Raw genomic sequence first — 68,974 nt, forward strand, 5'->3', positions numbered from 1 at the left:
ACCATAAATCATTAAGGACTAGCTGGTCTTTTTCCCTTCCAGTCAGCATCATGTTTAGTCTTCATCACCATTTTAAGCTGAAGCTATTATTCTTTGGCTATAGCTTCGTCGTCCATTCTTATCATCTTCGAGCTACATATTCACATTGTATGCCTTTGCCGTGAGAGAAAACTTACATCCTGAAGCCGAAGCTCCCTGTAATAATCCATATCATACCAAAAACATATGGTTAGTCATGTTTTTTAGGACCTTTGAAAGAGGAAGGCCTCCAATAGTAGCCCCTCGCAGTGTTAATTTGTTTCTTTGTAACAAATTCAAACTGCAACGTGAACGAAGGCCTTTAGCCGAAGGTCAGAAAAAACATCTTCCCTTCGCTAGAATAGCGAATCATTTTGAATCGTGGGACTCACCGAGCTCTAGGGCTCTGAGTATATATATAGAAGGCTGTGTCGTGAATATTTTCCGTGCCTTCTAGTTGTTTGCACTGTGATTGCCATCTTAGCCTTCTCTTTTGCAAGCTCGATTGATTTTTGAGCTTCGGCATCTGCGCAACCATCATCCGAATGGCTGAGGACAAGAAGATCACAGACCCCACGAAGTCTGGGTTTTACGAAGCTATGGAAAAGACCAACACAAAAAAAATCACCAATGAGATGCTGGCTAGGTTGTCTGAAGATTCCTGCGATAGTGATAGCTTTGACGTGGAGAGTGGGAATGAAGATGTCGAAGATTGGCCGTAGAGGCCGAGCCATGTTGTTTTTGGGAAGTCAACTGTCAAACAAGGGCAAGTCAAAACGACGAATGGAAAATATTTTCATGATGTCTCTATAGTGAGGGTCGGGGGGGAAGCACTGTTCCCCTTCCCGAAGCTGACGAGGTGGTGGTCTTTAAGAGCTTCATGAAAGCTGGGCTTCGCTTTCCTCTCCATAAGGTGTTGGTTGAGCTTCTAAAGACATTCGAGATATACCTTCATCAACTTACCCCCGAAGCTCTTATCAAAGTGGTGGTTTTTATATGGGCTATGAGGAGTCAGGGACTAGAGCCGGATGCTAGGTGCTTCTGCAATATTCACGTGTTATCTTACCAGACAAAGGCAACCGAAAAAGAACAATATCATTACAACTTCGGCTGTTACAACTTCGTGCCCCGCTCTGAGGCAAATTATCCTGTGCCTACATTTCAGAAGAAGTGGCCAAGCTCTTGGATGAAGCAATGGTTTTACGTAAAGAATGATCTAAATCAGAGGGAGGATTTGAGGGGCATCATTCAACGTCCCATATGGTCACGTTTAGGCATTAGGAGGCCATCAATCGTAATTGGGAATGAAGTGCAAGCATGCCTAATGGCTTTCAACACCATATGTACCTACATTGGTACCAGAGATTTAGTTCAAGAGCACATCACTTTCAAAGTATGGCCTCTTGCAAATGAATGGGAAATGTCGAAGGAAGCTACCGCTAGCTCTAGTCAGGGTGGCTTGGTTTATCTTAAGTACACCTTTCGGTATAGAAGTCAATTTGACGAGCAAAATGATGATTGGCTAGACGCTATAGAGGCAACGAGTGATAAGCTACTTGGAGCCTACTCGAGGACAGAAGTCGAAGCCATGACAGTTGCCTTCGACGCTCGAGGGAAAAAGGAGGCTGAACAGAGTTTTCGATGTTATTGGGTTTATTTACCCTTATTATTGTTTTCCTGCCCGAAGGCAAGGGGAAAGAGGAAAGTTGTTGCTTCAACCTCTTCCAGTGCGCCGAAGGCGAAGAGGGCCAAGGTCTTAACACGTAGGCTGAAGCCTATTGGGACGGCCGAGGTGCCGAAGCTTATTGAAAGTGCAGAGGGTGCCCCCTTAGCCACAGAAAAACCTCATGTAATGTCGATCGAAGCTAGTACAGACCTGATAAAAGAACCGGAATCAGAAAAGGAAGCAGAACAACTAAAGGAGCTGAGCCCTCCAGCTGTAACAAGGTTGTCAAAGCCGTCGAGTACTACAACAGCAACTCCAAGGAAGAGAAGAATGATAGTGTCTTAGATGCTGTTTTAGAATCTGTGAAGGTGCCAGTTCCTGCTTCTGCCGAAGTAACTAGTGAAAAATCTGAAGATGCAAGAGAAGCGATTACTGCAAGCACAACTAATGCTCTTGCTGAAGCCAGACCTTTGAAAGTTGCGCCAATAGGGATGGTGGAAGAAAGTGTTCCTGAGAAATCTAAATCTCCTGCTCCTGAAGCACCTTCCCATGGTGACTTCAAATTTATTGTTCGACACGCTTCGGGAAAGCAATTATCATTAGAACAAATTGCCAAAGTAGAACACTATGCCAAGTACTTGAAATACCCCCGAGGGTCCTTGGTATACGGAGGGGATGATGAAGACGACTTCCTCTACTGTCTGCCTGACAGTAAGGAGGTTAATGTTTGCCACGAAATGATGAACAACATGAGATTTCCGAAGCTCGAGCTTGGTTTGTCCGCTATGACAAAGGACCAACTTGCGGACAACCTCACCTACAATAGCTTGAAGGTTTGCATATTTTGGCTTCGTATTTGGTACTTTTCGAGCTATTTTTGGTAATTCTTACTTTTATTGTTTGTTCGCTCTTTTGTTTGGCAGGGTCTAATCCTCAGTAAGGCTATGAAGGCTCAAAAGGATGCAGAGGACGAGAGCTGTCAGATAGCACTTGAAAACCTCCGATCGGAAGTTATAACCTTAAGAAACGAAGCTCTCGCAAAAGACAAGATTTTGCTATCTTTGGTCAAAAGACTGAAATCCAGCGAAGCTAAGCTATCCGCTCAAGCAGAAGCACACAAAGCTGAAGTGCAAGAGTTAGAAAAGAAAGTTGTCGAAGCAATTGAAAATTTTAATGTAGAGCTAACAAAACATGAAATATGTGAAATCGAATGATCAAGGGCACACAGAAATGTTGACAAGCTTCGTGTAGCTAAAGAAAAATGCTACGATGTGGCTATGTAATGCGCTAAAAATTTGAAGGACAACTTTTCCAAAGTTGGTGCATTTTCTTCAGAGCAGAAATTCATCCGCGGTGACCCCAATGGAGTTATACAGTGGATTAACGACGAGGCCGAAGCCTTTGAAGAGATTCTTAGTGATAGAGGGGATTTTTGTGCCTTTGTCGGTGCCCACGGGGTCGTGTCCATTTTGGAAAAGGTCGGCTGTGATCATGCCAAGGCTGTAGTTCAGCCAGATTTTGCCTTCTCAGCCGATGATGTTAGAAACCCTACGGCCGAAGCTACCACACTAGGTGGGAAGTTTTATTCTGAAGTATGACTAAAGGGTGGCCGAGAAATAGCTGATGAAGCCATTAGAAAAAATGAGAGTCTCATGACGCCTTAGAAGAGGCTAAAAGAGTTGAAGAAGTTGCTGAGCAGGCCAGACTTATATGCATATCCTCTATAGCTTAGCTTCGTAAATTTTTGTAGCTTCGGTACTAACATGTGTTTTAATGCAGCTAAGCTTTCTCCCTCTCCAGAGCCATACGATCCTAAAACTGATCCATCTGTAAAGGGGGCGCTCGATATGATTAGGATTGCTAACGAAGCCATAGACGAAGCTGTCGACAAGCTACTGAACGAAGTTGCCAACGAAGTCCTAAAAGAAGACTAAAGTTGTGTATATTTGAGAGTTTAGTGTCCTTGTTCGTAGCTTTCACTTTTGTGAGAAACAACTATCAAATATTTGTATGTATATTAATGTAATATATTTCTTTGTGATGCGTGAAACCTTCGTACATACCGTTTTTGAGCTGCTGGCAAAAAAACACCTTCCCTTCTTTTCACGAAGAAAGAAATCCCCCTTCTGTCAAGACAATGCTGAATATCATGTCATGGCTATTGTGTAGTTATGCTGTTGACGAAGGTACCATCTCCGTGTAAAAATATATCTGCCAAAGGCATATCTTGTGTTATTGGTTCATTCTTTCATAAGCCGACAGGTAAGTTCGAAGGAGCAATTTTCCTTCTTCTTCACTGCTTTTGTCGATGCAAAATGATGTATGATGCGATGCTATCCAATATGATATGATGATATGATGCCAATGATGTTTGTGCATAAATCATCAAAGAAAAACCAAGGCTCTGCATTTCCTTAGAAACGACTTTGGAGTCTCTTCACCTTTTACTTAGGTGACATTTCAGCTCTGCATTCACTTAGGAACAACTTTGGAGCTAAGCTCTACATCCCCTTAGTAATGACTTTGGATCTTCTTCACCTTTTACTTAGGTGGTATTTTACCTTTGCATCCCTTTAGGAACGACTTTGGAGCTAAGCTCTGCATCCCCTTAGGAACGACTTTGGAGCTTCTTCACCTTTTACTTAGGTGATATTTTAGCTCTGCATCCCCTTAGGAACGACTTTGGAGCTGTGTCACCCTTCTTGTTACACTCGATGGTGTAACCACAAATTTATTACAACAGTCTAAAGGTTAAACCTCCTTATATTGTTTTTTGGAAGGGAAATATGAAGACAGAAAGGTAAAGATACATTGAACTTGGAAACTTTCTGGTGCGAGTCCCTGTGTTGCTTTAGTAAATATGTCTCGATTCGGGCACAATGTTGTTGACTGTGCGAGCTTCGGACTTCTCTCGAGTGTCACGTTGTTGTTGCGCTTGACGATGCCCTTCTGGCTGCTGATTATGAGCCAAGGTAGGTGCCAATGGTGGTGGTGGTAACTGAGCCCATGCAGCTTGAGAATGACTTGTCGAAGCAACTAATGTCGTGGGTTGCTGGTTGCCCACATACTCAGGGATATATGGCGAATAGCATGAGGCAGTATGCAAGACCTGCTTCGGCCGATTCTGCCGTGCTTCGGCTTCAACTATCTCCTTCTGCTTTTGGATCGTGACTTGGCACGTCCTTGTTGTGTGTCTCTTATCCTCCCCACAGAATAAGCAGAACAATCTCATGGGTTGAGTGTTGAATCTTCCTCCGAAGCTTCTTCCCCCTCTGCCTCTTGGAGCTGGTGGCCTGTAAGAGGTTTGTTGTATTCCTGAAGATTGTGAGCTTTGTTGGCTGCCTTGATGTGATATCCTGGCCCCTGGGATGGGATGTCCTGGCCCAAGGCTTAATAGAATTAATAGTGTAATCATACCAACAAGGTGCATCTTCTTTTTCGGAAGCCTATCTTGAAAGAACCTCCAAGTTAAGCGTGCTTGGCTTGGAGCAATTTGGGATGGGTGACCGACCGGGAAGTTTTCTCGGGTGCGCATGAGTGAGGACAAAGTGCGCACAAAAGACTCGTGTTGGTCTGTGGGGACAATATATGATCCTAGAGAGCTGCCAGGAGTAAGTACCGCCGGTCCAGGGATTGGACGGGGTGTTACACTTGAGTGTGGTTTGCCCTGTCATCATTTGTGTTGGGATTGTGGATTGTTTTGACATGCCTGGGGTGTAATCTTCCTCCGAAACCCTTAGTCATCTCAGAATACCTGTAAGCATCCTCCCTTCTCTGGCGAAAATCATTGTCAGCTCGAATATATTCATCCATCTTCTGCAGAAGCTTTTCTAGAGTTTGCGGTGGCTTCCTAGCAAAATACTGTGATGTCGGTCCTGGCCAGAGCCCCTTGATCATAGCTTCGATGATAATCTAATTTGGCACCGTTGGTGCCTGGGCTCTGAGTCGTAGGAATCTTCGGACATATGCCTGCAAGTACTCTTCATGGTCTTGCGTACACTGGAACAATGCTTGGGCAGTTACTGGCTTCGTCTGGAAACCCTGGAAGCTAGTTACCAGCATGTCCTTCATCTTTTGCCATGATGTGATCGTTCCCAGGCGAAGGGAAGAATACCACGTCTGAGCTACACTCCTGACCGCCATGATGAAGGATTTCGTCATGACAACCGTGTTGCCCCCATATGAGGATATGGTTGCTTCGTAGCTCATGAGAAACTGCTTCAGACCCGAGTGCCCATCGTACATGGGAAGCTGCACTGGCTTGTAAGATGATGGTCATTGGGTAGCCTGCAACTCTACTGCTAGAGGAGAAGCATCATCAAAAGAAAAGTTACCATGATAAAAGTCATCATACCATCCATCATCGTTGATTGGACTTTCTTGATGAAGCTCTCTCTCTGTTGAGGCCTTCATCCTTGGTCATCTTGGGTGATGTGGCACATTTCTTCAGCAGCTTCATCGATCTTCCTCTGAAGTTCGGGTAGCCGAAGCATCTTCTCTCTCTTCCTCTGTACTTGTTGATGCATGGCTTCCAGGTCTCTGATTTCTTGGTCCAACTCCTCTTCCTGTGGTGTTGGGCTGGTAGCCTTCCTTTTCTGGCTCCGAGCTTCTCTCAGTGAGAGTGCCTCTTGGTTGGTGTCCAGTGGTTGCAGGGTAGCCCCTGACGCTATTGCCTTCTTCGGCGGCATGACGAAGGTGAATGCTTGCCGAAGGTTGTGGAAATGAGTTCACCGGAGGTGGGCACCGAGAACACGACGGGGGCCCTGATCGACGGCGGCGGGGACCCGGGTGCATGGTGAGAGTCCGGTGAGCGCGAGCAGAGGGGAATAGAGGGGATGGGGGCAAACCAAAGGGTGTCTTCAGTTGCTGGCAAGGAGGCGGAGCTCACCGAGGCAACAGACGCGATAGGAGCTCGACGGAGAACGCATAACGAACTCAAGGTCACGGTGGACGGTGATAGTGCTCCATGGGCGTGCGCGCAGTGCGAGAGAGAGGTGTGATGGGTCCGTAGAGGAGCGCTACTGGGCGAGGAGAGTGAGTGAGTGGACGCGGGCTCAAAAAGGGGGTCGGGCGTGTGGGTAGGTGGCCGGGAAATGCGCGACGTGGGCGCGTCAGCGTCGGGGTGCGCGGGCGAGAGGTTAGGGAAGGGGAGGTAGCTGACAGGTGGGGTCCGCGGGCCAGTGAGAGAGCACTCGCGAACGGGCGGTCAGTGCTGACAGGGCGGACGCACCAAATAGCGAGAGGGAGCGGACGCGCGAGCGAAGAAACTGGTGACGACATGGTGGCCCCACCGGGCAGCGGGAGAGAGAGAGAGGGCGCGTGGACGTGGCTGGCGCTGACAGGCGGGTCCCACCTGCCAGACGGAGTGGGCGTGCGCGGCCTAGCTAGGTCGGATTGGTCTGAACGGGCCGAATTCAGTTTTTCTATTTTCCTAGAATTTCCAAATGGTTTTCTTTTTATTTTCTCTATGGAATTCAATTCAAATTCAACCACAACTCAAATTCAAATAATTCAAATATGTGCATCAAACAAAAGAATAATTTAGACTTAGCATGATGCAACATTTCATAACTACTTTTACTGTAGAGCAACACCTAGACAAAACCTATTTTGTACATTCTTGTTTAGTTATTTGCATAAGTTTTCGTTCTAGAGATTTATTTGTGGCCTAGATTAGCAAGATTTTTAGTAGTCCTAATTACCCCCTCTTACACAAAATGAATTCTGAATATCCCGTCGGCTAAATTAATTCTCATCGGCTTTTAAAAGAACAGACGAGAATTAAATAATCCACATGGGTTTATTTATGGTCTACGGGGATTAACTAATCCTAGTCGACTAGATATAGGAGCCGACGGGAAAAAGCTATCCACGTCTGCCAGAAATCATGCTGACAGGAATTAACCGCTTGGGAACCGCACACAAATAAACCCCGTCGACCGTAGAGGGTGGCCAACAGGAATAAGAATTTTAAAAAGTGAGCCCAAGCCCAGCCGTGCGCGGAGCAACTAACTCCTGTCACACGGCGTGGTGGCCGACGGGGATAAGTATTTTGAAAAGCGAGCCCGAGGCCCAGCCGTGTGCGGAGCAACTAACTCCCGTCGGTCGTAAAGGTGGCCGACAGAGATAACTTAAGCCACGTCGGTTGTATGTCTGGTCGACGGGAATAAGTAGTTTTAACGCGAGCCCGAGGCTTAGGCTGCTCCGACCGCTTGCGTCTCACATGTGCGCGTCTATCTCTCTCACTCAGAGATGTTGCTCCGTTCGCCTCGCCCATCGATGCTCTGGCGCTCTCCTGCCATGCCTCGATGGCGCCCCGTCGTTCCCCTACACGGCCTCGTAGTGCCCCGACCGTCGTCGTCGCCGTCCACTGTAATACCCTGAATTTGGGGTATAAAATTTCTTCTCTAATATCTACCAAATTCAGGTGTTACTGTCCTCTCTATAGATTTTTTCCCTTCTTTTTAATAGAGCTTGTTTATTTATTTTGGAGATGTATTAATATTTTAGTAGATAAAACCTTAGGTGAGACATGAAATGTTGCATCATACTAAGCCTAGACTTTACTTTTTGTTTGATGCATATGTTTGGAATATTCAAATTTGAATTTGTGGTTGGATTTGAATTTAAAAGAGAAAATAAAAATAAAAGGGATTAGAAATTCAGAATAAAAATAAAAAAGCAAAGTAGCCCGCAGCGTGCCCCTGCTCGACCTTTCGACCCATTAGGCCCACGCCGTCCGCGTGGACCCGCTCCCCTACTCCCTGAAAGTCGCCTAGAGGGGGGTGAATAGGGCGAAACTGAAATTTACAAAGTTAATCACAACTACAAGCCGGGTTAGCGTTAGAAATATAATCGAGTCCGCGAGAGAGGGTGAAAAACAAATCGCAAGCGAATAAAAAGTGTGACACACGGATTTGTTTTACCGAGGTTCGGTTCTCGCAAACCTACTCCCCGTTGAGGTGGTCACAAAGACCGGGTCTCTTTCAACCCTTTCCCTCTCTCAAACGGTCCCTCGGACCGAGTGAGCTTTCTCTTCTCAAATCAACCGGGAACAAAACTTCCCCGCAAGGACCACCACACAATTGGTGTCTCTTGCCTTGGTTACAAGTGAGTGTTTGATCACAAGAAAGAATGAGAAAGAAGAAATCGATCCAAGCGCAAGAGCTCAAAAGAACACGACAAATCACTATCACTAGTCACTAATGCTTTTGTGGAATTGGGAGAGGATTTGATCACTTGGGTGTGTCTTGTATTGAATGCCTAGCTCTTGTAAGTGGTTGGAAGGTTGAAAACTTGGATGACTTGAATGTGGGGTGGTTGGGGGTATTTATAACCCCAACCACCAAACTAGCAGTTTGGTGGAGGCTGTCTGTCGCATGGTGCACCGGACAGTCCGGTGCGCCAACCACGTCACCAGGCCGTTGGGTTCCGACCGTTGGAGCTCTGACTTCTGGGCCCGCCTGGATGTCCGGTGGCACACCGGACATGCACTGTAGAGTGTCCGGTGCGCCACTTCACGCGTTCCTGACTTCTGCGCGCTCTGGCGCGCATTTAATGCTGTAGCAGGTGACCATTGGTGCGAAGTAGTCGTTGCTCCGCTGGCTCACCGGACAGTCCGGTGCACACCGGACATGTCCGGTGAATTATAGCGGAGCGAATTCCCGAAGCTGGCGAGTTCCAGAGACGCTCTTCCTTGGAGCACCGGACACTGTCCGGTGTACACCGGACAATCCGGTGAATTATAGCGGAGCGACTCTGGATCTTCCCGAAGGTGAAGAGTTTGGCTTGATGTTCCCTGGTGCACCGGACACTGTCCGGTGGTGCACCGGACAGTCCGGTGCGCCAGACCAGGGCTGCCTTCGGTTATGCCTAGCTCTTCTTTGTTGAACCCAATTCTTGGTCTTTTTATTGGCTAAGTGTGAACCTTTGGCACCTTTATAACTGATACACTAGAGCAAACTAGTTAGTCCAATTATTTGTGTTGAGCAATTCAACCACCAAAATCAATTAGGAAATAGGTGTAAGCCTAATTCCCTTTCAATCTCCCCCTTTTTGGTGATTGATGCCAACACAAACCAAAGCAAATCTAGAAGTGCATAATTGAACTAGTTTGCATAATGTAAGTGCAAAGGTTACTTGGAATTGAGCCAATATAAATACTTATAAGATACGCATGGATTGTTTCTTCATTTTTAACATTTTGGACCACGCTTGCACCACTTGTTTTGTTTTTGCAATTTTTTTGTAAATCCTTTTCCTCTGTTTTTGCAAATAGTCAAAGGTGAATGAATAAGATTTTGCAAAGCATTTTCAAGATTTGAAATTTTCTCCCTCTGTTTCAAATGCTTTTCCTTTGACTAAACAAAACTCCCCCTAGATGAAATCATCCTCTTAGTGTTCAAGAGGTTTTTGATATATCAATTTTGAAATACTACTTTCTCCCCGTTTTGAACATAATAAGATACCAACTTGAAATTTCCAATTGAAAATCATTTTTAAAATTAGGTGGTGGTGCGGTCCTTTTGCTTTGGGCTAATACTTTCTCCCCCTTTGGCATGAATCGCCAAAAACGGAGTCATTAGAGCCCTTAGAAGTACTTTCTCCCCCTTTGGTCATAAATAAATGAGTGAAGATTATACCAAAGTAGGAGAGATGCTCTCTCCCTCAAAGATGGAGAGTTGCGCGGAGCGACGACGAAGGATGAGTTACGGAGTGGAAGCCTTTGTCTTCGCCGAAGACTCCAATTCCCTTTCAATACACCTATGACTTGGTTTGAGATAGACTTGAAAACATATTAGTCATAGTATATGAAAGAGACATGATCAAAGGTATACGAATGAGCTTATGTGTGCAAATCAACAAAAGAAGTTCCTAGAATCAAGAATATTTAGCTCATGCCTAAGTTTGTTAAAAGTTTGTTCATCAAGAGGCTTGGTAAAGATATCGGCTAATTGATCTTTAGTGTTAATATATGAAATCTCGATATCTCCCTTTTGTTGGTGATCCCTTAGAAAATGATACCGAATGGCTATGTGTTTAGTGCGGCTATGCTCAACGGGATTATCCGCCATGCGGATTGCACTCTCATTATCACATAGAAGAGGAACTTTGGTTAATTTGTAACCGTAGTCCCTAAGGGTTTGCCTCATCCAAAGTAGTTGCGCGCAACAATGGCCTGCGGCAATGTACTCGGCTTCGGTGGTAGAAAGAGCTACGGAATTTTGCTTCTTTGAAGCCCAAGACACCAAGGATCTTCCCAAGAACTGGCAAGTCCCCGATGTGCTCTTTCTATTGATTTTACACCCCGCCCAATCGGCATCGGAATAACCAATCAAATCAAAAGTGGATCCCCTAGGATACCAAAGCCCAAACTTAGGTGTATAAACTAAATATCTCAAGATTCGTTTTACGGTCGTAAGGTGAGCTTCCTTAGGGTCGGCTTGGAATCTTGCACACATGCATACGGAAAGCATAATATCTGGTCGAGATGCACATAAATAGAGTAAAGATCCTATCATCGACCGATATACCTTTTGATCGACGGATTTACCTCCCTCGTCGAGGTCGAGATGCCCATTGGTTCCCATGGGTGTCTTGATGGGTTTGGCATCCATCATCCCAAATTTGCTTAGAATATCTTGAGTATACTTCGTTTGGCTCAGGAAGGTGCCCTCTTGGAGTTGCTTCACTTGAAATCCTAAGAAGTACTTCAACTCCCCCATCATAGACATCTCGAATTTCTGTGTCATAATCCTACTAAATTCTTCACATGTAGACTCGTTAGTAGACCCAAATATGATATCATCAACATAAATTTGGCATACAAACAAGTCATTTTCAAGAGTTTTAGTGAATAAAGTAGGATCGGCCTTTCCGACTTTGAATCCATTAGTGATAAGGAAATCTCTAAGGCATTCATACCATGCTCTTGGGGCTTGCTTGAGCCCATAAAGCGCCTTAGAGAGTTTATACACATGGTTAGGGTACTCACTATCTTCAAAGCCGGGAGGTTGCTCAACATAGACCTCTTCCTTGATTGGTCCATTGAGGAAGGCACTCTTCACGTCCATTTGATAAAGCTTGAAGCCATGGTAAGTAGCATAGACCAATAATATACGAATTGACTCAAGCCTAGCTACGGGTGCATAGGTTTCACCGAAATCCAAACCTTCGACTTGGGAATATCCCTTGGCCACAAGTCATGCTTTGTTCCTTGTCACCACACCATGCTCGTCTTGCTTGTTGCGGAACACCCATTTGGTTCCTACAACATTTTGATTAGGACGTGGAACTAAATGTCATACCTCATTCCTAGTGAAGTTGTTGAGCTCCTCTTGCATCGCCACCACCCAATCCGAATCTTGTAGTGCTTCCTCTACCCTGTGTGGCTCAATAGAGGAAACAAAAGAGTAATGCTCACAAAAATGTGCAACACGAGATCTAGTGGTTACCCCCTTATGAATGTCGCCGAGAATGGTGTCGACGGGGTGATCTCGTTGGATTGCTTGGTGGACTCTTGGGTGTGGCGGCCTTGGTTCTTCATCCTCCTTGTTTTGATCATTTGCATCCCCCCTTGATCATTGTCGTCATCTTGAGGTGGCTCATTTGTTTGATCTTCTCCTTCATCAACTTGAGCCTCATCCTCATTTTGAGTTGGTGGAGATGCTTGCGTGGAGGAGGATGGTTGATCTTGTGCACTTGGAGGCTCTTCGGATTCCTTAGGACACACATCCCCAATGGACATGTTCCTTAGTGCGATGCATGGAGCCTCTTCAACACCTATCTCATCAAGATCAACTTGCTCTACTTGAGAGTCATTAGTCTCATCAAACACAACGTCACAAGAAACTTCAACTTGTCCAGAGGACTTATTAAAGACTCTATATGCCCTTGTGTTTGAATCATATCCTAGTAAAAAGCCTTCTACAGTCTTAGGAGCAAATTTAGATTTTCTGCCTCTTTTAACAAGTATAAAGCATTTGCTACCAAAGACTCTAAAATATGAAATGTTGGGCTTTTTACTGGTAAGGAGTTCGTATGATGTCTTCTTGAGGATTCGGTGTAGATACAACTGGTTGATGGCGTAGCAGTCGGTGTTGACCGCCTCGGCCCAAAACCGATCCGACGTCTTGTATTCATCAAGCATGGTTCTTGCCATGTCCAATAGAGTTCTATTCTTCCTCTCTACTACACCATTTTGTTGTGGGGTGTAGGGAGAGGAGAACTCATGCTTGGTGCCCTCCTCCTCAAGGAAGCCTTCAATTTGAGAGTTCTTGAACTCTGTCCCGTTGTCGCTTCTAATCTTTTTGATCCTCAAGCCGAACTCATTTTGAGCTCGTCTCAAGAATCCTTTTAAAGTATCTTGGGTATGAGATTTTTCCTGTAAAAAGAATACCCAAGTGAAGCGAGAATAATCATCCACAATAACTAGACAGTACTTACTCCCGCTGATGCTTATATAAGCTATCGGGCCGAATAGATCCATATGTAGGAGCTCCAGTGGCCTGTCAGTCGTCATGATGTTCTTGTGTGGATGATGGGCACCAACTTGCTTCCCTGCTTGGCATGCGCTACAAATCCTGTCTTTCTCAAAATGAACATTTGTTAATCCTAAAATGTGTTCTCCCTTTAGAAGCTTGTGAAGATTCATCATCCCAACATGGGCTAGTCGACGGTGCCAGAGCCAACCCATGTCAGTCTTAGCAATTAAGCATGTGTCGAGTTCAGCTCTATCAAAATCTACTAAGTATAGCTGACCCTCTAACACACCCTTAAATGCTATTGAATCATCACTTCTTCTAAAGACAGTGACACCTACATCAGTAAAAAGACAGTTGTAGCCCATTTTGCATAATTGAGAAACGGAAAGCAAATTGTAATCTAAAGAATCTACAAGAAAAATATTGGAAATGGAATGGTCAGGTGATATAGCAATTTTACCCAATACTTTGACCAAACCTTGATTTCCATCCCCGAATGTGATCGCTCTTTGGGGATCCTGATTTTTCTCGTAGGAGGAGAACATCTTCTTCGCCCCTGTCATGTGGTTTGTGCACCCGCTGTCGATTATCCAACTTGAGCCCTCGGATGCATAAACCTACAAAACATGTTTAGTTCTTGACTTTAGGTACCCAAATGGTTTTGGGTCCTTTGGCATTAGAAACAAGAACTTTGGGTACCCAAACACAAGTATTTGACCCATTGTGCTTGCCCCCAACATATTTGGCAACTACCTTGCCGGATTTGTTAGTTAAAACATAAAAAGCATCAAAAGTTTTAAATGAAATATCATGATCATTTGATGCACTAGGAGTTTTCTTCTTAGGTAACTTAGCATGGGTTGGTTGCCAAGAGCTAGATGTCTCACCCTTATACATAAAAGCATGATTAGGGCCAGAGTGAGACTTCCTAGAATGAATTCTCCTAATCTTGCTCTCAGGATAACCGGCAGGGTACAAAATGTATCCCTCGTTATGTTGAGGTATGTGAGCCTTGCCCTTAACAAAGTTGGACAATTTCTTAGGAGGGGCATTAATTTTGACATTGCCTCCCTGTTGGAAGCCAATGTCATCCTTAATGCCAGGGCGTCTCCCACTATAAAGCATACTACGAGCAAATTTAAATTTTTCATTTTCAATTTCATGCTCGGCAATTTTTGCATCTAGTTTAGCTATATGATCATTTTGTTGTTTAATTAAAGCCATGTGATCATGTATAGCATTAATATCAACATCTCTACATCTAGTGCAAATAATAGTGTGCTCAATGGTAGATGTAGAGGGTTTGCAAGATTTTAATTCTATAACCTTAGCATGTAATATATCATTTTTACTTCTAAGGTTGGAAATAGTAGCATTGCAAACATCAAGATCTTTAGCCTTAGCGAGCAATTTTTAATTTTCATCTCTAAGGCTAGCAAGAGACATGTTTAATTCTTCAATCTTAGCAAGTAAATCATCATTTTCATTTCTAAGATTGGGAATTGAAACATTACAAGCAATAGAATCAACCTTAGTTAACAAATTAGCATTCTCATTTCTAAGGTTGTCTATAGTCTCATGGCAAGTGCTTAGTTCACTAGATAATTTTTCATATTTTTCAACTTCTAGAGAATAAAGATTTTTAACTTTAACATGCTTTTTGTTTTCCTTGATTAGGAAGTCCTCTTGGGAGTCCAAGAGGTCATCCTTCTCATGGATGGCACTAATTAACTCATTTAATTTCTCTTTTTGTTGCATGTTTAAGTTGGCAAAAAGAGTACACAAATTATCTTCCTCATCACTAGCATTATCATCACTAGAGGACTCATATCTAGTGGAGGATTTAGATTTAACCTTCTTCTTTTTGTCGTCCTTTGCCATGAGGCACTTGTGGCCGACGTTGGGGAAGAGAAGTCCCTTGGTGACGGCGATGTTGGCGGGTCCCCGTCGTCGGAGGAGTCGCTAGAGCTTTCGTCGGAGTCCCACTCGCGACAAACATGGGCATCGCCGCCCTTCTTCTTGTAGTACTTCTTCTTCTCCTTTCTTCTCCCCTTCTTGTCGTCGCCCCTGTCACTGTCACTAGATATAGGACATTTTGCAATAAAATGATCGGGCTTACCACATTTGTAGCACACTTTCTTGGAGAGGGGTTTGTAGTCATTCCCCCTCCTTTGTTTGAGGATTTGGCGGAAGCTCTTGATGACGAGCGCCATTTCCTCGTTGTCGAGCTTGGAGGCGTCGATGGGTGTTCTACTCGGTGTAGACTCCTCCTTCTTCTCCTCCGTCGCCTTGAATGCGACCGGTTGAGCTTCGGACGTGGAGAGGCCGTCAAGCTCGTTGATCTTTCTTGATCCCTTGATCATGAATTCAAAGCTCACAAAATTCCCGATTACTTCCTCGGGAGTCATTAGTGTATATCTTGGATTGCCACGAATTAATTGTACTTGAGTAGGGTTAAGAAAAATAAGTGATCTTAGAATAACCTTAACCACCTCGTGGTCATCCCATTTCTTGCTCCCGAGGTTGCGCACTTGGTTCACCAAGGTTTTGAGCCGGTTGTACATATCTTGTGGCTCCTCCCCTTGGCGAAGACGGAAGCGACCGAGCTCCCCCTCGATCGTTTCCCGCTTGGTGATCTTGGTGAGTTCATCACCCTCGTGCGCGGTCTTGAGCACGTCCCAAACTTCCTTGGCGTTTTTTAATCCTTGCACCTTGTTGTACTCCTCCCTACTTAGAGAGGCGAGGAGTATGGTTGTGGCTTGGGAGTTGAAGTGCTCGATTTGGGCCACCTCGTCCTCATCATAATCCTCATCCCCGACGGATGGTACCTGTGCTCCAAACTCAACAACATTCCATATACTTTTGTGGAGTGAGGTTAGATGAAATTTCATTAAATCACTCCACCTAGCATAATCTTCGCCGTCAAAGGTTGGCGGTTTGCCTAATGGAACGGAAAGCAATGGAGTATGTCTAGAGGTGCGAGGGTAGTGTAAGGGAATCTTACTAAACTTCTTGCGCTCATGGCGCTTAGAAGTTACGGAGGGCGCGTCGGAGCCGGAGGTGGAAGGTGATGAAGTGTCGGTCTCGTAGTAGACCACCTTCCTCATCTTCTTTATCTTGTCGCCACTCCGATGCGACTTGCGGGAAGAAGCTTTCTTCTCCTTCCCCTTTCCCTTTTTGCGGGACTCTTCCGATGAAGCCTTCCAGTGGCTTGTAGTGGGCTTTTCGCCGGTCTCCATCTCCTTCTTGGCGTGATCTCCCGACATCACTTCGAGCGGTTAGGCTCTAATGAAGCACCGGGCTCCGATACCAATTGAAAGTCGCCTAGAGGGGGATGAATAGGGCGAAACTGAAATTTACAAAGTTAATCACAACTACAAGCCGGGTTAGCGTTAGAAATATAATCGAGTTCGCGAGAGAGGGTGAAAAACAAATCGCAAGCGAATAAAGAGTGTGACACGCGGATTTGTTTTACCAAGGTTCGGTTCTCGCAAACCTACTCCCCGTTAAGGTGGTCACAAAGACCGGGTCTCTTTCAACCCTTTCCCTCTCTCAAACGGTCCCTCGGACCGAGTGAGCTTTCTCTTCTCAAATCAACCGGGAACAAAACTTCCCCGCAAGGACCACCACACAATTGGTGTCTCTTGCCTTGGTTACAAGTGAGTGTTTGATCACAAGAAAGAATGAGAAAGAAGAAAGCGATTCAAGCGCAAGAGCTCAAAAGAACACGACAAATCACTCTCACTAGTCACTAATGCTTTTGTGGAATTGGGAGAGGATTTGATCACTTGGGTGTGTCTTGTATTGAATGCCTAGCTCTTGTAAGTGGTTGGAAGGTTGAAAACTTGGATGACTTGAATGTGGGGTGGTTGGGGGTATTTATAACCCCAACCACCAAACTAGCAGTTTGGTGGAGGCTGTCTGTCGCATGGTGCACCGGACAGTGTCCGGTGCGCCAGCCACGTCACCAGGCCGTTGGGTTCCGACCGTTGGAGCTCTGACTTCTGGGCCCGCCTGGATGTCCGGTGGCACACCGGACATGCACTGTAGAGTGTCCGGTGCGCCACTTCGCGCGTTCCTGACTTCTGCGCGCTCTGGCGCGCATTTAATGCTGTAGCAGGTGACCGTTGGCGCGAAGTAGTCGTTGCTCCGCTGGCTCACTGGACAGTCCAGTGCACACCGGACATGTCCGGTGAATTATAGCGGAGCGAATTCCCGAAGCTGGCGAGTTCTAGAGACGCTCTTCCTTGGAGCACCGAACACTATCCGGTGTACACCGGACAGTCCAGTGAATTATAGCGGAGCGACTCTGGATCTTCCCGAAGGTGAAGAGTTTGGCTTGATGTTCCCTGGTGCTCCGGACATTGTCCGGTGGTGCACCGGACACTGTCCGGTGGCACACCGGAAAGTCCGGTGCGCCAGACCAGGGATGCCTTCGGTTATGCCTAGCTCTTCTTTGTTGAACCCAATTCTTGGTCTTTTTATTGGCTAAGTGTGAACCTTTGGCACCTGTATAACTTATACACTAGAGCAAACTAGTTAGTACAATTATTTGTGTTGGGCAATTCAACCACCAAAATCAATTAGGAAATAGGTGTAAGCCTAATTCCCTTTCACTCCCTCTGCCTAGTGGGCCCGACCTGTCGGCGCCAACCTCCCTAGCCACGCGCGCTCCCCCGCTCTCTGCGCCGCGGGCCCGACCCATCAGCGTCGTTTCCCTCCCCCGCGTGCCTGAGTCGCTGCACCGTGGACCCACCCTGTCAGCTTCGTCCTCCCCGCAACCACCGGTGACCACGGCGTGCACGCACGTCGAGAAAGCCAGCCACGTCCCCACGTTCCCCAGCTACCTTTTGAGCCCCGCCCGCACCTGCTCTGAGCTCTCTCACCCCTGCCTCATTTCACTCGCTCCTAGCCTCTCTCGCGCATAGCCGCCACCACCTGAGCTCGTCGGTGATCCAGGCCCGCCGTGTCGGCTACCGGAGCTCCAGACACCGTGCCAAGCCTCCCCAAGCGACGTCTCGAGGTAAGGAACCATTCCCCACGCTCTGTGCCCCGATTCCACCTCGCCATAGTGAATTCACGCTCACCGGAGCTTTGCCGCGCTGGTCCGCTGCACCCGCACAGTGACCGGTCGATTTAGCCCCGCCCCATGCCGACGCTTTGGCCCTAGGTGTCCCTCATCCCTCACTGGAGCCTGTGCCGAGCTCGACACACTCGATCGACCCTCCCCGCGGCCCGGATTTGTCGCCGGAGTGAACCCGACCCGCCTGGAGTGCCCCTCCGTCGTCTGCCTGTTTCCAGCCCCGCTCTCACGGCCAAAACCCCGCCATCAAGTTCGCCAGGTTCCCCTCACCGGTCGTGGCCAGCTCCGATGACCTTAGACCCTCTGGAGCTCGCACCCGCCTCGCCTCCGGCGACTGCACCGCTGCAGGCCGGGAGCAGCTCCACCCGAGGCTGTTAATCCCCCGAGCGCCTGATCCCAACCATCCGGCCCTGATCCAGTGGTCCAGATCTCGGGATACCGCTTCACGTGGGCGCCCCTGCCCCTGGGTCCCACTCGTCGGTCGCCCGTGCCCCTAGCACTGCGACCGACTGGTCAGCCGCCCTCACCCCCAAGCCGTTGATTACCTTGGCCCGCCTGTTAGTGCGTGCTCGCCCGCGGGATTTGTTCTCAGCCGTTGATCTGAGATCGTATGACCGAGAACGCCCGATACCTCTTCGCTCGGTTATTTTGTTAAAGAGCCCCTCGGTTTCTTTGGAATCAACCCGTCGTCCTGTTTTCTTGCGTCTGAGCCCCTGGTTTCTTGCAGAGAGACCCCTAGACTTTATTTTAATCATAGAAATAAGTTTAATTTAGGGTTTTCTATTCCAAAACTTGTAAATTTCTTAACTTTGTCATATGAACTCCAAATTGGGTGGTTCAAATTGCAAAATGTTCATTATAATATTTTCTATCTATTTAAATTACGTTCATCCACTGTTTCCATGTTTCAAATTTATGGTTAGACTCTAGGTTAGAATAAGGTTGGAAGTAAATATCCTAAGTAATGTTCAAATGCCTAACTTTCTTGTGCCAATGCAAGCAATAATTATTGAAGACCTCAACACACGGCTCCCCACCATAGGAAGTCACCGCCCAAACATACTTCGCCAACGCCGCCATAGCATTCGGCGTCAACTGATGAATCTGAATTTCGAATTTCCACAACACTTCCACTATGAATCGATGCACCGATAAGCGAAGTCCAACAGCGAAAAAGGCCTCAAACACAACCAACTCACCCTCCGACTCAAGGACATCTTCAGCCCCCAGGGCCCACCCAACTCCATTCCCAAAATAACACAAATGTTGCATCTCGTGCACGCGGCTCGAGTAAATCCTCGATGTACTAAACTCCACCATGTGGCCAAGCTATAGCTCCACAACCGCCGCCGGATCACTAATCGTCTTCTCCGATGATGGCGCGTTCGAGGACGCAGTCGCAGCGGACGAAGAAGAAGACGATAGCATCACGTGCCGGCGGCGACGAGTTGTCTGCTTGACGCGGGCCAGATCACCGGTGGCACAGGCTAAGGTTTTTCGCATGAAGATGGATAAAAACCCTGAAGCGCCGCGTGCGTGACTTTTTATAGGCCAAGGAAAATGCCTTGGGAACTCAACAGTACTACAGTAAAACGTCACCTTTCAACGATCACTTTCAAAAAACCCCGTGAGGCCACTTCAATCGAGCGACGGTAGCGTTTCGACCATCTCCTGACAAAGACTTCAGTACCAGCTCACTTAGTCGAATTGTCCCCTCAGAGGGCAAGTGTTGGAGCGTAGGCGTACCGCTCCTCGCTCGGCTGTTTCGTAACAAGGACAAATAATGACGGAGGAAAAGCGAAGGCAGACGAAGAATGATGGAGTGCAGGCCTTGTTGGTTCCCGTCGGAGCAGGCAACGACGAAGGCCTCACCGACTGCCGAAGAACAGGCACACGGAGCACGAAGGCTTCTGTCGCCACCCGCGTGTTGTCGAGACGACGTGCCCATGTAAAACCGCCTGGGGCACCTGGTCCCACTTGTTAGCCACTGTGTGGGTAGAGTTAATGGTGTGTCCGTCCATGTTATACATAATCACGCTATAATGACATGTAATAACCCTTGAGATAGGAATATTCCATAGATAACGTAGGTAACATTGGGGCATAATTATATTTGCCAAGGTGAAACCGTCCTCTGGTTACCTATAAATATACCTGCACTGTACCCTATCGCGGGAGGCTGAAAAACATTGTTGCTCTAATAAACTATGTTGACAAGAATCAAATCATCCCCGTTCTCCCACTGTTTGGATTAGCTTAACCACATGTCGGCAAGTGCCAACAGTCATGGAGGAGCTCTTGGAGTGATGTCAGGTGGTTGATGTTCTTAGGATTAAAGAGATCGATGTGATCCTTTCCATTCCTAAATCTAATGTTCCCAATATGTTGCTAGTAGATTTGATTTTGATAGTTTTATTCTTCTCCCTAGTGAAGTCGCCAAAAAAATTGTTGACACCGGATCACAAACGAGCAAGGACAAGCACACACATGGCCTTGAATGCAATGAGCAACGTAGCCCATCAATGAAACCGATCTACAAACATATTAAGTCGACGTTGATCTCATAATTCGTCAGGTAGACTGTGATCCTATCGCGTGTGTGTATATAGAGTGGTCTTATCTCAATAGAAAACAACTCTAATACAGGTTTTGTAAGTTTTTTATATTTAAAAATCGATGTAAAAGTGAATTGGTAGACAAAACTAGTCTCGTCGGTCACCAAATTAATCCGGACATACATGCGTGCTATATTGCTATGGCCGAACCGATAACATGTAATCCGACTTTACGTCGGCCTGCTTAACTTTCCGGTCCGTCCGATTGGCTCTACGAAAGCTTCTTCATCCGTTCCAAGAAGCTCTTGCCCTGGAGCTTGGCGGAGAAGAAGAGCGTAATGAAGCTTTGGTGGTCCAGCGTCTTATACTTGGGCACCTCCTGGTCCCCGAGGAGCTCCGGCAGCGGCCCTATGGTGGCATGGATGCTGGGAGAGTGGAACGCCGCGATGGACAAGCGCTCCGTGTGGGCGTTGACTAGAGCCCGGTGCTCGACGCTCCTGTACCTCCCGTTGGTGAAGATCTCGAGGACGTCCCCGACGTTGACGACGAAGGCGCCCTGCAGCGGCGTGACGGGAAGCCAGGCCCAGGCACCGCCGCCGTCGGGCGGCCTCTTGATCTGCAGGCCCTGGAGCTGGTTGACCTGGAGGACGAGGGTGAGAAGGTCCGAGTCGGAGTGCGGAGAGAAGCCCAGGACCTTGTCCGCCGCTTCAGCGCAGGGAGGGTAGTAGTTCATCCTCACCGACTGTATCCCGGCACCCCGCTCCGGGTCCATGTCCATGATGCTCAGCTGGAGGCCCAGGTTCATGTACATGGCTCCCAGCAGGCGGTCGGCGACGTGCTTGACGGCGGCGGAGTAGGTGTCCAGCGTCTGCCTGAAGCTCTCACCAGCAGGCCAGAAGCTGAGGTTCCGGTGCTCGGGCGGCTGCGTGTTGAGGTAGAGGACGTCGGCCCAGTCCAGCTTCTGGTCCTCGGAGACGACGAACAGCTGGCCGTACCCCTCCAGCTGGCCTGCCTGCTGACGGTACTGCTGCTTGGCCTCCGCAGGAAGCGCGAAGAATGACTGGATGCTGGCCTTCATCGCCTCCATCACATCGTCCGGAACACCGTGGTTTATCAGCTGCGTGCACATCTTCTTCTTCATTCACCCCCCAAGTCCATCATAAACATCCAGATCTGGCAAGCAAGAAAGAAAGGGAAGCAAAGAAACCCAACCTGGAAGAAGCCCCAGTCCTGGCAGGCCGCATGGAGGCGCGCAGATTCCTCTGGGTCGACCAGCAGCAGTCGCTGGAAGTCGATGATGGGGATGGTCGTCGCGTCGTCGGCAACGACGACATCCGCGGCCAGATCTGGACGGAGATACCTTGGTGGCACTGGTGCATGACGACCAGCGGCCACCATGGCCTGCACGCTGGGCACAGGGAGAGACCCCGTCATCTCCATCTAGATCGTCGAGCTCCCCGGGAGAATCGTACAGTACAGGAGAATCGTTGCAACATGGATGATCAGACAGTTAAGGATTATTTAATCAGGGCCTACCTTTGAGGAATAGGCAGGGATGTTGGACCAGATTGCTGTGCGTTCGGCTGGGGATGATGCTCCTTCTCAAACGCTAGCGAATACGACCCTTTACCCCTTAACTAAAATAAAACTGAAAACAAAGAGATAAATATGAAGAATACCGCTGGTTGTCTATTTCTCTTCTCTAATACCCTAGTTTATAGCTGAAGACTCTTATTTATAGCTGAAATTAGAGTTTCACGAGATTTTCATGACTTAATGTGTAAATTTTTAATATCATTCATCTTATGCATTTCATATGCATAGAAGAACTTGGGGTCAGTGTGCTTTGTAAGATTACTCTTCACATAGCCCTTCTATGCCTACACAATGCAACACATTATCTTCGTAAATAATAGTGGGAGTTAGTTTAATATTCAAACCACATGATGACCGTATGTGGTCATAGTTCTTAAGGCATCACTAGGTGGGTGCCCGTGCGTTGCAACGGGAACATAGAATACTACGATAACTTATGTAGAAATATGTGGTGTTTACATCCGGTATGTACAGAATTTTTTCCATATAAGGACCACGTGTCGCGTCGCGTTCAACAACGCATCAGCAGAGAGTGTGCTAAAAAGGAGCCAGTCTCGCAGGTCGAGTGAGATATGGCGTCGGAGATGAGCAAGAACGTGAAGGCCCTTGACGAGCAGGAGGTCTCCTTGCAGCACTCGCGCGCCCAGACCAGCGATGTCGCCGAGGAGCAATAACAGCAGTAGCAGGCGCTGGATCCGCTGGCGTGATAGTCGTCCATCATGTCGCTGACGCTGGAGGAGCTGCAGAACTCGTTGTGCGAGTCGGGCCGCAACTTCGGGTCCATGAACATGGACGAGTTCATGGCCAACATATGGAACGTCGAGGAGTTCCAGGCCGCCACGGCCGGCTAGAACAAGGAGGGCGTGTATCGGGAGCCGGTGCCCGTGGCGATGACGACGGGCACAGGTGAGAACGGAGGAGGAGGAGGAGGGAGGGGACCGGTTCGGCAGGGGTCGTTCGCGCTGTCGTCGCCGCTGTCCCGGAAGACGGTAGAGGAGGTCTCGGCCGAGATCAGCCAGGGCCCAGTGGACTTCCAGGCCAGCGCGGCGTCGCAGCCCGTGCGGGATGCGAGGCGAGGTGTGGGTGGCCCATTGACTCACGCATCTGCAAGGTGGAGACGGGTGTCTTGTGGGGCTAGCATGTCAGTTAGAGATAGGCGAGGACATGGCCGCGCCAGGGCGCCCACGCTCCACTCTTAATTAGTAGTAGGATTATTACGTTTTTAATGATGCAAGTTGGATACATTTCCCTTTTTTTTAACTTCCCTAATATTGTATTGTCTCTCTTAATGAACTATATTTTCACACTCTTAATCTATTTACGCACGCACAAACTGAGATCTAGTCTCTTTCTTGTTCATGGTTTCGCACTATTTTCGCACCCTTAATATATTTTTGCACTATTTATGCATAGGTACATTGTGGTGTTTTAGGTAGGAAATCAAACAGGCCTGACATATTAAAACTCTGGTTAGTATTTAAAGTCTAACTGCTCCACTAAGTTGAATTAGTGAATAGTGATCACACATAGGCTAAGTTTAGATCCACTTTAAATGCTAGGTTGTTTTCATCAATTGGTATCAACACATGATATATATAGCCGTGGCTAAGGACTTAACTCTCTGCGTATATTAAGCAGTAAAAATAGTATGTAATAATTTGTCTGAAGAAAGAGCACCTAAGGTCACAGAGATCACATTGTCAAGCCAGCAACTCCTAAGATTAATGCTCAGGGTAAAAACAAATTAATTCAATTCCATCTGCGTATATTAAGCAGTAAAAATAGTATGTAATAATTTGTCTGAAGAAAGAGCACCTAAGGTCACAGAGATCACATTGTCAGGCCAGCAACTCCTAAGATTAATGCTCAGGGTAAAAACAAATTAATTCAATTCCATAATGATCCTGTAAAGTGATCTGAACTCACAGCATACTCAATTCCATAATGGCAAAGCATCACAAGCAGTTGATATGAATTATCAGAATGAGAAAACGCGACAGACATAATACTTCACTGTTCTGGATGCTTTGAACTGGGACATAGTTTGGTATGCATTATTCACTTCATGAACTGAAACTAAGACGGCAGTTGATATGTACTGCTACATTCTGGATTACATCAGTATTGCCATCTTTTGCTAACTATTTCAGTAGTACCGTGCCTGTAAGCAAGGCCTCAAAAGCACAAGATCAACCCTAATGACATGTCCCCCTATAAAGCTAATACTACTACCAACAAAACTTTCCATTGTCAAGAAAGCCTCCGATCTGTCTCTGTCAAGAAGTTGAAGCAGACCCCTCGCTTGTGGTGGCCACCTGTAACACTGCAGAAATACATAGATTTCAAACCAAATATTAGCATGATGACAAATTAACCTCTAAGAGAGACAACTCTAAGCTACACAATACATAGCGGAAACAAATAGAGATGAAGATTTTTTTCATTGACTTATTCTTATAGTAGCAACAAAAGTAGGCTCAGGAAAGGTAGGTGACAATCATAGAGAACGAAATGGATTGGAACCCTCAAAGAGAGAAGGTAATTTTTTCCATTACTACGCAAGTCGAAATTACTCCCTTGGCCCAGGTTTTCCATTACAACAGTAGAGAAGTAATTTACCTGATGATTTGAGGCCATCATGACATGCCACACCACAAGTCGAAACTACAATAAAATAATCTCACCAATGCAATCAACTTAAACACACCTCTAGCATATAAAAAAGTAAGAGATAGAGGCTACTTAAACAACTACTAATTGAATAAACACTTACAAGCGCCATCTTGATGAAAAGCTTAGCTTCGCTCGATCTCAAATCTGCACAACAACAACAACAAATAAAATTAGTGACATCAAACATGAACAGGCGAACAACAAAAATCAAGAAAATCACAAGAATTCTCTCGCTAAGAGGTGGGGGTAAGGTCAACAAAGATGACTCATGGCATGGTCTGGGTCGATTGAAGGATTCCCAAGCTTCAGCGATGAGCCCCTTCTTCTCGTAGTACTTGCCTAGAAGGGCTTGGGCGTGGGTGTTCTTGGGACTTAGGTGGACGTCCTCCATGAGATCGACACCATCCTGGTCGAGGCAGCGGCGGCGTGGAGTGTGATGAACTGCAATGAACTCTCTGACATCTATAACGTTCGGACATTTAAAACTCTATGTGATGCACAAATTAAAATCCTATGAAAGGATGGACTGAAGGTTTGATTTTCAGTATTTCTCTCAATTGTGTTAGCAGCCAAGTAATATAGTAGTTTGACAAAGTTTAACTCTAAATTTTGGTTAGCAATGTAGACACGGAAATAAAGTTTGGTACAATTATAGATGCAGTATTGTCTAGGTTTTAAGTTAACGACTCCAATAAAAAAATTGACACTGTCCGCATCTGATCAGCAACCACATATGTGCAACAATTAACAAGCAGAGTTACACATACAATATCAAGGAAGAGACTTTTTTAGATCCACTAACTTCTAAATGAATAATTTGTTTTTGAAGTAGAGTACATTTAATTCACACCAAAATAGTTTAAGCTCTAACTTCATCTGATTATTAAAATATAATTTGGCTAGTGCTAACAAAGGAAGACAATATCATTGTCTTATTATTCCTTTTCAGGTAATGTTAAGCTAAATGGTCAGACCAAAATAGTTATGTCATGGAATAGAGATAATAAATACTAACTGAGTTTGTAGAAATAGATAAAATATATAAGGTGGCATGGGTTGGGTATGTACCATGAAGCTTGAGAAAGGAGAGATGTTCTGGAATTGTCGGTTTTCCTGTAAACTCTGTAAGGAGAATCTTGCAACAGTGCACTTGAAGTTGCATAATCTAGAGTTGATGTTAGGTTGTATTCAGTATTGCTTGTGACATCCAAGAAATCAGCTCTAGTGACTTCAGATTGTTGTACTGATGTAATATCAAGATTCTCCTCGTTGTTGTTTGCCGCAGAAGTAACATATTCATTAACATCAGTACCTAATGTCACCTTGCCTTCATCGTCATGGATCCTAAAAATAACGGCTTATAAGAGCTACATGATAAAGATGGGGCTAAGAAAATAAAAGAAAGGAAAGGAACATACCTGCCATCTGATTGGTCAATTGAATCATCATCAGGAACTGTCGCAGCATCCCCATGACATTCTCATAGTACTTGCCTAGAAGGCGTCCCCCATGCAGAGTGAAATGATCAAATAGTGTTGTCGCTGTAGACACATCTCCATTCAGATCTGCCATCAAATAGGTAAACAGTAATACAAAATGAGAAACTTGATGAACACCTTCAGGAACATCCAATTCACAATGTAACACAATAGATGGCCATCGTCCCATTTTATTTTAGAAGGGGCATAATAGGTAACAGGTAAAGTAGTATAAGGATGGCAACATAGGGACACACATGTGTGATATCCAAAGACAAGGGGGATGTGTGATACCTACACATTAGGAAACAAAAGGGGAAAAAGATCCACAATTCCACATAATAAATAAAATAAAGAACTTACAACTTAATTTACTTATTAGTAAGTAGGGTCATCGGAATCATATAAGCCGGACAACATGGGGAAATACAGGTAAGACAAAGCAAGGCTGATTTTGACTTACTTTGGTTGTGCTCAAATGGAAGGCCATTGAGCTGAAAGTCATCTGTTTTCTCTATCGAGCCTTCATCCACATGACTGACAACTGCAGTATATTCTGATTGTATATCTTTACCAGAAGCAAAAACTTGTCCAGGAGATATCAAGCTTTCTGTATTGTCCTCTTCCAAATCTGCATATTTTTCAATGTCATCTTCATTGGCATCTGGCGTTGATGAACCTTGTGCATTAGCACTCATGGAAGGGGCTTCAACATCTATTCCCTCAGCTGAAGGTAACATATCAAATGCGGAAGCATCTTTAGGTAGAGAGTGCACCTCAACAGCACCGTTTGGCAACTTATCTGCTGCGACATGGCCTGCTTCTGATGCAAAAACTTATCTGTCTTTAGGTTGCTCGTGTCGTCAGTTTCCTTTGCTGACAACAACTCCTTGCTTGACGCCGACGCATCCTCTGTGCTTCCTGTGTAGCGGAGCTAACATTCCCCACTCCTTAAAATGCGGCTTGCCCCCAAGCCGCTGATGGTGTAGGACCAGCTTCTACAAGTGTGTAGAGAATCGAAGCTACAGGTTTAGGCTCGACATCAGCCTCTTGAATCGCTCTGGTAGTACATGAAGACGATGATGTTCTGTGAACCGGCAAAATTCCTTTGGACACGAAATTGCTCTCGTGGGACCTCTCTGGCCGAGGCATCTCAGTACCAGAACCAGACTTCTGTCTAAATAATTGTTGCAGTAGCCTCTTCGGCTTGGGCCTCTCGATATCGAACATAGCTCTTGGTGAACTCGCTGTCTTGATCTTGTCGTCTTTCACTGTATATTTGCCTTTCGGCGAGGGCAATCCGTCAAGTCCCAAGAACTTGGCTACCAAGCTTGGCATTTTAGACTTCTTGGCTGCACTGATGCACAAGATGGCAACGACCTGGGCACAACTTTCTTCTCATGAGTAGACTTGGGCGTCATCAGGTAGCTGTTCGCCAAGTGTTGTGCCGACTGGCTCAAAGATGCCTGCTCAGTACTGGACATGGACACCAGAAATTGGCTGTTCTTTTGGAAATTATCCTTGACTGCATTCTTCAGCTCATCGGTCGGATACTGAAGTACTGAACGGTTCGAGTTTGGAACACTTCATTCCGCCCCGTCCCCAATCTCTCCATCTCCGGCTCTCCACCTTCCACAAATCCCCAAATCGCCACATCAAATCGAATCCACCCACCACGGACCACGCATTCGCCATGGAGTTTCCCAAGCGAGGGCGAGCTTTTCTCCAAGGTTCCATCGCGAGCCCTCGCTTCAGTTATGCCATATGTGCTCCATTCCGATCCCTTACCTTTCTTCATTTGCAGGTTCCCTGCGAAGGAGCCCCAAGGCGACGATACCTGGAGCCGCCACGGGGGCCGACGAGAACGCAAGCTCTAAGCATCTCGTGCCGGTGGGGGCCGCGTCGCCGAAGAGGAAGAAGGTGCTCGGGGAGAGGAACGACAGCGGCGTCGGGGGCATGGAGGGCGCCGCGTCGGCACCAGTGCAGCAGCCAAAGCTCGCGTTGAGCCCCCCGACGCCCGCGAGCCGCGACGCGGGGCCGTACGACCCGAAGACGAACTACACCACGCCGCGGCCGGCGTTCCTGCGCTACGACCCCGAACGGCGCCGCGAGATCCTCCTCCGGGTGTCGCGTGCGGCAGAGGTGATGTACGACGACTGCTCCAGCACCACATCCGGCACTGCGGCCTCGGAGGAGGACGGTGGCTCGTCCTTGGCCTCGGACGCGGCGGCAGACTCCCTTATCTCGTCGCCGCCGCTACGGGGGGGGGGGGGGGGCGTGCGCGGGTTTCGCGGCGTGGGCTGGTGAGGGCGGGGGCGGGGGCGGTCTACATTTTGCTCTTAATAGTTGTAGAGATTAGGCCGTAAGGCGTCCAACTTGCCTTACTTTCTTGACTAAGGCATCCGCTTCAGGGTAAAGGCGTCGCCTTGGCGCCTTAATCCCAATTGGGGCAACACTTTGTGGATACCTTACCGGTTGTAGGAATCAAAGACACCAGTTTACCCAAACACAGCTTCGACGCCGACGCTTTTGAAATCCCGACGCACCAGATCAATTTGCTGCTCTAGCGGTGGGGATCTCCCAGCGGCGACGCAGGCGACCTCCCCCAGCCCCTCCGCGAGCTCTTCAAGGCGGCGGCGCATGGGACCTCTCCAAGCCGGCCAGTCCCCCTCCACGAGCGGCGTTGTCCAGGGCTCCAGGCAGAAGGCCGTGCCGACGAGTTCCGCCGAAGCGCTGACTCCCTCAGTCCCTCCTCTTCGAGACGAGCCCCTCCTGGATTCCCCTCCGCTTCCGGTGAGCACCTCCCCTCCCAGCCTCCCTTCCCCCTAGTGCGCTCTGCGTTGTGCGCTCTATTCCTCTTCTCTGTGACTGTTGTTCCGTCTGTTGTGATTCATCTAGCCATCTTTCATATACTCATCTAGTCATCTGAAATTGATTCATCTTAGTAGGAAGGAGCCACACCATCGGGCACCATCGGGCGTAGAAGGTGGAGTTGACGTCGAGGAAGAGCGATACAAGAGCTCGGATGATGGGCACAACAACAGCTTGAGCATGGAGGTTGAGCAGCGTCGAGAGTTGGGGCAGGAGCGTCGTCATCTGCGGCATCGTTGGAGAAGACGTCGTCCGCCAGAGAGGAGACGGTAGTCGTTGCTTGTCCGTCGGAGACGAGACGGCAGTCGCTGCTCGTCGATGGAATTAGGATCCATATGAACAAGCACAAATTGATAATAATGGAGTAAATCTTAGAAGTATTGAGATGCACGGTACCCAAATCCATGCATCAAGAAATGAGCAAAAATAACTTCATTGGTGCTCGACATAGGATATGTCTACTAACCGGTGATTTTTCACTGGTTTATCTTCTTTTCTTGAAGCAATCCTGCCACAATCGAAGCTCTATGGTCCTTGGATTCAATGGTGGAGGCCTCGTACTCATGCGGATGAGACGTGGTGTTGGGAGCCATGATTTGGCAGAAGCATAGATTTGGCAGAAACGTTCTGCATTCGCCTCCACGCCATGCCTTTGTACAACCCAGATGAAGACCCCAAGCCTCATTATCACATTGGGGGTCAGCTGATGAAGGTATATATCATGTTTTTAATACCTCTACAATCATGCATCTTGTGAAGTGGAAACTGGAGTCCAACTTTGAAGAAGCATCGAAATGCTACCACTTAATTTTTCTTTGGCAAGAGGTAGCATCTTCTCCTCCGAGCCTAATCATATCAATATCACTAATGTATTCCAACCTCTTCATCGCCTCAATATGCCCCTTTTTCATGGTTGATTTTTCGAAGTACACGTGGCTTGGCTTTGACGACCGATCATCGCAGTCATCTTCATCAAATTCAAACTCTTTACTATCTTTGCTAGACTCTTCGGCCAGATCGGCTAAAATGTCTTCAATGACTTCGTCAACCGCAGTAGAGTCCTCAACCACACCAACCAAAGCACCGCTCGCAACGACTGGGATTTCTCATGCCCTCCCAATAGCATCCGAAGATGCCACAATGGCCAGCTCGATACTCGATTTATCCCCTTCCATTGCTAATGGAATGAACCTGGCAAAGCATGAAGATTATGAGAAAGCAGAAGGCTGAAAGGAGTTTCGGAGGTAGAGAAAGCAGGAGCAGCAGGTCAGCAACAACAGCAAATATTGTACCTCATTGTCAGGTCATCATCTGACGCGAGATTCGAGGAATCACATTCATTTTTTATAATATGAGCTCTAGGAAGGTGTTTTTCGGACCTATGTCGTGAGGCCTACTTCGTTTATTCCGTGGTTTGAGCTCGTTATAAAAAATAAACTAATATCGTGAGGGGCTACTGTTGGGAGCCTACTCTTGTTGAAGGTCCCCGAAACACTAAGATATTGATCATCTCTAAGTTTATTTCAGGTGTCCCAAAGAAATGATAGAACCACATGTCCTATCAACGTGCACAAAGATGAAGCTGGAAGCTTCGATCTTACGATTCGAATACGAAGCTCTTGATCGGTCAGATGAAGGAGGCTTTCGGCTAGCCAAATGAAGGGAAATCTTAAATGCTTGTTCAATAGGTCTATAAGGAAAAAAGACGGTGATGCCCTTAGTGGTTTTTGTAGTTTGTATGTATAGGAATTGAGGGCATGATTGTAATTCCATACAAAGTTGTATGCCAGATCATCACTATAAATAAAGGCAAAGTGTCATGCATGAGAGGGAGAACATTGGGATCTTAGTAACCAGGTTCCCAGATCGATGGGATCGAGAAACGGGAACGTGGTACGTGGTACGCTACTAAAACTAGGATTTAACACTACTGGAACGAGATTGTTCCCACGTTCCCGGAACGAGGAACGTGGCCAAGTTCCCGGTTACTAAGATTGGGATCATAATTACTCCACCTTCGAAGATACACTGCATTTCTGCCTTCGAACCATTTTCTTAACTTCCGAAGGTATAACTGTAAGCATTTGTAATCAAAGAGGAGTAAGAAAGGAAATGCATCAGTAATGACTTGTCTCGATCATATTTACATGTCTTGCTTTTCCTCAATTCACAATTCTAATTATATTCTTCCTTTAATCTATCTGGTCGTTCGCTTCGGATTGAAGCCAGCTGTTTGGACTGCTGCAGCTGCAATCCATAGAGACAGAAACACTTTAGAAGCAGTAGAAGCCGGTACGGATTAAAGCCAAGCAAACAGGCTAACTTCCATCAAGGGATAGACTGAAAGAACGAAGATCCAATGCTTCTAAATTGTGTTGCCCCGTTTTGTTCCCTCACAGGAATCTCAACAGGTGACCAACAGACGGCCATGGCGACAATTTGGGGATTTAGCGGCAATAGAGAGGATTAGGTCAAGACGGTGCTTAGAAAGACAAAGGAGTAGATACGATATATGCTGGAAAGTAACAATGCAAATGGATGACCCAAGAAGTCCAAGCCTGCGAGATGATCTTTTTTGGAGCAGGCTGCGAAAGCTTAAGCGTCGCAGGGTTTTTTCCTTTACGAAGCGACTAGAGAAGTAGAAGTGACGCAAAGTTGCATAATTTGAATCGCCGGTCTGATAAAGTAGTCGAGTCTTCAACAGTAAGCTGAGTCTATAGACTCAGCGGGTTGCATGACATAGTTTGGGACTTGACTAGAAGACAGAAGAACTCGAACATAGCAAGATCATGAAGATTCAAGATTAGAATTTCATTTGCCTGATTCAATGACTCAACCAAATAAGACTCGGGTGCTACTGTTAATAATATATACTAGTGATTCCCAAGTCAAATTAGACGAGAAGACACATACGATGGGCTCTGAGCCCATGGACTCGACAGTCACGACCAGAAGGAAGGCCTGTCGGCAAAGGAATTCTAGAAGAATAAACATGGCAAAGATCTTATCAGACCGGGAGATATGGTCGTGATCCTAGCACATAAGGAAGAAATTCATGTAAAGATAGAGTTTGATTCCCTGTTAGACTCAGTTACCACCTTCATCTTGTAACCAACCCGGATACAAAATCTTATAATCTGCCACCCCTCTTTAGAGTATACAAGGAGGATCAAAGAAGCTCCATGAGGATAGATCTCATAGCAGATAATACAATCACAGTCACAAATAGAACGTAGGGTATTATCTCACCTTGAGAGCCCGAACCTATATAAATCTTCATGTCTCCTATGCCTTTACCTTCAACTTTCGATTACGCAACCTGTAGAAGTAACCTTCTTACACATTTATTTGATCTCCTTTAGTAGAGCTTCGTGCTGGTAACGAATTGAGGACCCCTTGCTACAAAGTGTAGTCCAAGAGCTACTTAACTAGGATAAAACTGAATACAAGGAGACAAATGAGGAGAATGGTGTTGGTTATCTATTTTCTCTTCTCTAACTCTAGTTTGCATAGTAGAGACTCCTTTTATATATAGCTAAAAATAGAGTTTCAGGTATATGGACCGTGTGATCTTTCTTTATCCTTCTCAACACTACCTACTGATGAGTTTCAAGTCTAATGCCAACTGTGGAGCGCATTGCCTTCTCCATTATGGGATGTGGAGAGATTCACAAACATCTATGGTGAGTCTCATGCGTATAGGAATGAGCTGACATGGGATGGCATGAATTCTTAGGCCCTGTTTGGATCCTTGGAATTGAACTCCATTCTAATAATCGTAATAATTTAGGCATAGATCAGTTAAGTTAGTATGGTTTTATATAGAATATATGTGTATACTATTGTTGGTAATATGAGGGGGGATATTTATGTACTACATTTCAGATACAGAAGAGTGAGCCAACATAAGTTGCAGAGTAGAAACATGGACTAGGGATACACAAAATCAATTTCCACCCCCTCGTCCTATAAATTTGGGATATACTTATATCTAAACTTTGGAAGATGGTGGAATGTCAAATTCCAAACCAATTAATCTACTATATTACATAAATTCCAATTCCTTCAAAATAAGGAATCCAACTGACCTCTAAAGGAAACCAGAACGTGTTGATTGAAGATGTTATGACCGACAGCCTAGCAGCCCTAATAAAATTAGTTAGTTTTTTTAGATGGATAAGTATCAGTTAGTTTGTTTAGATGGATAGGGATAAGGAGTTTGTTTAGATAGATAAGGATTTGGTTTGTTAAGATATTAGATAAGGACGGTTGCTATCTCAGCCCTATAAATGTACCCCTTCAATCAATGAAAGATTAAGCAAGCAAATCATCTTGCTCGGCTTCCCCCTTTTCTTGTGTCTACTGTTCACCGCGCGTTACTGTTCAATGCCAGGCAACGACGACAACACCGGCGATGTCGCATTTGCTGTCGCGACCAATTCCGCCAACGCAGCGCTAGAGAAAAAGATCGACACCATGACGAAGGCCCTTGCCGATCTCACTGTCGCCATCACTCAAATGATCAGTAGGCCGCCAACACCACCACCGCCCCCAGCGTCCACCAGCCCTACTTCCATCCATATGGCATGCCAGGTTATGGCGGGGATACCTCCCTTGTCAAACCCCACCACGCCACCCATACCATCATCGCCGATCACCACCACAGCCACTCCACTCCCATCCACCTCAACCAACCTTCCACCGTCAACCTCAGCCTTGCTACCACCCACATCTACCATGCCCATACCCATCCATCAGATACCCTTCCCACACTCCCCATCACCAATCCCAGGCTTTACCGAACCCCACTATACCGCTTACCCACCGCAGCAAAACCCTCCCAACCAGCACCACCACAACCTTCCCTTTCCCACATTCGACGGCAAAGAGGATCATGTTGGCTGGTTGTCCCGCTGTGAGAGCTTCTTCTACAATCAAGCGACGCCAGAGGTGGATAAAGTATGGATGGCCACGTACTATCTCACGAGCGCTGCACAGCTGTGGTCCGTCATGCTACGGCGCGACGAGCCCACACTACACTGGCCATGCTTCAAGACGTTGTGCCAGCAATGTTTTGGGCCTCCTCTGAGCACGAACACATTGGGCGAGGTGGCACGCCTGCCGTTCCGCTCCACGGTGGAGGACTACCAAGATCGATTCCTAGCTCTCCTGTGCCACACGGAGCCCATGCCGCTGCCGCACCAACAGGCCCAACTATTCACCGCGGGACTGCCATGGCATCTCCGGGTGGACGTCGAACTGTGTGTGCCCGGCGACCTGCAACAGGCCATGGCCCTCCGGGCCTCGCCCGAGCATACGAGCGCCGCCAGCAAGGCTCGGACGGTCACGTGCCTCCGCCCTCTACACGTGTACTAGCTACGCCATCCTCGACGCCAAGATCACCGGCCGGGCCAGCGGCTGCTGCCTCCACCCTGGCAGCACCGACGTTCAAGCGCCTCACCCCAGCAGAGATGACGGAGCGGCGCCGCCAGGGGCTGTGCTACAACTGCGATGAGCCGTTTGTACGAGGCCATCACTGCCAATGCCTCTTCTACCTTGAGGTGACCGCCGACAACAACGGGGTGGCTGCGGCGGAAGATCCCCCACCCCCGTAATCCTACCTTCCAGCTCGAGGACGAGCTGTTTTTGGAGGCCGGGAGAGATGTTATGACTGACAACCTAGCAGCCCTAATAAAATTAGTTAGTTTGTTTAGATGGATAAGTATCAGTTAGTTTGTTTAGATGGATAGGGATAAGGAGTTTGTTTATATAGATAAGGATTTGGTTTGTTAAGGTATTAAATAAGGACGACTGCTATCTCAGCCCTATAAATATACCCCTTCAATCAATGAAAGATTAAGCAAGCAAATCATCTTGCTCGGCTTCCCCCTTTTCCTGTGTCTACTGTTCACCGCGGGTACTGTAACACGCCCCTTCCAGCCAGCAGCCCAAACACCGTGGTCCAGAGCCTTGCCCTTCTCCTCACCACTCATACCTTCTTAGAAGCCGCAGCTCCAACAGAAGAATGCGAGGAAGGAATTGGGTAGGAACGTGTTGCTCATTTGGAGGAGCAACAAAGAGGTCTTTAGTGATGTGGAAGTGTTCATAATCAAAGCACTTTGGGAATTTCTTACCTAAAATAATGTCGAGGGGATGGATATATTTAAGCTAAAAAATTCATTTTATCAATCCATATAAAAGTACAATAAGACAGAAAATAAAGGGAGCTCAGATCAGAACACGACAGTCTTCCTGAGTTCATATGGTAGGACACGAAGCTCGCAATATGACTTGATAGCCTCTGCTAAGCACTGCTTCTCAAGGTTCTCAGACTTGACAACAAAACTCTGTAACGTGTCTCGGTGAGAGACTCGTTCAACCTGCATCAAGTTAGCCGTGTAGTTTAGTGTTTACTACCAGATTCGAATTCGACACCAAAGTTAGCTGTTCTGTGAAAACTATGAATACCATCTGTTCAATGATTGGCCCAGCATCAAGTTCTGGAGTAACGAAATGGCTAGTTGCCCCGATTAACTTCACCCCAGCACTGAAGGCCTGAAAAAGTGGTAAGCCTCTTGTTCAATCATATTTTTTTAAAAGAAAAAAGAAAAAAGAAAGAAAGAAAGTAGATACCATACAAAATTGCGATACCTGTCTTGAAGGATTCCCTCCCTTAAATGAGGGAAGAAGGCCATGATGAATATTGATAATGTCTTTACCATATGCTTTTAACAGGTTTTCTGAGAGTATCTGTCCCAAACACAAACAGCGAGATTTAAAAACACCAAGAAGATCATTCACCCTGAACTAGGGATAGTAAATAAAATACTTAGAAGAAGAAAAAGGAAAAGATATATTTACCTGCATGTATCTTGCCAGCACAACAAAATCTGTACCCTGGATCAATTCCAAGATCTCTTTCTCTCTTTTGTTGGCAGGTGCGGTGGGTAAGTAGTGGTATGGGATTCCATGCCTCTGGAGAAAACGCCGTACATGATTATCTTGTGGTCTATCATGGTTGCTGTATACAGTGTATATATATGTGATGTGAATGAGAGGTGTTTGCTAGAGGAAAGGAGGCTGACATAACAAACATGGATTACCTAATGACACAATTAATGTGTACTGGAAGCCTGCCTTCTTGCCATCTATAGAGCAAATCGAACAAGCAGTGGTCCTAGAAGAGGAACGGTATTGGTACATACATAGTGACTAGATAGAAATAGGAGAATGGCAACCAGAGTTATTATTATTAGGATTAAGCAAGTAACCTACCTGCTTTGATGCGAGGATGGAGATGTTGTATTTGGGGTCAAGATCGGGAACTCGTACGGTGGAGGTTTGCGCATTGAAGCAGCGGGAGAGATTGAGGAAATCCTTGTGGAGCTCATGACGCGGCCAGAGCCTTGGATTGTAGGTAAACTCACTGCCAAACAAACCGCCAAGGAAGGGATTATTTCTTCATTCCAGTCGACGCTGCGCTGGGCACATACCTGCGGGAGTAGAAGACGGGTTTGTCGTCGGGGACGAAGACGTCGACGCTGTGGATGTTGCCACCGCGGGAGGCGATGCATTCCGAGAGCTTGGCGACGATGCCAACGGCGTCCTGGGTTTTGGGAGTCAGTGAGTCGGGAACGCGGGGCGTACCTGCCCTGCGTAACAAGCAAGCAGGCAGAGCCGCAGAGGGAGGGAGAGGTACGCACGGGGCACCGGAAGAGATGGATGCCGAGGAGGTTGCCCGCAGGTACGGCGGCGGAGAGCGGCCGGCGCGCCAACGACACCATCGCATTGGATGGACGGACGGATGAGTGGGTGGGTACCTCTGACTCAGACTCAGACTGGGTGGGGGCGGTTGGTGGATGATATGGATTCCCAATCCCATTCCTTGGTAAACTACTACACCTGCTACTTGAATATGCAGAGATTCCTTCAGTTTTTTTCCCGCGTTTTAAACTGCTACACCTGCTGCTGGTGGTGAACATGATACCAGGCCAGATTGGTGAGTGGGTTAGGGGTGTTTGGTTATAGGCCCTGTTTGGCACAGCTGCTGCTTGTTGAAAAAGCAGCTTATCTGATAAACTGGTGAAAAGCAGCTTCTGCTTGTTGGCTGCTTTTAGTGTATTCTGAGAAGCAACTGAACTAATAAGCTGCTGGAGAAGCTAGCTGTTTGGCAGAACTTCTGCTTAAATTTGTGAAGAAGCTGAAAATAAGCTGTGCCAAACAGGGCCATAGAGATAAAGTTTAGCTCGTGTCATATCGAATGTCAGATTCGTGGATAGATGGTACCTAAACGAAGGGGGTAAGATCATTATCGATCCGGATTAAAAGCATGTTTGGTTCTCTGCCTAACTTGCCACACTTTGCCTAACTTTTCTGTCTAAAATTAGTTCTTCAATTTGAACGACTAACCTTAGACAAAGCGTGCGCAGTTAGCCACGAACCAAACAGGCCCTATATGTTCTTCTTTCTCCTTCTGACCGCGAAAGATTGAAAGAAAAATTGGGCGTGGGCCGTAACGTAGTACAGTATTATTATTTGGGATAATAAAAATGGACAGTTGCCACACCACCACATTTTGTTGTTGAAAGATCAATAACTAACTAACTATAGAGGAATGACCAGAAGTTGTGATCGTCATCTGATGCTGCTAGTGCTATCCTCACTCGGACTCCGACCCTATTATCTATAGAGGAATGACCTCCACATCATCGTGTTCACTCTTCTCTGCTCCCTTCTCCTCCACCTCCTCCAGCATGCTCATCTCTTGCACCGGAGGCGGGTTCACAACCGTCATGGGCACTGCGTTGTTCTCTGCAAGCCGTCCCGTCCTCTCGCGATGCTCCTGGCAGTTGGCACACCAGTGCAAGCAGCAGTGGACCATGCATGGGTCACACGGAGAGTTCTGGCCAAACAAGAGTTAGCTCGCTCTTAATTAACAGTAGTGGAAAGAGAGGAGAGTTGAGTTGAGTTGAATTGGCCACCTTGAGATGATATTTCCTCTGAAGCCCCTGGCGGAAGATGCCAGTGTAGGTAGCACATAACCACCAGCTGAACACCAGACCTTCTCCAATCAGGAATGACGTCCTCGGATCAACACCGTGAAATATCGCCGTCAGAATCGCCAGCGTGATCCCTCCTTCAACGAATACAGCATGGCACACGCAAGGAGTTGTCCAAGGGATGTCCTCCCTAACAGCCTCAACGTTGCGCCCAAACAGCACGCAGGGGCAAAACAATCCAGTTCGGCCTAGTGATTCCATACAGATATTGACAGGGAGATCATACAAGTGCTAAGCAAAGCAAACATTTGATCAGGCATTTTGGACTGAATGAATATTTTGAATCAGCATGTGTTGTCGCTAACAGAATCAGCAGACCACCATGCCCAAGTTCCAATCCAAAAGAGAGACTAGATTACATACAGGTCTCTGGGTCATCGGTGCATCCGAAGATCCCGGTGGTCCAGGGCTCGTCGGCGGGCGGCTCGTAGCTCTCGGGCAGGACCTGACCGCACTCGCTACACCTCCGGCCTTCGAGCTGCTGTCGGGCAGGGGAGTAGGGATGAGATCCAGATCCATCGGACTCAAAGGACGAGGGATACATACCCTACCCTAATGAAGAAAGAGAGCGAGACCTGCGGGACGTGAACTGGCTGGTTGAGCTCGCCGGGGCGGATGTCCTCGGCGGGGGCGTCCTGGTCCTTGGTGAGCTTGACGTAGCGTGACGGGTGGCTGCTCGTAGCATCCTCCGCCATGGTGGCCTGGGCGGATCGGAGAATGAGATCTCTCTGCTCCCCTCTGCTGCCGACCCCGGCCTTGCCTCCGTCTGACTCCTCTCATCGATCGGGCCGGAGCTTACATGAAGCACGCCGGGCCCTGATCAGGCCCAAGTTAAACATCCTCCTCGGCTCTTTTGTTTGGTGCTTATACTTGACCTAACTTTTTTAACTAAAGTTATAAAGTATTTGGTTTGATAAATAACCTAGTCTATTATCTTCTCACTCCTTACTTCTTTTTATTTGATTTATGGAATACAATAAGATGATTTATCAACACCTCATAATTAGTTTGTATTAATATGATAAATAGAATCCCACCAAATTTATGAGAAATGAGCTCATGATGCACCACTTCATCCTCAAACAAATATCCACCTAGTTTTTTAATTCGGACGATTAATTTTAGACAAAATATAACACAATTAGCCGTAAACCAAATAAGCCAGGTGGAGCCAGAACGGCAACGAGCGGACACCCTCGCCGACACCTGCGCCATAGGCATGCCTGTTAGGTTCAGCTTTTCTGAGAATCTGGCTGTGTAGAGAATCTGAGTTTCATTAGGATTACGTGCGGAGAAAGATAAAGATGTCTATAAGGCTCAGAATCTAAAAAATGACAGGTTCCTACTATTGCAACGACTCAATCGATTATGTATTTATATTGATTTTAAATGATTTTTACTTAAACGAATTTTATAGAAGCTGGCTGAAAAACTGAGCGTTTAGCAGTCTGCAGCAGCTTTTGGTTGCCAGAAGCTGCAAAAGGATGAAACAAACAAGGGTGATCTATGCCTTTATCAGCAGCTTCGGCTCGGGGCAGCTGAACCTCGCGGGCCACTGCGACCCCTACGCCAATAAGGCTGCCTCCAGCAAGGGTCTGTATACGATCCTGAACTCTAAATATAGAGATTTAGAGGATTCTTTTTGTGTCCAGCAGCAGCCTGTAAAGCGTGCTCTAAAATAGAGGAGCATTCGAGCACATCCGCTATCCCTGGAGTTCTTCTGCTGGTCCGCTATCAGGCGCTAGCAGTAGCTTGACCGTCCAAAAACAGTTGCCAGTCGTACGATCCGTACATTAGCAGGGGTAAGAGCAATAATGTTTGCTACAAAAATATTCTATTTATATAGTTGGTATGTTATAGAGGATGGACTTTAGAGTACGTTGTTGGAGACGGTGAAGATATAGAGGACGGAATATTTTAGAGAGAACTGTAAAGAACATAGAATATTCCTTTAGAGGATGAAATTTAGAGAACGTTGCTGGAGACAGCCTAACAACACCACCAAGTACGGAGGACTCATGCTGTGGTCCAAGTTGTACGATGACAACAACCTGATCTCTCATCTAATCTGGTAAGATTTTTTCGCTACGCATCATATATGTTAAGAAGAAGAAAAAGAGGTCTAAAATAGACCAAATCAAAAAACAAAAATCAAGCAATATAAATGCCACATAGATTTTCATCAAAAGAGACTGCAGATGCAAACAACACTTGTACATACATACACCTCTTAGCTAAATGTACTAAAACCTAATTCATTTGGCTCCCTCATCTATTCATAGGCGTTTTGGTCCCAGAGAGAAGGGGCAGTAAAAGAAAAAGAAAAGACAAATTGTTGCAGCTAGCTACACATAATCCCAGATTCTTCTGATGTAGTGGGTTTTTACAGAGACATCCCTACGCTTGGGTCGAATCGTCAGCATGACCTACCTGGGTTACAATCTGGCAATCTGTCTGTCGTCGCTGAAAGTAGTATCTGCAGGAGGAAAATGGTTGGTAGCAGTTGTTCTTCATTAGCAAGTACATATCGACGGATAGTAACTCATAAAAGAAACTGTGTTCTCATGGCATACACAAAAATGTCGATTCCATGGAGAGATGAGTGTTTCCTGAGCAGGCGTTCTATTGTATACCATTCTGATCGTTGGGAGCCACCTTGGTAACCAATTCGGGGCATGTGGATAGCCGCTTCAGAGAGGAGAAAAATAATGAAAACAAAATAACCGAACCTGATAGTAGCTAAAGAGATAATTGCATAAGTTCAGTACTTCAATGCAAAAGAGGAGCCATAGGATTATAAATTTAAAATAGCTATACAAACATGCTCTCACGGTTTATAATTAAGAAATCAAATAGACGTTTAGGCTGAACAGGATTTTTTGGTGCGTACATATTACTTGAAACAACATACATTTTGACAACTGGCATGCGTTGCTGAAGAGATGAGTGGCATTCCGATATTCCAAGGCATGCTTTAGATTGCTAAACAATTCTATATTAAGGAACCAAACGAGAACAATACCAGAATGCTGAGCAGCTGAGAAGGCTGCTTTTGATATACAGAGCTCCAAATCAGACATGGAGATTTCACTTCTCGGAACTTTACGCCTCGGATTGTAAGACTGAACGATAGCTAGTGCAACCCATAAAGGTGCATCCAAACTCCGGGTACAGTTGCCTTCTGCAGTAAGGATGCAAATGAAATGAAGACACGGAGGACAGGTTCTTGTCAAAGTAATCACACATGAGTAGAGTCTTCACAAGGGATAAACCGAAACAAGCATTTTCCTGCAAATGCTGAGAGGCTGTTTCGAAACCCGTGACTCAGTGAGTCAGCTCTCACCACTCCACCAGGTCTGCCCCTAAAGTAAGCTACTATAAAAGAATAGAGGCAACGTTTAGTGAAGATTTTTTTCTTGAATACTCAGAAGAGTTGCAAGTCAGTGTATTAGAGAATAAAAAGGAAGGACTGGTCCCTTACAGAGCCCCTAGGAATGAAGACCAATCCCTGCTTCCTCCTCCCCATGCCCCCCCCCCATCCCCGTACTGTTACACCTAGGCCATAGGGACCATAGCTATTGAACTAAAGTTTTTTTTTTACCAAGATTAACATAGTTCCAATGATAGTATTGCCATTCTATTTAGCAGTCACAGAAGTTCATGCATGTAAATATGGTCTAATGTGAAATGCAATAAACATAAAGGTAATACAACTCTGTGACTGTGAAGCTTGTGCTAAAAAAACTAACCATCAAGCTGAATCAAGTGAAGATCGCCCATGTGGAGATCATCAAATTCAGAAGCACGGTGATAAGCATCTGGAATGCATGTCGACAGACTAGTCAAAGCATCAAACATCCCTCCATGCCCCCAAGTCCCAGAATTATCTATGCAGCTGTGACAAAATTACAAGTTATTTAGCACAAAAAATTGGTTGAGGAAACTTAGCAAAAGTCGAAGGACAAAAGATACTGAAAATCTTTCTATTTTCTTTTCTTTATGTTTAGACAACATCTTAACATCAAGTAGTTGAAAAACTTATACAGATGCCCGAAATAATAAATATACAACACACAAACTATTTTTAGACAATGGAAAAAGAAAACACCACGATATCTGCATCCAAGACACAGCCATACAGGGAGAATATGGTAAATCATACAATAATAACTAGTTAAAGAATTCTAGGAAGAAGTAATAGCCTTCCATGAATAACATACACATGTTTTTTCTTACTAGAAATTACAAGTACCTGAATATGATGGCAGGCTTTGCGGGACAAACTTTTGAAGGATTAGTACAATCTCCATATACAAATTGGATGGATCCCGCGTCTGAAATATTCTGGCTTGCTGTGATATCAGGTTCCTTAACTGCTAGTGTCTGGTAACCCAAACTTTCCCATTTGGCCAATCTCTTTTCTTCTATTTTTTGCTTGTTAACATCATGTTTCAGGAGCTTTTCTTCAGGCGCTGCTCTTTGCCTTCCAAATCCAACTGTGGCATCTTCACTAGAAATGGAAGCCTCTTTGAACTTCTTGACCCAGGATAGGTATGCAGCTTCATTTAGCCCAGGATCAATGCGGATAGAATCAGAAGCCCTTCTAATCACAGTTCCACTGTCATCAGTCATATTTGGATTGATCTCAAATGCTCGTTCATCCTTTTCAGAAGACTCATGGCTACGCATCATGACAACCTTTTCAGACATTGTTTTTAACTTTGCCAGTTTCTCGACACTGAATGTCTCAGCAGTTATATCCTCATCGATTGTTTCTGTAGCTGTATCTGCTGGATCAAACAGGTGCAAGCCAAAGATAATTGATCTCATGTCACTAGCTTCAATTCCTGGATCTCCTCCCTTCCCATCAGTCCCGTCTTCTTCTCCAATAATATTATGGCTAAGCTTAAGTTTTCTGTCGGCTCTTCGCATTATGACCTTATTCCAATTTAAAAAGGACAAGAAACTAAGTTTTTTTATAAAAAAAAACTACTCCCTCCATTCCAAAATATAGTTCTTTCTAACCCTCTTTTTTCGTCCAAATTCGAATGAATGATAATGAATGTAGACATACATACAAACTACATTCATAGGTTATTGAATGAATGTATGTTTAGTCTAAAACGAATTCTATTTTGAGACGGAGGGAGTACTTATTCAAGAGAGCATTAGGGCTCCACCAGCAATCCATAGTCTTTACCTCTTCAATTGTGCGCTGTGACACCAAATTTATTGACAAGACATGATTCAGCTGTCCAATGCGGTGAGCGCGCTGTAGAGCCTGTTTGTCAGCTTGAGGATTCCAATCTTGTTCATAAAATATAACCTAAACCAATCATCCCAATAAGCATGGATAACATATAAATAAGGTTCATTGCCATCATTAGCAGCTGTTTGCTTGGTACTAAAAACATATTTAATTAATATAGATAAAATATTACTAGATCTCGTAGGCAAAATCATAGTCATCAGAGTAGCAATATTATCATGTTCAATGAAACTCACAGTATCGGCACCAATGAGATTAAGCCCCACACCACCTGCTCTAGTTGATATCATGAAAACAAATGCTTCACTTCGATTATCATCTCTGATAAGACCTTTTGTAGATTGAGAACTGAAATTTCTTATTGCTGCAAACCGTTCCTCAGCACGTACTGAACCATCCAGGCGCTCATAAGTGTAATTGCGTAGCTCTAGAAAATCCTATTGAAGTGATAACACAAAATAAGTGACAATGAAATGTATGCACAAGTATTAAGAGAAATAAGTCACTTATTGTGTTCGCATCACTGGGAAAAGGAAAACCTGAAGAATGTCCAGTGTCTGGGTCATCTGAGCAAATAGCAAAACACGATGTCCGCATTCATGGAGCTTCTTCAGGATAAGATCTAGGACAATGAGCTTTCCACTAGCCTGAACAAAAATGATCATAAAATATAATTTAATACCCAAGCCAGGTTACCAAAAGTCCAACCTGCTAGTTCAAATGGCCCTAGTTGGAGGCTGAGCACACGAACGCAGGGGCACTTTATGAGCAACTTAGAATTTCCATGTTTTCGATAAGAAAACATGGCAGTATTATTTGATATGGTGGCACCACACCCATGTCTATTGTTTTACAAGGTTTGGCTAGCATCTGCCCATCTTCTCTCTTTTAAAGAAAGTAGAAACAAAAAAGGAAGAAAAGGGGGCTTCCTATTTGCCCAGTTCTAATTGCATTTTCACTGCTAAACCACGAAGCCCGTAAGACACCTGATAGATAGACTGCATTTAATCCTCTAATGAAGCATACTAACCTGAATTAAATGTTCCCCTTCCACATAAGGCTCAGGTTCAATGCCACTGAACAGATATGGGTGACTGCAAACTTTCCTCAGTTGTATAACCTTATGAGAATTTAGAAAAACAAGAAATGAACATTAAATTTATTTTTCCATGCATTAACTCTAAAAAGCAAGATAAGAGTCAAAACAATATAACTTAAGAATAAATTAACAAAATAAAAAAGAAGTTTTTTGGATGGGATTGTAGTTGGTTGTCCCCCCCCCCCAATTCTTCCCCCTCCTTGGGAGAACAAAGATGGCCCTCTAGAAGACTGACATGAAATAACAGAGTACCAATACTTGCACTGGAAAAGGAAATCATTTAACTGTTTTGCAAAGTTAAGAACGTTTGCCATTCAAAAAAAGGTTAAGAAAGTTTTGAGAGGATTATGAACATGCCATGTGATATGAATCATAACTCGATTAAATACTTTTTTTCTGCTACATGCACATTAATAAATAATTAAGGGAATGATAAATCTACATATTATGAGTTACTGCAGCAGAACATACAAAATGCTTGTTCACAAGAAAACATAGGAAGAAAACAAAATTACAATGTTTTGCAAAGACTGGTGGCGAGATGATCCTCTAGCAAATGAAATAAGTGTTGGCAGCTCTTTCCGCAACACTGACATGTAAAGCTTCTTTTGTAACTGTGTCAACGGCACCATCCTGTAAAAATCATTCACAACAGATTAAGAAGATACAGAGGGCAATAGCACAAAGAAATGGGAAAATATCCACCTGAAGCAAAGAACCATACACTGTTAGCTCAGTTAGTGGAGGCAGCGCCAGAATTCCACTCTCGATTAGTAAAAATTTTGTCCTACGTAGCATAAATGCCTTGAGTACATGTTTAATGATCTTGAATTGGCCTTTTGCTTTATTAGCTTCATCACCTGTTCAGAAACAAGATATTGACATTTCAGAGTGTAGAAGGGAATAGAATAGAGGGAATCACCGCACACCCATTGTGGGTGGGGAAGCCTTTCATATATATATAGCCAATAGCCATGCATGGAAGTTACATACATGGAAAGCTATTCCCTGTGCAAGGAAACAATCCTAGGCTATAGATAGAAACAATCCTAGGCTATACATGGCAGCTAGCCTATCTAGGGGATTACAATCAATCGCTAATCAGTCTCTAATTGATCCTGATATATACATATCCTAATACAGAGATCCAAAAGAATTGCTTTCAATGTATAGCTCCCAAAAATAAACACAAAACCAACATGAAAGAAATGATGAGTGAATAAATGGTTGGGATAACTGTTTGATGCAGGAACAATTGGTGAAAATAAATTCAAACATTTGTAAAGGCATTACAATTTTTGATTGCCATGGAAAGGCATGCTCTGGTTTTTTGTGTCCTATTAAGAGAATGAGTAGACCAAAGTATAACAGCATTAGCCATTCAGCACAATACACCTACACAAATATGATACAACACGAAGCATGAAGAAACTGTGCAAAAATTTGGCAATCAAATATACTGCATGATGCACCAAACAAGCGCAGATGCTACATCATGCATATTAGTGCTCTCAGCTAAAGTGCACAAATGTGATGTTGCTCAGAACAAAAGATACCTGGCAATTAACAAATGCTAAAAATGCATCGCTCTACAATTTCAATATAATACCTGTCAGTGATTCCCCTGCTTCCTTAAATGTAGAAAGGAACTCATCCAGCTTTCCAAATATTGAAGGCAAACAAAAGTGCATCAAAGCCCATAATTCAGAAAGATTGTTCTGGATAGGTGTGCCTGTTAGTAGTAGACGTCTTGGCATGATGAAACGTTGCTCAAGGACATTATACAGTACCTGAAAAAGAACTTACTGAGTCAAACATGGAAGTTTGTTCCACGATACCATATAAGGATAAAGACAATTTTCTATGATAAGTGAACCAAAAGGACAAAATGAAAAGGTACAGCATATAACATTTGTCATAAGCACAATTATATGTATGCCTTGGCAGGTGCATATATTAACACCAACCGACAGGTGCGTCATCAACATAGCCTTTTAGTCCCAAACAAGTTTGGGGGGAGGGGGTAGGCTAGAATTGAAACCCAACAATATGTCACCAAAAAGAGAGAGAGAGAAAGGGGAGGGGAAAAGCTTTTGAGAGCACTAAAGGAAAAAGGTCTAATCACGGTTCGGGCACATAGATAGCTTCTTTCCAAGCACTTCTATCCAAACACAACTCCATTGGGATATTCAATTCCTTCAAGTCCCTTTTGATTGCCTCCTCCCATGTCAAGTTTGGTCGACCTCTACCTCTCTTCACATTATTGCCCCGTCTTATGATGTCTCTATACACCGGTGCCTTTGGGGGTCTCCGGTGAACATGCTCAAACCATCTCAACTAGTGTTGAATAAGCTTTTCTTCAATTGACGTTACTCCTAGCCGATCGCGTATGTCATCGTTTCTCACTCAGTCCAATCTTGCGTGCCCAACCAACACAACATACGCATCTCAGCGACACTTAGTTGTTGGATATGCCGTCTCTTAGTAGGCCAACACTCAACCCCATATAACATAGAAGGCTTAAGCGTTGTCCTGTATAACTTGCCTTTCAACTTCTGTGGCACTCTCTTGTCGCATAGGACTCCCAATGCTTGACGCCATTTCATGCACCCCGCTTTGATTCTATGCTTAACATCTTCATCAATATCACCATCTCTCTGTAGCATCGATCCCAAATAACGAAAGGTGTCCTTCTTTGGTACTACCTGGCCTCTCAAGCTTACATCTCCATCCTCACTAATTGTAGTAACAAAGTCACATCTCATATACTCGGTTTTGGTCCTGCTAATTCTAAATCCTTTTGACTCTAGGGTCTGACGCCATAACTCTAGCTTTCTGTTTGCTCCTTCCTGGCTTTCATCTATTAGAACAACATCGTCAGCGAAAAGCATACACCAAGGGATATCTTCTTGTATATCCCTCATGGCCTCATCTATCACTAAGGCAAATAGATAGGGCTCAAAGTTGAACCTTGATGTAGTCATATGTTAATCGGGAAAACATTTGTATCACCGTCAGTTGTTCGGACACTAGTCACAACCTTGTCATACATGTTCCTGATTAGCGTAACATACTTTGTTGGAACTTTATGCTTATCCAATGCCCACCACATGAGATTGCTATATATTTTATCATAGGCCTTTTCCAAGTCAATAAAAACCATGTGCAAGTCCTTCTTCTGCTCCTTATATCGCTCCATGACCTGCCTTATTAAGAAACTTGCTTCCATGGTTGACCTTCCAGGCATGAATCCAAATTGGTTCATGGTGATATGTGTCATTCCTCTCAGGTGATGCTCAATAACTCTCTCTCATAGCTCCATAGTGTGGCTCATGAGCTTAATCCCTCGATAGTTGGTACAACTTTGAATATCTCCCTTGTTCTTGAAGATTGGTACTAATGTACTCCTCCACTCATCGGACATCTTGTTTGATCGAAAAATATGATTGACAACTTGGTTAGCCAAACAATAGCAATATCCCCAAGGCATTTCCACACCTCTATTGGGATACCATCCGGGCCCATCCCATTGTCCCCTTTCATCCTCTTTAAAGCTTCTTTGACCTCTGATTCTTGGATCCTGCGTACAAAACATCTATTTAAATCATCAAAGGAGTCATCCAATTGGGTGTCCATAGTCTCATTCTCACCATTGAAAAGATTGTCAAAATACCTCTGCCACCCTAGTTACCTTTCACCAAGAGTTGATCCATCTCATGCTTAATGCATTTAACTTGGTTGAGGTCCCTCATCATCCTTTCCCAAATCCTAGCTATCTTATAGACATCCTTCTCCCCTTCCTTTGTACTTAGTCTTCGGTAAAGATCATCATAGGCTCGACCCTTTGCCTCACTCACAGCTCGCTTTGCAGTCTTCTTTGCCATCTTATACCTCTCTATGTTGACCGCGCTCCTGTCATGGAACAAGCTCCTATAACATTCTTTCTTCTCCTTTATTGCCTTTTGAGCATCCTCGGTCCACCACCAAGTATCCTTAGGTTCAATGTCGCTCCCTTTGGTCACTCCAAACACCTCTGACGCCACCTTCCTAATACAAGTTGCCATCTCAACGCACATGTTGTTTGCATCTTCTTCTTCAGACCAAGCGCCCTCCACAAAAACTCTTTCCCTAAAAACTTCGGATGTCTCCCCTTTGAGTTTCCACCACTTCGTCCTCGCAATTTTGGCTTGTTTATCCCTATGGGTACTGATCCGAAAACGGAAGTCAGGCACCACAAGATTATGTTGGGGCATGGTACTCTCTCCAGTTATCACCTTACAATCCAAACAAGCTTGTTTATCTTCTCTCCTTGTGAGCACGAAGTCGATCTGGCTCGAACGATGGCCACTGCTAAAAGTCACCAAATGAGAATCTCTCTTTCTGAAGTGTTGGCTATCACTAGGTTGTAGGCTACAGCAAAGTCCAAAATATCCTCTCCTTATTGATTCCTACTACCATACCCGAAACCTCCATGAGCCAGCTCATAACCTGCATTTGTTGAACCTACATGACCATTGAGATCTCCTATGAAAAGCTTCTCATTGGTGGGTACTGCTTTGACCATGCCATCTAAGTCTTCCCAGAACTCTCTCTTCTCGCTCTCACTAAGACCAACCTGAGGGGCATATGCACTTATAATGTTCAAGACTACATCCCCCAAAACTAGTTCGACTAGGATAATCCTATCTCCCTGCCTTTTGACGTCCACCACTCCATCCTTGAGGGTCTTATCAATCAGGATATCTACTCCATTTTCGTTTGCCACTGTTCTTGAGTACCAAAGTTTAAAACCAGTGTTCTCCACCTCTTTCGCTTTTTGCCCCTTCCATTTTGTCTCCTGGACACATAGGATACTAACACGCCTCCTGCTCGCTGCATCGACTAACTCTCTTAGCTTACCTGTAAGGGACCCTACGTTCCAACTACCTACACGGATCCTAGTCGGCTCAACTAGTTTCCACCCCTCGCACCCGTTGAGACAGATGTGAAGACCCTTGCACATTTGTCACTACACCCGGACGCCGATGTAGCGCGCCACTAAGGAAGCGACAACCCGATCCTTGCTCACTTGACACCGCATCTAGATCACAACACGACACGCCACCAAGGGGTGGCATCCCGGCCCTTTCCCATTTAACACCATACCCGGGTTCCGATATGGCACGTCGCTAAGAGAGTTAAGCCCCAACGGATTTCTATTGGGTTTCATCTCCATTTTAAGTGGCTAAGTTTTTATAGCTGGCTCGCCACGCCTAACACAACCCTCCTCCTTATACCTAGACTTGGGACCAGGCTATGCTGCACCAACATATGCTGAGACAACACAGGTGCCTAATCAATATAAAGTTAACAGTTGGGTTACATGCTCAATTGAAATCTAAAAGTGCAGACCAATGCTGATGAACAAACATAAAATTTGTAATTTGTTTGCTGTGGAAGTGGCAAATAATTGAATGCCAAGAAGATTATTTTTTAGCATTTTGATGATTCTAGCCCTCACAAATATAGGTTGTACCTGAACAGCTGAAACCTGAAGTCCAAAAATTACTCATCAAATATGAATATTTCTACTTGGTGCCAGGTCATAGCTATTCTTTAGTTATTTCTCAAAAGCAATCTGAATAAGGTCATAGTTATGGGGGTGGTAGTCGCCACAGTTGTCTTCATACTCAACAGTTACTGACGAGGAGTGTTGAAGGGAAGATGTCGTATGAAGACTGGTATGATATAGCCTCTGGTTCAAGTCATCACCCAATTGGCCTAAAGTGGATGTACAAAGTGAAGCATGATGAGCAGGGCGTCACCGTCAGGCACAAGGCTCGGATTTTCCCAAGGGGTGCATCCAATCCAACAGCCAGGGGTGTTTGCTCCAGTCACAAGAATGGAATCTGTATGGATACTACTTGCTATTGCGGCACAAAGGGGTTGGCTTGTGCATCACATAGATGTCAAGTCAGTGTTCCTAAATGGCGAGCTCAAGGAGGAGGTGTACATCTGGCAGCCGCTGGGCTTTGTCACTACTGGGAACAAAGCAAAGGTCCTATGGCTAAAGAAGGCGTTGTACGTGCTTCACCAAGCGCCACAGGCATGGAACCCGAAGCTGGACAGCAGCCTGCATGAACTCGGCTTCAACAGGTGTGTCAGCGAGCATGGGATGTACCCCAAGGGCGCCACAACATCATGTGTGGTGGTCGAGGTCTATGTCGACGACCTAATCATCACTGGAGCAAGGCCAGCGAACATCAACGTGTTCAAGGAGCAGATGTGCCATATGTTCTAGGTGAGCGACCTTGGTCTCTTGTCCTTCTATCTCGGGTTGGAGGTCAAGCAAGGGCGCGACTCCAACATGTTGAGGCAAGCGGCATATGCGCGCAAGCTATTGGAGAAGGCGGGAACCCATGCCACATGCTAGTGGAGGTACGACTGAAGCTCTCGATGAAGAGCTCAACATCGGAGTTCGATGTGACAATGTACAGAAGTTTGGTGGGGATTCAGCACTATATGGTCCATACCAGGTGAGACTTACGTTTTTTCTCGAACCCGCAAGAGGATTGTGTGTTATATTAATAAGAGAAGAAAAATATAGAAACAAGGTGGGGTGGGGGTAAACCCAGCAACCACCGTAGGAACTAAACAACTACAACATGAGCCATAACAGACAACCCAAGGAGCCCTCTGGCTCCTGCAGCACCCCATTCATAGCACTCCATGGAGATAAGCTGCAATATACTACCAAGATCGTTGGATCCACAGAAAGAATATTGAAGACATTGCTCCTCGCCAGCTTGCAGCGGTGCCAAAAAGGATTAGGAACAACAGAACTGTGCTTGAGGCCTTGACAGACAGAAAATGGTTAACTGATATTAAAGGGGCCTTGACAGTAGGTGTCTTTGCCGACCTACTTGATCTCTAGGATGAACTTCAAAATGTCCAGCTTCATCCAGACACGGAGGATAAGCATATTTTCAGGTTCGCTAATGATGGAATTTATTCAGCGAAAGCAGCGTATAATGGCCTCTTCATCGGGTCGACCATGGCTAAGTATTGGGATCTAATTTGGAAAACCTGGTCCCCTCCCAAATGTAAATTCTTTTTATGGCTTGCTGATCTTGGAAGATGCTGGACAGCAGATCGTCTGCAGAAGAGAGGACTTAGCCATCCTGACAAATGTGTCATGTGTGACCAAGAGCAAGAAACCATAGATCACATTTTGGTGGGGTGTGTTTTTGCTAGGAGTTTTTGGTTTCAGCTGTTGGGACAGGTCAACTTATCTGCCTTTGCTCCTGTGGTGGGAGAAACTAAAGCGATGGAATGGTGGAGCAGAAGCAGTGAACAGTTGCAGGGAATTGCTAAAAAAGGGCTCAATTCCTTGATTACCCTTGGGCTTTGGACTCTCTGGAACCATAGAAATGGATGTGTTTTTGATAGAGTTACACCTAGCCTGGAGGGGGCTATTAGAAGAGCTGAAGAAGAAATTATTATTTGGAATTTTGCGGGGGCCAAGCATCTTGCCCTTATTACAGCTCCCATTCCAGGTGTCATGTAGGGCTCTAGTAGAGAGTCCAGTAGGCCTTATTTATTTTCTTTCTTCTTTTTCTTCTTTATTTCTTTTTTCTGTTGTGTTTGTATTTGGTCTAATTTTAGACCCTTCTTCTTAATTCAATGATACGCAGCTCTCCTGCGTGTTCGAAAAAAAAATATACTACCAAGATCAGTGTGACACACATCAAACACACATTGATTCCTAAACTTCCACAGCTGCCAGGCAATGAGGATGATGATAGTATTCATCCCTTTTCCTTGGGGAACACCTTAATTATTCTGCCCCACCAGGATGCAAAACAACTGTATGTGGCTTGGGGTGCTAAGACTGCGAAGCTAAACTGTCAGAATAAAGTGACCCATACCTGCCTGGCAAACACACAAGATAACAAGAGGTGATGGATTATTTCAGCTTCCTGATCACACAAGGGACAGACTGAAGGGTGAGGAAGTCCCCTTTTAGCAAGCCTGGCAGTTGTCCAACACCTATTATTGATCCCTTGCCACATGAAAAATCTGCATTGGTGGGCAACTCTTCCAAATCAATTTTCATGGGGCAAAAATGATGACTTGGGGGAGGCATCCATGAGAGAAGCACCAGCGGTGTTATCTTCTTCCTAGGACACATGTCTCTGTCATAGCAATCTCAGAAGCAAAAGATAGTGGCCCTCTCAACTTGCGAAGCAGAGTATATGGCGGGGGCGGCTAGAGCATGTCAGGATGTGTGGCTCGTGCGATTATTGGGGGACATCATTGGCATCAAGTCCAATCACCACTACTGCTGAAGATGGACAATCAGTCCACAATTGCACTCAGCAAGAACTCTAGTCTTCATGATCGAAGTAAGCACATCGACACTAAATTCTATTTCATTCGTGAATGTGTGGAGAGACATGGACCATGTGAGTACTAAAGAACAGCTTGTAGACATTCTGACAAAATCACTTGGCCGTGCACGGTTTGCTAAAATTCGTGGCAAAATTGGCATCATCAAGGTCAAATAAACCGAGATATGCTTAGGGGTAGACTGTTGCATAATCCATCTCAGTTTATTTGTTTCCTTCTTAATTGATAGCTAATTTATAATTGATTGATTAATTCCCTTTCTTCGCTAATCGATAGTTGATTGGATAGTTTCCTTAGCTAATTGATTGTTGATTGGTGTCGTGAAGGTTGTGAGCCTTTGTAATTATGTATATAAACAGATCAATACAATACACCTATTGCATCGGTAAAGTTTGGCAGCGCCAAAAAACTTAGTGTGTTCTTCCAGTGTTCGTGTTGAGTTTTGTGAACGTTTGAGTGATTCAAAGAGCATCTTCTTTGTCTTCGACAAGGCACGTTGGCAAGTAAAAGGCTACAGCAAAGATGTTTTTTCACTTACAGCACTGAAATTTGAGCTTCCATGCTATTTATAAACAAACAAATAACCCCACATGACGCACAAAAATGAAGGTAAGTACAAGCTTCTAGTACTATGGTACCAAGAGCTGCTCGGTGACAAAAGAGCAGTACCAGGAAAAAGCTTTGCACACGGCAGTCATAAGCATAGAACTAGTGATGAAATTGAATTTCTAAAATTCTCAGGTGATTACAAAGATTAAGTGTCTGCTCACACTGGATGGATTTTTAAGACGTTGAGCTTCATCAATAACTGCATAGTGCCAGGGGATTTGTGAAAGGAAATCTTGATCCATCAAGGCTATGTCATACGTTGTCATGAGCACATCAAATGGTAATTCCTGTTCCGGGCAAAAAAATAACAACGAAAGATGTCACACATATTGATGGGAATCATGGGATACACATACACCTAAGGAATATTGAACCAAGAATTTTTTCTGTAACAGAAGAGCATACAAAGGATCGAGATGATGTGGAAGCTTTCTGTACATCTTCATAGATGGTCCTCCGAAGGTCACGGCGGTGAAGCTTACCACCTACATACTGCATCACCCTGAAGGAAGGACAGAATTTACTGAATTCTGACAGCCACCCATCTGTGACGCTTAGAGGACATAAGACCACTGCACGGGTAAGCTTACGTGATCAAAATTCAAGTAGTAGCACGATAAAATCCAATGTAATTAAAAAAATAAAAGAAATCACTTGTAGGATACGCACGAAATGGTCCAGGTGCAATACGGTGGATCTTGAGATAGCTCAATAGAGAAATCGCTTGTAGGGTTTTGCCAAGCCCCATCTGCCCATGTGGTCAAAGGCCCATAAAATTGGATAGCGTGAGAAATATGGTATGGAAAATCAGTTATACATGGATGGAAGCTTCCTAGTCTCCTAGAGTGGTTTGATTTGATCGAATGCAGAAAGATAGTGTAGGATTTGGCGACTTAAACCAACGTTTAATTAACAATAAGCAAACATAGACTGACCACGCAGTAGAGATTTATTTGTAATAAAAATATCAGTTTTTTAAGGCGGCGCCCTTAGTTTTGCTGCTGCTGTTCTTTTTTTTCTCAATTTTGTTCTTCCAGTGTTAAGCAGGTGGTAAAAAAATACGACTAAAATTAAAAATGAGGAAGATATATAAGAGAAAACAAGGACGCGGTATGCAAATGGAATGAAATGGCGAAAGGCCAGTATATTCGCGGGAGGGGGTTTCAGTTGCGGACATCCCGAGTCCGGCAGTGGTGTGGTAGTAGGGGGGGGGGGGGGGGGGGGGGGGGGGGGGGGGGGGGGGGGGGGGGGCGGATGAAAGCTCACCTCATCACCTGCGAGCGAACGGAATAGACATAGAATGAGAAGCCAGCGCTGTAGGCTAGCAATGGGAAGGAGATGGGGGAATTTTGAGAACGTACCGAGTACGACGTTGACGCCGAGGCGATAGCGGCGGATGAGCCAGGCGACGCCATGGAGCTGGTGCGGCTTGAGGTCGGCCGTGACGCCGAGGTCCGGGAGGCGGATTCCTTTGTCCTGGGCGTCGGCGGAGAGGACAAGGTCGGCTGCCGCGAGCAGGCGGCGCTCGTAGGAGGTTGCAGTCGCAGCCATGGGGGGACTGTGGCTGTGGGAGGGAGGAGACTTTTGCGATTATGAAACGCCGCGGATGTGGCTTCGACGAAATGGAGGTGTTGGCGAGGGTTTCGACGATATGAAAAACCAGGGGAAAGACTCCACTCTGAAATAGACTGACAATCGATATTAATCGTTGAGAGAACGAATAACTATCCTCCGTCCGCGCGCTGTTGTCTTCTCCCATCTCCTTCCCTTCTCCAGCTTGACTTCGCTCTCGCCACCGTACTGAAACCCCAAGGAGCCGACCTTCAGTTCCGGCGCTTCAAACACGACCTGAATCCATTTACTGTCCAGCACATTCAGCTTACCTGCACGCCCAGCATAGAAAGAACACATCGAAAAACCGATCAGATTACACAGTTGTTGAATGGATGTGCAGCATGTGCCCAAGAAACCGGCTCCATGGAAAATGTCTGGCCTACCTTTCAATGACACTGCGCCCTCTAGGCCAAAGACGGAGAACGACACCTTGTTCCTGACCACGTCAGGCGCTTCCACCGCCTGGACCATCTCGTCGGTTTTGAATACCAGGCGGCCAAGGGCGTCCGGTAGAGCCCGCCCGGCGAGGTTGGCACCGAGCAGTACACAACCTCCCATTCTTTTGGCAGTACGAATAACCATCCTCCGTCCGCCCGGCGGGGACTTGACGGGGTCATCTATGCAGTACTTCCCCAGCTGCAGCGCGACCTCAGCCACTTCCTGGTGCCCATCTTTTGGCAGCAGCACTTCTCGGTCAATTCCCTTCACCTGTCGATCGGCACAATATGTATGTATGTAAACAGCGTCTGAAGAAACCAAGATTCACGCAACAAACGAACTAAGCGAGGTAGCAGAACCAAAGCAGAAACCATGAATCCGGGAATGGGGCAGGAAGCAACAAGCTACTGACGCTAGGTACCAGCAGGGCCTCGGTACGAAGCTTGCGTCCGGCGCTGAGGTTCTGCAGATTCCCAACAGCAGGTAAATGGAGAATGAAGAAGAGATCTCGGATGGAAGGAAGAGAGGGGAACAGGGAGGGAAAAACCACTCCTATACCAGGCAAGGAGATCTCCCAGGCAAGAGGCAAGATCGGCGAGAGAGAGAAGGGAAGGAGACGGCAGAAGACAACGGCGCGCGGACGGAGGATGGTTATTCGTTCTCTCAACGGCTAGTATCGATTGTCAGTCTATTTCAGAGTGGAGTCTTTCCCCTGGTTTTTCATATCGTCGAAACCCTCGCCAACGCCTCCGTTTCGTCGAAGTCACATCTACGGCGTTTCATAATGGCAAAAGTCTCAGGAGGGAGGGGGTCGAGCGGGAGCTGATTTCCTGCTGGGCATAGTCGCATAGACTTCCTGGGTCGCAGTCTCGCACAGACGTGGGAAGCAGTTGGTGGGCCCTACAAGTCCACGTGGGTAGATATCACAGGGCTGATATCGTTTTTAATGTTCGAAAAATGATTTGGAATTTTCAAAAATTCTAGAAAAAATCGTAGATATGATTTGGCATCTAATGAATTCAAAAAACATATTTACAACTTTTGAAAATATTTTAAGTACCTCAAATAAATAGATTTTAAATTTTTAAAAGTAGAAAAATATTTAGAAAAAATATGAAAATTTACCGAAAACTTTTAAAAGATATATTAACATAGATATATTAACATGTTTCAAACACTTCTTACACTAAGAAACACTATGCAATAGCAAGAATGCAACAAACAAGGCACTTCTAGAGATCACGCCAACATAGAACAAATAACTCTCTATTGTTTTAATAAAGGGAAAAGAAAAGCGAAGAAAGTAAAGAGTAACACCTAAATTTTGAGTATATAGTAAATAAAGTTTTATACCCTAAAATTAAGGGTGTTACACGAGGAGGTGGACTGGAGCTATCATAAGAAAGAGTGGTGATGATCGTTGCTCCGCTCACCAGGCGAAGCCCGGCGCTGCCACGTATCATGCGACACATAGTGTGAACCACCGGGGAAACCGATACCGACCTCCGGAGTATAACGCGCCTCACCATTAACTACGGACAAGACATATACATGCCCACTCTAGCGGTCGGCGATACGACCGAAGTACACGGACCACACAGTGTCTCGTGTGTTACCGAGGCGGGACCTTTGACTCTCTGCACCGTGTGGGCTGCTGCCATCATGGCCCCACTGTAGTGAGCGAGGTACCAAGGCGAAGGCTGACAGGTGGAGAAGACATGACGACATCGCCTGAGCATCCCTACACACGGTAGCACTTCAGCCTACGCCGCAACCTACTTCTACGCTCTGCCCCGATTAGACGAGTCAAGAGCACGGTGGGCAGTAGCACTTCAACCTACGTCGCAACTTATTCTTGCGCTCTGGCTTGATTATACGAGGCAAGGGCACGGTAGTCCAGGAGATCTACACGAAGACCAGAAGAAGATCTGTTCCCCACGAACATCTGACTGATGCGATCACGTGCGTCCGAGAGGCCGATAGACTCACGCTCGGTGCGTGACAAACCATCGCAGGAAAGAGTCCGCCCCTTACACTGCAAAAACATCCAAAGCGATCTATACGGATTACTCAGGGGCTAAAGGACTACATCTAGCAGATGTGCACCCGATAGGCAAATGGACTCACGCCCAGTGTGTGGCGAACCATCGCAGGAAAGGGTCTGCCCCTTACACTGCATAAAACCCCGAGCAATCCACATGGATTACTCGGGGGATCGGTGGCTACATCTAATAAATGCACTTCCGTGCATCCAAAAAGAGGACCACACAAGAAAAACCTCTATGCGACTCCGATGAGTTACACAAAGGCTCGGGGTTGTTGTCGGGTACTGGGAACAAGATACCCAAAGAAGGCCCGAAGGCCTCTCAAAGACGATACATGAATCGGGTGGCCCACCTGCCAAGCAACTCGGTATTTCCAAAAGGCCTCCCGGGGACGACCCGCCAAGCCGACCAGCCCGCCCACCGAACAAATACCCACCGAGCAACCCAACGAGGCGGAGCTACTAAGCAACCTACCCGCCAAGCAACCCAGCAAGGCGGGACTGCCGACCAACCTGCCCGCCAAGCAACCCAACGAGTTGAGGCTACCGACCAACCAAACCGTCGAGCAACCCAGCGAGGCAGGATTGCCGACCAACCTGCCCACCGAGCAACGCAGCAAGACGACAACCAGCTCTTAGGTGAACACCGCTACTAAAAGGAAGAGCCAACCTAGTACTATCGAACCACGTCGGCACGATGGGACATTATCGAGCCATGCCCAGACCGTGGAAGCAGTACCTAAGGGTCTCTGTCAAGCATGATATTGAATACGTATCTCCGCTGACCAATGGGATCGGACAACCCCAGCCGCAGAGACCTCAACGTCAAGGTCTCTATAGTGACTCATACGCCGGAAGGGATGAGGCAATACGTCGTACTAGTCATACGCCTACGCATGATGAAAGGTGACGCTAAGGGGACGACGAAAGATGAAGTTGTGCTGAAGACATCCCTAAACCACGCCATGAGCTGAATCAACTGAACCCACCAAGCACTGCCACGTCTAAATCGGAGCAGCTACAGGAATCCCTCGGAAGGCGGACACGACGTGGCGCCATACCAAAGGTACGACGGCGCACGACCCAGTAGATGACTCCATAGGGGCTACGAGGCCCAGAAGCACGACCCAGCAGACGAGACCAGAAGGTCGAACTACCCCCAGCAGAATACAAGTTCTCGTTGTAACGTATATCCTTGATCTATAAAAGAGCAATACAACCCCCATCCAAAGAGTTCCCACAGCTTCACACAGAGCACCCAACTGTAACACGCTCCAAGCAATACTATTGTCAAGCACTGCACTGGACTAGGGCTCCGATCTGGACAACTATAACCCATTCGTCTCAGATCCATCTTCGAGCCCCTGTAGCTCACCATTCGGAGTGAGTCCACGCTAACACCCCTGTCGAACACAAATCTTGTTGTCCCTCGGTTCCAGAAACCACGACAAAAACATTTAAAGTCGTCTGTAGGAAAGAAGCGATCGGTGCAGGGACAAAGGCAGATTAAATTGACCCAAGAAGTGGCGCGACAAATGTTGTCTACTCATCTGTCTTTAGGGATGTCGTTGTACTTTCCACCTATCTACTCATCGCTGATGTTTGGTCCTACTCACATGTGGGATAGTGCGAAGATGAATTTGTATTACGTGCATAGTCTGTTTGCTTGTTTAGGCTAGGCCGCTGGGGTACCATATTTTTGTACCTTTTGATATATTGATCAAACAGTCATGGTCAAAGAAGATGCAATCCTAAATGGCATTCATGTGTTAGATTTCTATTAAATGACTATACTATTTGGTTGAAAGAGGCGATGGCTTGCATCGAGCTAGAGTTTTTATTTCGGGAACAAGGTGGCTTGTGAAATCTGTTGTTTTGTAAAAGACGCTGGTAGCATAAGTGCTTTTGGTTCGTGGCCTCCACCAAAAGGCAGGAGGCATGCGTTGAACACTGAATCTGGCAGCACCGATACTGCCAGACGGTCCACAGTTAGGCCCGGACCGTCTGGCCCCTGGACAGTCTGGCTTGTTAGCCCAGATCATTCGATATTATATCGGTTCGATCTAGAGTCTTGTTTTGTTGTGAGGTCTTCCCTGTTTCTTATGATATCTTGTTGGACCTCACATAGGATAAGGTCTAGACTCCTTCCCTATAAATATGTAAGGGGTACTAAAAGAGAAATGTACCTTTGTGCCATTTTTAAGTGTTTTGGTGATTAAATGTCCAACACACCACTTTGAACTAACCATCTTGGAATGAGCATGAGCATGGGTGTATAAAAAGCAAATTGAAGATGTCAAGTCCAAAAAAGCACAAACATGGACCCAAATATGCAACACACCACTTTGAACTAACCATCCTGGTCAGCTTGATGTGCACCAGACAGTCCGGTATGTCAGGCAGCCAACGACTCCCAGATGACGCAACAATCGACATTGTGATCAACGCCAACCACGTCAGCAGGCAACAAGTGGGAAGGTGCACCGGACATGTTCGGTGCGCCATGAGACAGTACAGTGCACTCGCAGACAAAAGGCAATTAACGCCTTCCAAATGAAGGAGCAATGACTTCTTGTCTCTTGGGGCTATAAAAGAGGCCCCTATGCACCTCTACTAGGACACCAAGCGTTCCTAGAGCACACTACAACTCCTAGACTCAGTGACCACGCCTTAGAAGTGTTTGAGAGAGATTTGAGTGCATTTTCGTGTCGTTATTCTGTCGCTTTGTTATTGCGCTCTCTTCTTTGCATTTGTGTGTGTTGCTGCAATTGTGCTCTTGTGTGTGTACTCTACTCTCTCTCTCTCTTACTCTAATTTGGACTATGATCATCTTGTGTAAGTGTGAGAGGCTCCAACTTGTGTGGATTCCTCACAAAACATGATTCATGGTATAAGGAAGAATCGTGGTATACTCAAGTTTGATCTTTGGATCACTTGAGAGGGGTCGAGTGCAACCCCCACCCATTGGGATGCCATAACGTGGAGTAGGCAAGCATATTACGCTTGACCGAACCACAGGATAAAAACATCGTGTCGTTTGTTCATTTACTTTACTGTGATTTTTGTCTTCCTTTGAGCATAAACTTTACTTACATATTGCTCCTAGCTTAATACACATCTCAAGTGAGCAATCAAGTGAAGAGTCTTTCTTTCTCTCCTTTTCTCATCCGAACTTGGTTTTTATTCACTGTAACCCATAAATTGGACCAAGTCTGTGTTGTTTATAACAAGTTTTGCAGGATCACCTATTCACCTTCCTCTAGGTGCTCTCAGGTACGACCGATTGAGACACACACAATATAATCGAACTAATCTATTTACATTACTTATCTTCATGCTTTAGATCTAGATGTAGCATAACTCAGATTGTAGTTCCCCAATCTCAGTTTTCATCTCTCTTTGGCTCTACGTCATCTATAGATGCTTTGGTTAGCATGCCGACCCAAAACAACCGTATGATGTCTCCTCGATGGGGTCCCTCCCACAAGGAAGATTTGGGTTCTACACGAAGCCATCTGTGCATCATGGACGCTTCGCCGCATAATGCTTATGATCCATGCGCCCGTAGAGAAGAGCGGAGCTCTCTGCGCCGTTGTGGACGGTCCGAAGGCCAACCACAGACCATCTAGTGACCTACTGCAGACGGTTCGCCAACCTATCGTGGATGGTTCGGCGACCCATAGAGAAGTCCCCAAGGTTCTACACAACGCGCGCATGTCCTAGGGATAGTAGTATTTGTCCAAAAAGACGCCAACAACATAGTAAAGTTTGAAATATGGGTAAGAGAAAGAATGTCGGAGATGGTTGAGGCGGAGAATTAGGGGACTACCCTCCACGTGAAAAAGATCACACATCTTTTGCACTACACCATGTCCGCGTACAGTGCTCATCCCAGATACAGGTGACCTTGTTTGTCCAAAAAGACGCCAACAACATAGTAAAGTTTGAAATATGGGTAAGAGAAAGAATGTCGGAGATGGTTGAGGCGGAGAATCAGGGGACTACCCTCCACGTGAAAAAGATCACACATCTTTTGCACTACACCTTGTCCGCGTACAGTGCTCATCCCAGATACGGGTGACCCTGGTAGCCTCAAATGAAGCAAGGGACATATGAATGAATAAATAACTATTTATGCATCTGCTCGAGTAGTTCTGAGATCTAGGAGTGTTTGGACCTACAATACTAAATTTTAGTTGTTCTGAGATCTATGAGTGTTTGGATTCACAATACTAAATTTTAATTGTCACATCCAATACTAGTTAAAAGTATTAAATATAGTATAATTATAAAACTAATTATACATACAAGAACTAAACAACAAGACGAGCCTATTAAGACTAATTAATATATGGTTCACTCATTAGATGCTACAATAAATATTTGCTAATTATAAATTAATCAGGTTTAATAATTTTGTCTCGTTGTTTAATTTTGATCTATTGTGATTTGTTTTACGATTAGACTAACCAAACACCTAAATGTAGATGGAGAATTGTGGCGGCTTGTTCATGTCATCCAAACTGAAAGAGGAGAAAAAAGACATCAGATTTGAGTTTAGTTAAATTTAAAGAAGTTGACTTGTGATAAAATTAGAGCGAAGTGTAATTTGAATGGCAGGCACAAGACAGAGAAGCAGGTGGGAAGTCGACGCAGTTGTTTGTTGTGGATGAGTTGCGTGTGTTGCTGCTGCCGCGCGTGCGTGTCCCCCGACGGCCCCGGACCACGACTCCCTCCTCCCGCCGCCGCCTTCTCCTTCGTCGGGGACCGAATGCAGCGGGTCGTCGTCATGCGCCACGGCGATCGCCTCGACCATTCCGAGCCCATGTGGCCCGCCAACAAGCCGCGCCCCTGGGATCCGCCTCTCGACGACGCCGGCCTCCTCCGCGCCTGGACCGTCGGCAAGTGCATCAGGGCCGCCGCCGCCAAGCAGGGATGGGCCCTCCACCGGGTCCTCGTCTCCCCGTTCCTGCGATGCCGACAGACCGCCGCGCGCGCCGTCGCCGCGCTATGTGCCGTCCCCGACGACGACGCGCTGCTCGCGGTCGGCGACCCGGCCAATGTGCCCCTCGACACCTCACGCGTCAAGGCTTGTTTTCTTGAGTCTTTTAGTCTTGATTGCTGATAAATTTATTTGCTTTATTTCCCACAAAACAGTCAAACCAAATACAGTAGGCTTCGTTACTGATTGCTATTCACAGAAATATGTTATTGCTATCCCTGCCTAGGAGTATCGTCCGGCTATTGATTCCTTGTTACTGAAATGCATTCTGAATCTTCCATTTCCATGTACCAGGTGTCTATCGAGTATGGATTGTCTGAGATGATGAACACCCAAGCAATGGGCATTACTGTTAGCAAGCTGGCTCCCAACGTCAGCAAGTGGTTTCCTGACTTGCCAGAGCTTGAAGCCGACTTCCCGGCTGGAACCATCGACCATTCTGCAGAACCAATCTACCCGGAGGTCTCTGCTTTCCAACTGAGTTTGCAGTGTTCAATTCACCTCTTAAACCAAATCTTGGTCTGCAGCTACCAAAGTGGGAGGAATCCATCATGGAGGCAAGAAGCAGATACGCAAGCATAATCAAAGCTCTTGCTGACAAATATCCTCATGAAAACCTGCTATTAGTAACACACGGTATATTTCCATGCAGTCTGCGCTAGAAACATAATCTCTTGTTGTGGCCACATTACATTACACTGGATGGAACGTATGTAATCTCATCTGTTGCAGGTGAGGGCGTTGGTGCATCCATTTCCTACTTTGAGATGGGACTAGAGATCTACGACGTGGAGTACTGTGCGTACTCTGTTCTGGAGAGGCAGGTGACTGCAGAGCCTGGTGATGAGCATGGGGGCTTTACCTTTACCGCGGATAGCTTCAAGGTCATGACCAAGAGTGGTAGCACAGGCATACGATACGCCCCGGTGTGAGAGGGCTGGTTTCTTGGTTGAGCAATATTTTTTTAAAAGCATGAATAACTGGACTGTCTTTTTAATACTTTCGACTTTTAGGGTTCATATCAATATGGTTTGCTTTATGGGCATGTTTGGTTCAACTTTTTTATGACAATTTTTTTTTCAAAAAATCTAGTTGTGGGAAGAATCTGATTAACGTGGGGATTACAATTTACATACAGAGAAAGATGAAGGGGTACATAGGGATGAAGGGGTACATAGGATTTATGATCTATAAAGTGATGGATTCCATCTATCATGACGACTCAGCCAACTGTGTGTTTACGTTGGTATTAGACGATTTTTACCAAAACGATTCTCACAAAAACGTGCTGAAAGGCTAGTCATTTGCATCGTGTTTGGTTAGTGGAATGCTGCCGTGCAGAATTGTCCGATCCAGAAACCGAACCTCCTCAAGTTGTTTGGTTTGTGTCATGGATTCACTTCGTTTGTCAACCTGTAGTACTAGTTAGTAATACCACAGTGAGACGAGTTCATCCCGCAAAAAATGTCAGACCAACCCATTCTGATTGAACCCATGCCGCATGAACCAAATCCGCAAACCAAACGCACTGTTGGCAGTCCGAAACAATAGAAACGTGCTGAAATAAGCGAAGGCTGCCACAGGGGCTAAGCCACTGCGTCGCTTTGAGAGGTCAAAGACTACTCTCTCTGCGACATCAGATGACGAAGATCGTCGCACAGCGAAGGGCTGGGCCCACCCTCGTGCTGGCTAGGCAAGGGCTGCGAAGAGATCATCCAGTGAAGGGTCCCCCAACCGAAGAAATAACAGAGGTCTTCGTACGGAGGACGAGTCGACCTCGTTCCCCTTCATCGGCGGGAGCGGGGACTTAGGAGCGATGTCTATGGATCGGACGAAACGAGCCCCATTCGCAGGCGTTCCACGGCAGGCCCGTCTGTCAACCTCCTATAGGGTACAAAATCCAGTTTAACTAGGGTAGAAGGTGTGAGCCCTGTAATCATCCCATTGTACATCATATTCAGGGAATATAGTAGTTAATGGGGGGCATGGACGTACATTAGGCTACCAACCCCGGTTGTCTTATAAATACCCCCGTCCTGTAGCTGGAGGAACACGCTTGACAAGACATTTGTGCTCCTAGCCATATGTTTTGTCGTGCTACTCACTTGCCACCTATCATGTTCTTGAGTGCTTGAGGTCCACTATTTCTAGCCCCAACATTTGGCGCCCATCGTGCTCCCTTCGAAGAACATCCCACGATGGCTCCCAAGAAAGTAAACACCAGGGCCAACTCCTTCCCAGATGAGGCCGCGAAGGCAGCCCTCGACGCCAAGAAAGGGAAAGTCACCTTCGCGGACAACATCCCACCCCCACAGTCGAGAACACCACCAACGGGTTTGAGGCAGGAAACAACAAGCTACCTCGGACCAAAGATCCACCTACCCCAAAAGGAAGCATTCACACTTGCAGCTCCGAGAGCACACCCGAAGACACCCAAACCCAAAAAGTCACTTCTACCATGCCAAAATGTGGTCTGATTTGACAGGAAACATGATACCCCCGCCCCACTCGGGTGTGCGCCCCTTGGGTACCACCAACAGCTCCCAGCATCACGAAGACGACATCCTGCTGGACGGCGAAGACTTTGGCATTAACATAGAGGACTAATCGTTGTTACGTAGCCTTAACATGAAGAACATCCATCTCTAGAAGCAAAGGGAAATCCTCACGACCAAGAGGTAGAGAACTAGCATGCAGGCCAAAATTAGTCAGCTGATCCAGGAAGAGGAGGAAAAAATCAAGGGCACCGCAACAGGAAATTGTAGATTTGTAGGACGAAGACCCTACTGTCAGCAGGCACCTGGAATAGTTTACTATCAGAATGCTGATCAGTCTTTCAGGACAATCCAAATGATAGGCGCTTTCCAAGGTCTCAACTTTCTTGATGAGTGAAGTCCCCTCCCTATGCAACTTCAAGCCACGCCATGGCCACACAATTACAGGGCGGGCGCATATCCCAAGTATAACAGCAGTATAGACCCATCACAATAAATAATGAATTATCATATTGCCATCGCATCCTCAGGGGGGATGATCACACCATGGCCAAGTCGTTCATCATCAAAGGTCAATCTCTTACATGGTACTCAAGACTGCCTTCACTCTCAATTGACTCCTCGAAGACCCTTCGCGATAAAATTTTGCTAAACTTCCAAGGCTACAGGCTCGAAACGGCTGCACTCGCTAAGTTGTCCCTCTGCAAGCAGTTAGAGAGAGAGAGCCTTTGCAACTACTATAAAAGATTTTTCTCCTGTCGAAATCCCAGCTACCAACGGTCAAAGAACAGATCGCAATCTACTATGTAATCAACGACCTTCGCACCGATCAGCTCTACTGTCATTGCATAAGAGACCCCACACCAAACCTCCAAGTGTTGTACCAATTGTTCAAGAAGTATGCATTATTGGAGGAACTTCATTTTAGGAAACTAGAGACCTAGCTCACACCTAAAGAGACTTTGCAATCCAGTAAGCCAAGGGCTAGAGGTCAACACAACGACTGCCCAAATCAAGATCCATCTTAGCAGCTACAAGTACACAACATTACCAACCAGCAACAAGCAAGCGAAGTGCCCCTCACGGTCAATATAGCCCCCACAACATGGACGGGGAGGATGCGTAGGAAGAGGTTGTGGCCAAGGTAGAGGCCCCCGGTAATAGAGAAAACTCTATTGTGTTTTCCATGGCGAAGACATCAATCATTCCACAAAGGATTGTCGAGTAACCAAGGAGGCCAAGGATCGCATGGCCATGGTGGTCCCCGACAACAACCAAAGGGTCATAGCCCATACTTACCAACAACACCTCCTCGTTACGAAGACCTCCATCCACCTTTCCCACGGTACCACCAAAACTTCAACGCACATCATGATAGATCCCCCAACTCCCTCAACTCCCACACCAGGAGAGATCGCCACCCCACCACAAATAAATCAGCAAGGCCACCAACTACCCCTCCACCACCAAAACAAGAGGAAGACTCCACTCAGCCACCCTTCCAGGGGTGATCCATATGATTGTTGAAGGGTACAACTCAAAATTTTGATTTTTTAGAAAAACGATCATTATCGATGGCCAAACCATGTTGGCGTCACTGGCCTGGTGGTCAAGACAAAGTGTTCCCATGTCTCGATAGCCTTTGATGCAAGGGACGTGGACCTCCGTAGTGCTCCACACTCGGATGTAATGTCATAAACTGCAATGTGGTAGGATGGGACTTGCACAAGGTGCTTATCGATAATGGGAGTCAGGCTGACATCATTTTTCTTCATGCCTTCAACCGCATGGGCATAAACCACAACCTGTTACAACCAGTTGACAACACCCTGTATTGTTTTGGAGGGAAGGACACTTTTCCTCTAGGCAAAATCAAGTTGCCATTATCGTTTGGCACAACCCTCAATGCAAGGACGGAACAGATAACCTTCAACATAGTAGACATGATCTACCCTTACAAGGTCATCATGAGTAGGGCTTCGATCAACAAGCTTAATGCATCTATTCACATATTATACCTTTGCATGAAAATCCTAGGTCTTCAAGAAGTAATAACAGTCTATGGAGATTAACAAACATCACGAAACTGAAATTCTCAAAAATGATCACAACTACAAGCCGGATTAGCATTAGAAATATAATTAAGTCCGCAAGAGAGGGTGCAAAACAAATTGCAAGCAAATAAGAGGTGTGACACGCGGATTTGTTTTACCGAGGTTCGGTTCTTGCAAACCTACTCCCCGTTGAGGTGGTCACAAAGACCGGGTCTCTTTCAACCCTTTCCCTCTCTCAAACGGTCCCTCGTACCGAGTGAGCTTTCTCTTCTCAATCACTTGGAACACAAATTTCCTACAAGGACCACCATAAGATTGGTGTCTCTTGCCTCAATTACAAGTGAGTTTGATCGCAATAAGGAATCAAGAAAGAAGAAAGCAATCCAAGCGCAAGAGCTCGAAAGAACACAAGCAAATCTCTCTCACTAGTCACTAAAGTTTTGTGTGGAATTTGGGAGAGGATTTGATCTCTTGAGTGTGTCTAGAATTGAATGCCTAGCTCTTGTAAGTGGTTGGAAGTGTAAAAACTTGGATGCAATGAATGTGGGGTGGTTGGGGGTATTTATAGCCCCAACCACCAAACTAGTCGTTTGGTGGGGCTGACTGTCGTATGGTGCACCGGACAGTCCGGTGCACACCAGACATGTCCGGTGCGCCAGCCACGTCACCAAAGCCGTTGGGTTCCGACCGTTGGAGCTCTGACTTCTGGGCCCGCCTGGATGTCCGGTGGCGCACCGGACATGCACTGTAGAGTGTCCGGTGCGCCAGTATGGGCGTGCCTGACTTCTGCGCGCGCTGGCGCGCATTTAATGCGCTGCAGGTAGCCGTTGGCGCCGAAATATCCGTTGCTCCGTTGCCGCACCGGACAGTCCGGTGAATTATAGCGGACTAGCCGTTGTGAATTCCCGAAGCTGGCGAGTTCCTGAGGCAGCGTTCCTTGGAGCACCGGACACTGTCCGGTGTACACCGGACAGTCCGGTGAATTATAGTTGAGCGCCTCTGGATTTTCCCGAAGGTGACGAGTTTGACTGGGAGTCCTCTGGTGCACCGGACACTGTCCGGTGGTGCACCGGACACTGTCCGGTGGCTCACCGGACAGCCCGGTGCACCAGACCAGAGGTGCCTTCGGTTGACCCTTTGCTCTTTTGTGGAACCCAATACTTTGTCTTTTTATTGGCTAAGTGTGAACCTTTGGCACCTGTATAACTTATACACTAGAGCAAACTAGTTAGTCTAATTATTTGTGTTGGGCAATTCAACCACCAAAATTATTTAGGAACTAGGTGTAAGCCTAATTCCCTTTCAATCTCCCCCTTTTTGGTGATTGATGCCAACACAAACCAAAGCAAATATGGAAGTACGTAATTGAACTAGCTTGCATAATGTAAGTGCAAAGGTTGCTTGGAATTGAGCCAATATAAATACTTATAAGATATGCATGGATTGTTTTCTTTATTTTTAACATTTTGGACCACGCTTG

The 68,974-nt window shown here is 46.0% G+C and overlaps 7 protein-coding genes and 1 pseudogene across 22 annotated transcripts; 2 read left to right on the forward strand and 6 right to left on the reverse strand.

Annotated features, from left to right (window-relative positions):
• Window positions 1-20,877: 20,877 nt before the first annotated feature.
• On the reverse strand, window positions 20,878-22,556 carry LOC100282672 (naringenin,2-oxoglutarate 3-dioxygenase). 4 transcript variants are annotated; one of them, XM_008660390.4, is made up of 3 exons: window positions 22,342-22,539; window positions 22,018-22,213; window positions 20,878-21,922 (listed from the first exon to the last, which is right to left on the reverse strand). In XM_008660390.4, exons 2-3 carry the CDS (start codon window positions 22,201-22,203, stop codon window positions 21,077-21,079), a joined length of 1,032 nt encoding a protein of 343 aa, XP_008658612.1. In that variant the 5' UTR covers window positions 22,204-22,213; window positions 22,342-22,539; the 3' UTR covers window positions 20,878-21,076. The 4 variants fall into 4 exon arrangements, with proteins under 4 accessions (XP_008658612.1, XP_035818157.1, NP_001358805.1 ...); NM_001371875.1 differs by having other exon boundaries at window positions 20,913-21,922; window positions 22,018-22,206; window positions 22,342-22,498; XM_035962264.1 differs by having other exon boundaries at window positions 20,878-21,937; window positions 22,018-22,556.
• Window positions 22,557-22,912: 356 nt separating this feature from the next.
• Window positions 22,913-23,761, reverse strand: LOC103640470 (uncharacterized; annotated as a pseudogene).
• A 552-nt stretch (window positions 23,762-24,313) lies between these two features.
• On the reverse strand, window positions 24,314-28,265 carry LOC103639628 (uncharacterized). Of its 2 annotated transcripts, XM_020543917.2 has the most exons (6): window positions 26,493-28,265; window positions 26,143-26,418; window positions 25,414-25,515; window positions 25,175-25,218; window positions 25,021-25,065; window positions 24,314-24,724 (listed from the first exon to the last, which is right to left on the reverse strand). In XM_020543917.2, exons 2-6 carry the CDS (start codon window positions 26,234-26,236, stop codon window positions 24,548-24,550), a joined length of 462 nt encoding a protein of 153 aa, XP_020399506.1. In that variant the 5' UTR covers window positions 26,237-26,418; window positions 26,493-28,265; the 3' UTR covers window positions 24,314-24,547. The 2 variants fall into 2 exon arrangements, with proteins under 2 accessions (XP_020399506.1, XP_020399505.1); XM_020543916.1 differs by having other exon boundaries at window positions 25,175-25,515; window positions 26,493-26,585.
• Window positions 28,115-28,859, forward strand: LOC103640471 (uncharacterized). Its single transcript, XM_008663042.3, has 2 exons — window positions 28,115-28,282; window positions 28,357-28,859. Exons 1-2 carry the CDS (start codon window positions 28,246-28,248, stop codon window positions 28,857-28,859), a joined length of 540 nt encoding a protein of 179 aa, XP_008661264.3. The 5' UTR covers window positions 28,115-28,245.
• Window positions 28,860-35,589: 6,730 nt separating this feature from the next.
• On the reverse strand, window positions 35,590-37,229 carry LOC100286111 (formyltetrahydrofolate deformylase). The gene is given in 8 exon segments (NM_001158999.1): window positions 35,590-35,803; window positions 35,892-35,978; window positions 36,075-36,173; window positions 36,285-36,444; window positions 36,527-36,600; window positions 36,699-36,849; window positions 36,917-37,029; window positions 37,127-37,229. Coding segments are annotated over 8 exon segments (912 nt in total). The 5' UTR covers window positions 37,208-37,229; the 3' UTR covers window positions 35,590-35,656.
• A 681-nt stretch (window positions 37,230-37,910) lies between these two features.
• On the reverse strand, window positions 37,911-39,363 carry CNR6 (Cell number regulator 6). 2 transcript variants are annotated; one of them, XM_008660315.4, is made up of 4 exons: window positions 39,058-39,363; window positions 38,846-38,963; window positions 38,405-38,670; window positions 37,911-38,325 (listed from the first exon to the last, which is right to left on the reverse strand). In XM_008660315.4, exons 1-4 carry the CDS (start codon window positions 39,175-39,177, stop codon window positions 38,107-38,109), a joined length of 723 nt encoding a protein of 240 aa, XP_008658537.1. In that variant the 5' UTR covers window positions 39,178-39,363; the 3' UTR covers window positions 37,911-38,106.
• Window positions 39,364-40,622: 1,259 nt separating this feature from the next.
• On the reverse strand, window positions 40,623-56,534 carry LOC103639629 (probable helicase CHR10). Of its 11 annotated transcripts, none has more exons than XM_035962780.1 (19): window positions 56,458-56,524; window positions 55,845-56,362; window positions 55,209-55,730; window positions 55,114-55,121; window positions 54,517-54,595; window positions 54,253-54,419; window positions 54,009-54,134; window positions 46,460-46,640; window positions 45,575-45,710; window positions 45,366-45,483; window positions 44,782-44,871; window positions 44,291-44,398; window positions 43,988-44,188; window positions 43,683-43,808; window positions 42,735-43,420; window positions 42,232-42,377; window positions 41,394-41,663; window positions 41,056-41,170; window positions 40,623-40,958 (listed from the first exon to the last, which is right to left on the reverse strand). In XM_035962780.1, the coding sequence occupies exons 3-19, from the start codon at window positions 55,396-55,398 to the stop codon at window positions 40,880-40,882; spliced, it is 2,826 nt and encodes a 941-aa protein (XP_035818673.1). In that variant the 5' UTR covers window positions 55,399-55,730; window positions 55,845-56,362; window positions 56,458-56,524; the 3' UTR covers window positions 40,623-40,879. The 11 variants fall into 11 exon arrangements, 10 of the variants coding, with proteins under 10 accessions (XP_035818673.1, XP_020399593.1, XP_008660597.2 ...); XM_020544004.3 differs by having other exon boundaries at window positions 41,505-41,663; window positions 53,988-54,134; window positions 56,458-56,523; XM_008662375.4 differs by having other exon boundaries at window positions 41,505-41,663; window positions 56,458-56,521.
• A 6,080-nt stretch (window positions 56,535-62,614) lies between these two features.
• Window positions 62,615-63,982, forward strand: LOC100278237 (uncharacterized). Its single transcript, NM_001151579.2, has 4 exons — window positions 62,615-63,032; window positions 63,240-63,407; window positions 63,473-63,581; window positions 63,678-63,982. Exons 1-4 carry the CDS (start codon window positions 62,715-62,717, stop codon window positions 63,875-63,877), a joined length of 795 nt encoding a protein of 264 aa, NP_001145051.1. The 5' UTR covers window positions 62,615-62,714; the 3' UTR covers window positions 63,878-63,982.
• The last annotated feature ends 4,992 nt before the right edge of the window (window positions 63,983-68,974 follow it).

This window comes from Zea mays, chromosome 9 (assembly GCF_902167145.1).
Source record: "Zea mays cultivar B73 chromosome 9, Zm-B73-REFERENCE-NAM-5.0, whole genome shotgun sequence".
Taxonomy (NCBI): Eukaryota; Viridiplantae; Streptophyta; class Magnoliopsida; order Poales; family Poaceae; genus Zea; species Zea mays.

Bases quoted from the DNA above. Each gene is read 5' to 3' on its own strand.
- LOC100282672 (XM_035962264.1), bottom strand. From the start codon at position 22,245: ATGGAGATGACGGGGTCTCTCCCTGTGCCCAGCGTGCAGGCCATGGTG. The intron at 21,938-22,017 runs GTTGGGTTTCTT...TGAATGAAGAAG, and splicing joins AGGACTGGGGCTTCTTCCAG to AAGATGTGCACGCAGCTGAT.
- LOC103639628 (XM_020543916.1), bottom strand. From the start codon at position 26,236: ATGCAACTTCAAGTGCACTGTTGCAAGATTCTCCTTACAGAGTTTACA. The intron at 25,516-26,142 runs GTACATACCCAA...AGTTCATTGCAG, and splicing joins CTCCTTTCTCAAGCTTCATG to TTCATCACACTCCACGCCGC. The intron at 24,725-25,020 runs GTAAATTACTTC...GTATTTCTGCAG, and splicing joins TGATGGCCTCAAATCATCAG to TGTTACAGGTGGCCACCACA.
- LOC103640471 (XM_008663042.3), top strand. From the start codon at position 28,246: ATGGAGTTTCCCAAGCGAGGGCGAGCTTTTCTCCAAG. The intron at 28,283-28,356 runs GTTCCATCGCGA...CTTCATTTGCAG, and splicing joins AGGGCGAGCTTTTCTCCAAG to GTTCCCTGCGAAGGAGCCCC.
- CNR6 (XM_008660315.4), bottom strand. From the start codon at position 39,177: ATGGCGGAGGATGCTACGAGCAGCCACCCGTCACGCTACGTCAAGCTC. The intron at 38,964-39,057 runs GTCTCGCTCTCT...CCTGCCCGACAG, and splicing joins AGCCAGTTCACGTCCCGCAG to CAGCTCGAAGGCCGGAGGTG. The intron at 38,671-38,845 runs GTATGTAATCTA...TGGAATCACTAG, and splicing joins CACCGATGACCCAGAGACCT to GCCGAACTGGATTGTTTTGC.
- LOC103639629 (XM_035962780.1), bottom strand. From the start codon at position 55,398: ATGGCTGCGACTGCAACCTCCTACGAGCGCCGCCTGCTCGCGGCAGCC. The intron at 42,378-42,734 runs GTACTTGTAATT...ATTTTGTCACAG, and splicing joins AAGCCTGCCATCATATTCAG to CTGCATAGATAATTCTGGGA. The intron at 40,959-41,055 runs GTATGCCATGAG...TTCCTCCTGCAG, and splicing joins CATGGAATCGACATTTTTGT to ATACTACTTTCAGCGACGAC.
- LOC100278237 (NM_001151579.2), top strand. From the start codon at position 62,715: ATGCAGCGGGTCGTCGTCATGCGCCACGGCGATCGCCTCGACCATTCC. The intron at 63,408-63,472 runs GTCTCTGCTTTC...CTTGGTCTGCAG, and splicing joins CAGAACCAATCTACCCGGAG to CTACCAAAGTGGGAGGAATC. The intron at 63,582-63,677 runs GTATATTTCCAT...CATCTGTTGCAG, and splicing joins CCTGCTATTAGTAACACACG to GTGAGGGCGTTGGTGCATCC.